Below are 69,122 nucleotides of genomic sequence, written 5' to 3' on the forward strand. Positions count from 1 at the left end.
AAAAATAATAGAACTTAATAAGATTACTACTGCTTAAAAGCTTCGAACGCAAGAAATACTCAACTTTTGGATTACATTTATAATAGCAATAAGAAATACAAAATTATTTATTTAGTGTATAGGATTATTAACATTATACTTCTAAATACATTTTATTTATTCCAATATTTAGTTTTCAAGGAGGTATCCCAGGAGCTGGCAGCCTTTTTTAGCTCGCGAGCCGCACTATTTAGAAAAAAGCTTCGAGAGCCGCATTTATTGAATTTAAGTTCTAGTATTATATTACATCAAAAATGTGATAAATTAAGCAATAGTAGAGCACTAGTAAGGAGTATTTGTTGAATTAAAAGTCAAATGTAAGTCTTTATTACATTAATAGTGTTATAATAATGTTTATTTTTGGCCAAAAAGGAGCTCGTGGGCCACAGATTTAGTTTTGGAGTGCCGCAGCTTGCCGACCCCTGAGGCATCCAATAAAAAACTTGCGGAGATCTACTGAATTAGTAATAATGTTGTATTAACTTTTAAGAAATTTTAAGCTTTGTTACACAAGAGTTAAATTAAATGTTACGTCTTACATCTAGTTCGATTTACATTAGTATAGAAATACAAAAAATCTATTAATCTGATCTTTCCACAATTAATTATTAAGAAAAAATATTAAAGATCTTAAAACATTTAGATAATTTATGATTTAGTTACATACTTGGAAATTAACGTTTTTCTATACAATTTAATTACTTTTTCTATACAAACCTAGCTAATAGATGTCTATTTATATATGCCCGCATTTACTCAACAAGTTAACCAAACCTTACTTAGAAGAATCAATTGACCTTTATGTTTTCGTTCATACGTTTCCTTTGTTATATATTTTCATGGAATAATTATTTATTCTTCATACTTTTTATTGAACACTTGGTCTATTCATTATATTTTCCACCAACTTTTGCATCTAAACAGTCTCAGAACTAAGGTCATCATTGTCCGTTCGTTGCGAAATTGATGGAAATAAAATTAATTAAATTGGACAAAAAAATTAATTTCAGGCGCTGAAGACTCTATGCAGGGTGGTAAAATTGCGCACTTTATTTAGGTTTTTTGGAATAATGAACTATATTTATCAATTGAATACTGATAGTTTATAAAGTAGTTTTTCAATCTAAATGATCTCTGACCTATGAGAATCTTAATCCCCCTTGAATTCCCAATGTGCTTATTGTGACAGAACTTTATGATAAGAGTCATACATCCTTATTTGATTCATTTTCAAGTTTTCAGTTTAAATCAGGACAAAAACAAATACAAATAAATATCTAATATGAGCATGTTTATTTACAACGAAAAAAAAGAAACACCATTGTCAACAACTTATAATCTAAATTTATTCATTTAAACAAACAAGCACCTAACAATGCTAAACATTAGACTAAAATTTCTATACAATAATCCTAATTTATAATTTCATCTAAAGCTCTCGGGGTGCAAGTATTTATTCTTCAGCAGCTGCGATGGACTTCTTCTTCTTCTTCTTTTTCTTCTTTTCGGGCTGAAAAATTAGTAAAAAAATTAGTAAAATAATTAATAAATTTATTATTATTTAGTAGTATACTTTACAAAATATTTTCAGACTACGACCAACTATTTTTAAAGTTTTGTATTAAGGTCACATATACAAATAAAAACTTGTTTAAATTGAATTGTATATATATGTTTTTACTTATTGCTGATTAAATTTAAAAACATTTTTTTTTTAACATTTTTACCTCAAAATGACTTTGATGCCAATTTTCATCTGTTTAGTGAAGAAAAAAGAAACCATAATGTTATGTTAATTATACTATTAAACAGAATATTTTTAAAATTACAACATTTAGACATCAAAAACTTTGGTACAAAAATCAATAATTTTTAGTGACACATTTGAGCTTTAATATATAATATTGATAAAACTAAATAAGAATATGGAACAGTGTAATAATTTTTAATCTCAGCAAACTGATTGAGACTACCAGCGTTTATTTATTACTTTATAAATTACTAATACTTTATTTAATATTTAATTTATATTTTTACCTCAGCGGCGGCATCTCCATTTTCAGCAGATTCTTCAACTTTCCTCTTCTTCTTCTTTTTTGGTGTTTCAGTCTAAAAAAATAATCAATATTAATTAAATCATTTCTCTTCAAATATTAATAATTTTTTGTAACTGTTTTTAAAATTCAGCTTAAAATACTTATTAAAATTAACTTTTTCTAAAAAATGTTTACTTGAAACTAAAATTAGTCAAGTTTCAGCATATCCCTGAGTATTATATGCTATTTATTAATAAAAATAAATATAAACCTCAACTTTGACTTCAGCCTCTTCAATTTCTTCAATCAGCTTCTTCTTTTTCTTCTTCTTTTTCTATAAATAAATATATACATTTATACTCTTTATTTTATTTAATATTTTACAAATAAAAAAGTATCATATAACAAAAAAAAATCACACAGCCATTTTACTTGAAAACAACATAACATAAAATATATAATAGTAACTTCAAGATGGATAAAGAAACATTAACAACTTTGATTAATAAAAAAATTTGGTAATATTTAAGAATACAAACCTCGCTCTTGGGTGTCTCAGTCGCTTCCTCGGCTTCGGATTTGACCTGAAATATACAATTTTAAAATAATAGTAAAACTTTGGCTGTAAGTTTTTATGTTTAAAAAGTACTGAAACCTTTACCAGTTGATGCATTGATATATATTATTAGTTTTATTAAAAATTATTCAAACTTATCATTATCAAAGATATACTGAACCATCTCATTGATGATGAGTTGATAAATAATATCAAATTTTATCATAAACTATTAAAACTTATTGTTTTTATTTAAGAAATACTGAACCATCTCATTGAACATATGATGAATTGTTAAACATAATTAATTTTATTTAACTTACGGTAACATCGAGTTCGCTCTTCCTCTTTTTTTTCTTTTTCTTTTCTTTTTTCTGTTAAAATAGTTAACAATTTTTGGTTATAACTCTAAAAGAAATTAAAAAAAAAGTTGTTCATAGTCAAAACTTCTAATAATCTTTTACTGATACAAACAACAATCAGTGGTATCTAAATCAAAATTTTAATGACAGAATGTAACGCTCACCAGTAACTAGTAGGGTATATGAATACTAAATATATATAAATTTAATAATACCCTGTTACCATGTTAGCGGTGGTTTAATTGCACCCTCCCTGCACAACAAACCTTGTTTGATTTTTGAGACATGTGGTCACTACATTAGTTATATATAAAAGCTAACATAGTTGTATGTTTATCTCAAATAGCTAACATTAAAAAAAACCTTTACGTAGCATTATGTTGCTATAATCTTTTTTTGCACAAAAAATTAAACCACTTTCTATTAATATCAACAATATTTATTTATGTTAGTTATATTCAAGCTAAACAGCTCATCTCGGACAATATTGAAAATCTTGTACCAAATTAAGGAGCAAAAACCCTAATTCTAAACCTTAAGTATGTTTAATAAAAAGTTTTTAATAGAATAAAATAAAAACTTACGCTTGGTGTTTGGACATCGTCGGCGTTTGGCTCTGAAATAAAAGAAATGTGTTTATAATATATAAAAAAGTAATAAAATAAAAAGTAGAGTGTTAAAAGTGGTTAAAACAGTTAAAATATTTTTTGTCTACAATATAGTTTATTAAACATAATCAAACATTAAAACACTCAAGATTAATAATTATTAAGTTAAATTCATGACCTTATGATTTGCAAATTTTAAATGTATTTTTATTACCTTCTTTAACTTCAACTTTTACGTTTTCAGCGGCAGGCATAGTAGAGTCCTTGGCTTCGTATTTGACAACCTTAAAGAAAAATATTTTAAAATCATCACTTTTTAATAAAAAAAATTAACAATTATTCTACTTAACTTAATATAACCAATTATTTTTAACCAAACTGTTAGTGAGCAGAGAAAAAAAACATGTGGTTTTGGTAATTTAAATATTTTAAAACTAGATTTAATTATTAAAAACCATCAAGCCATCTAATCGATGCAATATATAATTTAATTTATTTCAACAAACATATAATTACCATAAAGCAAACAATCAATTTAATTCAAAATGATAATTTTTACTCTATTCAAACCTTGCTCTCATTATCATACTATTTACCATCAGTACTCAATATTTTATTTAGTTTTAAAAACTTCAGTGAACCAGGCAATAATCAATTTTAATAAATTTAATTTAATAAATATTTACTCTTTAATATTTATTTTTATATTAACCAATCACGCACCTTGCTCTCGTTCTCGTACTTCTCCGTCTTGGCGGCCTGCTTCACCGCGTTCGTCACCGCCGACTTCCCCTCCAGCGCGTTGAACTGCTTCTGCATCTTCTCCATCAGCTCCACTCCCACGTGAGCCTGCTCGTCTTCCGCCAGCGCGTCAGTCCTGATGGCGATGGCCGCCTTGTTCGCCAGCTTGCGCGACACCTTGCCCTGTTTTTTGGTGTGAATGTGAAAAATAAAAAAATAATCCTTAACTAGAAAAGCGATGAAAAACCTATTTCTGGGGGACAAACAAAAACAAGGAGTAAAACTTTTTTTATTCGAAGTTAATGTACTGGATAAATTTTTAATCGCTATACAATATTTAATAGGATACATATTTTGTTTTATGACTTTTACTTTAGTTAACTTTTCACGTGAATAAAACTTTGAAGTTATTGGAACAATTTAATCATACCGACAGTTTCGTGTATTCAATACTTATTTAATTATTTTCTTCATACTTTGTTCTTAGCTGAATAATACTTAATTTTATTTTAGATTAATTTAAATATACTGATACTAGTATATTAATTATTTTCAAACTTTATTTTATACAAACCTTGTTCTTGGCTGAAGCCTGACTGACAAAAGCGGCGTGGTACACCAGCCCGTACTTCGGGGTGTTCTTTTTGGTCTTCAGCGCCCTGAAAAGCGCCTTTTCCGCCCCCAAAATCTGGATGGTGGATGCCGGGGCCTTGGCGAGGCTTACAAGGGAACCTGGGGAAAAATTTAGTATAAATACTTTGTTTAATACCTTATTAACCTACAACAAAACTTAATTTTTGTTTTTCTATCACAAGAAAATTTTGCTTATTATATATATATATATGTTTTTGTGAAAGGTTTAAAACAACAAATATATTTAGATACAAATTATTATACTTGAAAAGTTTAAATTAATTACAAGAGATCTCATGTCCTATAACGCAAATGACCTTTTTCCTCATATAAAATAATTAGTATGAGCAACAAGCTTTAGCACCCGTTAAAATATTTAACTTACCACTGTGAGCGATGAGTCTAGCTCCAACAAGATCTCCAAGCAACATGGTGGTGGCTGGTGCGATTGCGGTCATCCTCTGGCTCAAGTAGGATTGGAGGTGGGCTCTGTAGTCTGTGAACTCAATTACCTGTTGAATAGAAACACAGTTTAAAAAAAATGATGCAACAGAGCTTTCAGTAATATATAGGGATGAATTGATCAGTCTGTGAACTCAATTACCTGTTGAAGAGAAACGCATTATATAAAATTTATTATAAAGAAAGAGCATAATTACCTGTTGAATGAAGCAGTGATGTTGACAATTTTAAACAAAAAAACAGTATACATTACATTAGTTATTAAAACATGTTTTTTTTTTTAATATTAGGTCAAATAAATTTCATACAGTTTAAATAAGATGCTCAGTAAACAGACAGATAATGTGTTATTGAAACTTGTTTAACTTCTTTGGTTTTTTATACACAAACTTTCAAGGCAAAAACAAGATTTTTTAACAGCCACAACAGCTGTACCGTTGTAAGATGCAGACTTTAAAACAACAGAATGTAACGCTCACCAGTAACTAGTAGGGTATATGAATACTAAATATATATTAATTTAATAATACCCTGTTACTGTGTTAGCGGTGGTTATACGTGGTCTAAACCTGTTTGATTTATGAGACACAATTTAGTCTAGCTACATGCAAGCTAGACCAGCCCATTAGCATCTCAACAACTCATTATTTAATTTGAGCTAAACAATCTTAAGAGCAGGCTTATGCCAAATTATTTATTTCCAAGAATATTAAAGTGTCATTAGATTTTTTTGTTAAGAAAATACCTTATCATACACCAATTTTTGTAATTTTACTGGCTGTACAAATCTGGTAAGTGAATTTGTTGAAAACCTTATGTTTGGAAAAAATTTAATTGAACTTATATACCTAATATGTTTATACAAGACATTTCCTTAAAGCACAAACTGGCTATCAAGTGGTTTTATGTTGATTAAAATAAATTAAAATTATTTTAATTTATATACCTAATATTCTTATGTACAAACCTGGTAGGCGAGGGATTTGATGTTGATGACATCTTCCTCGGAAATTTCGGTTCCCATGGAGATCTCGGCGGCTTGTTTCAACTAAAAAATAATTAATATATATATTGTTATAACATATTTGAAATTATTTGAATTTAATGTAAAGCAAAAAAATGTTTTTTTTGTCTCAATAGACACAAGAGCTCTTTTTTAATCTAAGAGTGTAAACAAAAAATTATATTTTGAGCTTTTCTTAAAATTAAAAAAACAACTTCTAACATACAGAAAAAGGAAACCTAATATACACTACATAACTTAATATCAACAATAATTAAAATCAAACAAAATTACCTTCTCCTCAACGTCGGCGGGGAGAATTTCCTCCAAGTTCTCCTTCTTGATGTTCTGCCTCATCGAGCACTTCATTATGACGTTGCAGTAGGCAACGGGGTCGGTGACGATCTTGGTCATCTCGGGGAAATGCCACCCGTACCACTCACGCAGTCTCATGACGTAGTTGTTCAGCTCCTTGTCTACTTCGTCGAGGAGGGCTGTGAAGAAGACAATATTTATAAAATTCATGTTGATCAACAGTATGTTTAAATTAATTGGTATTTTAAAATTTATGCTGATTAAACAATATGTTGTCTGAGCCAATCAGTGTAATATTTATAGGAAATGTGATAAAAAATTTAATTATATAAATAAATCAGGAATGTGATTATAAGATGTGTCTGTATTTTTTTGATCAGCCTTGTTAAATTAATAGAGATCAAATTTTTATAAATATTATTAACAGAAGTAGAAATAGTATTGTTTTTCAGATTACTATTAATATAACGATTATACTGCTCGGCTCCTAAATACTTAATTCTGAGATTCTTTTACAGATACACTAAACAAAACATAAATACAAACGGATATATAATACAAACTAAAAACTAACAGACGGCGTGCACAATCATGGTATCGACCTTGTCGGGAGAGAACTTGATCTTGTAACGAGAAACGTTGTGGGCAAGACCGCACCTCAGTGCTTTCAAATCTTCCTCAGAAACATCTGATAATATATAAGTTATTAGTAATACAAGTTTTAATTGTTATAATACATTCCTCTGAGTACTTTAAAATTTTCAGAAACATGCGAGAATAATTTATATAATTGTTCAGTATCAATTAGCACCTCAATGCTTTGAAATCATCATTGGTAACACATAAATATTTATTTATCTGTTTATTTTATAAATCGAGTCTTAAGTGTTATAATGATGCATTTGACTGCTTTAGGAAACTTTTAGAAATTTCATAATATAACCCTTAAGTTTATTAGGATCTATGTATCAAATAAATTGTTATTTGGTTATAAATATATTATTATAACTTCCTGAAGCTGTGTTTAAGGTTATAATATAAAACTTGGTTGTATTAAAATACCAAGTCTCTTAATGACATTTCAAAACATAAAATGTGAATTAAAATTTTTAGCTTAAGTGTGACATGTGTTGAAACTATGACTAAAAAGATATAATTATATTCATATCCATAATACTATGTTCTTAAAAACATATAGAAGCATTTAAAAAAATTACAAGGTTAAAAAGGTTTTTTTTATCAAGCAGCAACAAAAAAATAAAATAAATATTATGAAGCAATGTAACTCTCACCAGCATTTAGTAATGTATATGATTATTAAATATATTAATTTAATAATACCCTGTTACCGTGTTAGTGCTGGTTTAGTTGTACGAATAGCCAGAAGTACATTAAAACCTTGCTTAATTTATGTGACAACCTTACTGCATTAGCTATTAATTAAAGCTAACACAGTCTCGCGTTATCTCAAAAAGACTTTTCAAATATAATTGTAGCTGTAGCATAATACTAGTTTACTTTTATCATGGTACCAAAATCAAAATTAATTAAAATTTAGCTTTATCAAAATTGAAAGTTTAAGATTTATCTGGGGACGTTTGATTTAAAAACCAAACTGCTGCGAATTTCCTAAATAAAATCATGTTGTAAAGTAAAGCGCTTTGTTAACTTTACATGAATAAAACTTTTCTGATTTAGTTTGTACTGACAATTTATGAAAAACTTTCAAGAAATTAATTATTTAGTTTACTATCTTCTTATGAATCTGGTTTAGTAAAAAATAAATTTCAAGTTGTACATTAAATATCATATAATTAGCTTTTTGTTTATAATTCAAATTAAAATAAACAAACTACCTCCGAGCAATTTAGCAGCATTAGAGTTGATTCCTCTCAAAAGCTCCAAAGCGAAATCTCCAGACTTGAATTTTATTTGGCTAAGTTTTTCTTCACCTAGTGCTTCCTGTTATAACATATATGAAAAATTTATGTTTATCAGGCAATAATATAGTATGTTTTGCCATGCTGAACTATCAAATTAAATTATTTTGTTGTAACATGGAAAAAATGTTCGAACATATGGTGAATCTGAAAAACTATTATCAAGCTAATGCAATAATCTAGTGGTACTATTGACATTACCGTATGATAAATATTTTCCAAAATTAATTATTGTTATCAAAACAAACTTAAATTAAACAGTTTAAATTAACAATTAAATAAAATCTTACTTTGATAAGGTTACCAATGTTTGTGTTGGATACTACAAGGGTTTGTTTTTTCATGTTGTCCTGAATTGCCTCATTTATTGTTGAAACGAGAATGTCGTTTGATTTGTTGTTGGCAGTCTCAGCAGATGCTACAAAGAATGACATTAACTTAAAAAGATAAATACTACTGATAAGATGGATATTTAACTGATTTGGATGCTACATGGTACTATAGATAAAATTACATATGATTTAGGAGGTTAAAAAAAATCATAATTACTAAATAAGACCTAAAATTTTGAAATATTTTGATTTAAGTTACCTCTGACTGCGGATTCCAAATTTTCGAAACGCTTGTGAACCAACAACTCAAATCTGTGTCAAAAATCACAAGTTAAAAAAATATAATACTCAGAATCTGTTTTCATAAAGAGGTTTAAATTGGAATTAATTATGATACTCCAAATTTGTTGTTTTTTCAGTTAATATATAAAAAACTAGAGTTTTAATTTTTTAAAAATTTAAAAATATTTTAGTTGTTACTGGCTAACATTTAATTTAATCTTTTTTTGTTATCTTAATCTTTTTTAATTAATATAAAATTAAACATACGGAGATGCAGTGTCATTGGATGGGTTGTTGAAATATTCTTCTACATTTTCCACTGTTTTGAACTTGAAACCATCTTTTACCTGAAATAAATAAACATACAGTTGGTAGCCTTGCTTAACTAGAAATGAAATTGTATCTAAAAACAATTCAAGTTTTAATATTTTTGGTACAACTTAACATTCAATTTAAAAAAATTAACAACTTAGTTCTTGATAGGACTTAAACTTTACCTCAAATAAATCATTTTTCTGTAATTAACCAATTTTAGTTAAAATTTAACAGTTGGCTCCATGATTTTATGATAATAAACACAAAAAAAAATTTTTAATATTTATTTAAATATATTTTTACCTTAAATACTGCGTAACCAGCTGCACTTTCTGACAATATTAACATCTTCTTTCTTCTTCCTTTACTTAAACTAAAACCTTAAAATTTATTTACCAGTTGTAAAAGCACACCAAAAACTTTGCTAAATTCATACTAAGATGGTTAACACACGATAAATAACACAACTAATTATACACTATTTACACAAAAAATTAATCTAAACATTAAAATGTTACTATTAAATGTTCATTAAGTTGTATAGATCACCCAAGAAGGCATCAAGTGATATTATCCAAGTAAATCAGTTTTTCCAAGATTATTCCAGTGGAAAGTAGGATAGTTAGGTGTTAATTCATTGTGTGAAACTCGAGTTTTAAAGTCAGCCTGACCAATTGTCTATCAAGTTGAAATGAAGCTAATACTTTTTTGGTGTGGGGCCAAGCTGACTTTTTCAAATAGAACTAAACAGTTCTACTTCTTCCTAAAAGAGCATCCTTCAGTCAACCTCGCCTTTCCTCCGGTGGGCTGGCAGAGAACGGCAGAGCACCCAGAGCACACAACAACGGTCTGAGCGTGGCTGAAGACGGTGGTGATCTTGTAGCATCCGGGGCACTTGACATCCATGAAGTAGGAGTTTGGCGACTGAACCAGCCTCTTCTTCTTGTGTTTGCGCTGCTCCTCCTCGAAGGACGGGTTCAAGAGGTCGATCTTCAATGGCATGGTTGGGTTTTGTTGATGAGAGTAAATGCAGAGTAGAGTGAAGTACTTAAAAATTTACTTAAATCTGTTGGAAAAAAATGTATCAAGTATAATAAAATTTTAGGTTTCAAGAAATTTAATTATAAAATTAAATCCTTTTTTTTTTATTTGTTTAACACTTGACTAGTTTTTTTAAAATACTTTTCAAATGGTAAATAATCTTTATGATTATATTATTGAAGTGTTGCACCTCTTCAAACAAAAAGCTAGTTTACAGAGCAACATCAAGCCAGCATGAGTTTATACAAGTAAATTTACATTAAAAAATATGAGCCTAGATTTGAAAAGTACCATTAATCAAGCTCAAATACCAAAGTAAAATATTAACTAAAGAAGTTAAAAAGAAGTATATTTTTTAGGAGAAAAGAAGACCTTAAGTTATGAAAACTAGTTTGAGAGTTTAAAAATAACAAACTGACTAAAAGTCAGCAAGAGTTTTTCATAATTTTTAAACTAGCTTGAGTTATCCTGAGTACGTGGGAAATTTTAAATTTAAAAAACATGACATTTCATAAAAATTTAAGATTTTAAGTTCTATGTTATAAATTTTTTTGCTTCAGTATGAATAACTTCATATAACTATCAAACTTAATACTTTTTAAATTATATGCAGTAAAAGTTTTCACCATAGATTAAAGTTAGAATTTTATGGTTGAAAATTAACTTTGCATAATAACTATTAAAATATTATTTTCACATCATATCCAGACAGCTTCTACAGCTATGATAGCTAAAACACATATGTACAACATAGCTGTTACTGTATATATTACAGTTTAAGTTCAAATTTTTCAAGCAGTAAATTAGTCAAAAACAGAATACCAAAAATTACAGGCTTATTTAAGTTTGGCAGTCTTGAAAGTTGAAAATCTTTATAAAACCTTGGTACTTCAGTTTAGTCTTATCTAAAAAATTTTAGAATTGTATGTTTACCAAATTTCCATGACTATTGATTTAACTTTTTTTTACAAATATTAAGACTTAGTAGTTGACATTTAATGTAAAAACATGTTACAGAATGAAAAGCAAAATAAAGTAGTTTATGGTCAAATGAAAGTTTAACTAACAATAACTAAAACTGTTTTAAAAAATTTATATCAACCTTTTGCTTAGGTTATGTTTAAATACATATGAAAATAGCTAGTAACTGCCACCTTGAAATTTTGATACTTATATTTTATTAAATTAAAGACATATTTAATTATCAAAAACTCAATATAGCTAACCTGAATACTTACTATGATAAGAATAAAAGACTTTTATGTACTATAACTTTTCAAGGATGCAATACAAAAAGTAGTGTGAGCATGAGTTTTTTAATTCATACAAAAAGGCTAAATATTTAATTAAGAGCCATTTTGGTAAAAGTTATACCAGGGACAGAAAAAAATTATACAAAACAGCTGTATATTTAAGAAAAAAATATTATGTTAATTTTAAAATCTTTGTAATTAAAATTTTTAAAGAAACTTTTTTTGTTCAATTTAAATGCATTAATACATCCATGTAAAAAAGATATTTTCAAATCTTTAGTTTACTTTTTACTAAAAAATAAAAAAATAAAAAGTATTATATATTTTAAATGTCTTATGAAAACTCTTGTCTTAACTATATTTAAAAATAAAAGACATAAGATGTTTTCACATGCCAGTTATTTCTATAAGCATAAAAACTAAAAGATAGTTCTTAAATAACTAACAAATAGTGATCACTCTTTGAGACAAAAAATCATCCTTAGTCAGCTTACAAAGAAAATTTGCAAAATAATATTTATTTAACCCAAAAACTAAATTATTGTTCATCAAACTTCAACTCCTAGAAATACAAAGATAATAACAAAATGACATAGCTAAAAAATGAAATTTATTTTTAGAAAAAAAAATTATAGTCAAAAATACTAGCCTTAGACATATTATAAATTTACATACCAGCCTGAGTTTTGGAACAATAACTTTATATAAGCCTGTGTCTATCTCAGTTTTATAAAAATGATCAAAATGACCTGAGCTACTTATAGTTGTTGAGTGGCAACCCTGATAAGATATATGTATTGTAAGAAACATTCCAGTACAAAGTATCACATAAATTTGACTGAAATGCTTTAATGCACTAGTAAAACTTAATGTTTTACAGAAACTAATGCAGGGTTGTCATAATTCCAGAAATAAAAAGTTCCTAAAATGAATAATTTTTTTCCTTTTAAATTTAAATAAATTTAATAAACTCTCTTCATTTAAACTTAAAATATTATGCTGAAGTAACAGTGTGGCAATTTTCTTATTTATTTATTATTTAATATTCAAGCAAAATTTGTTTGAAATTTGGCTAGAACTAATTTGACTAACTTATTATTCGGAATTCATTTTGAAAAAGGTATATTTATTTTTTGTTCCATTATTTCAAGTGGTGTTTACAATAACTTTTTTAACAACACCAATTATAAACAAAAATTGGTCTTTCTAAAATATTTTATTCACTTTTATGTAGAGTTGGTAAAGGATTTTTATCAATTTCTTACAGGTTCATTCCATTTCTTAAAATAAAAGTTTTTTGGTAATTTTTAGTATAAAAACAACTAAGTTTAAAAATCTGTCTTTGACAGTTGAAGACATTGATAAGATACTGTAAAGCTTACTTATTTAAATGTGGTTTTAATGAAAAAAAATTAATGATTTATTTAAGTATTTGAATAATGAAAATTTATCTAATACAATTTTGTTACTAACATGTTAAAATAGTTGGAAATAACAGGTTTTTCAACAATTTTTGTTGGAAATTCTAGGTTTTTCCAGATTTTTTGAAATTTTTCAAACTGCAGGTTTTTTCAGATTTTTCTTTTGCATAAATTGTGAAATTCCAGGATTCCAGGTTTTATTACAACCCTTAAGATACTAATTAAAAGTATAACTTGACCAAAACACTTATTTCAAATTCAATTTAAAAATAGATATACAAATCAAAATTTAATTCTCAAAAACTTTTATCTTTAAACTTTGGAATAAAACTCAAAAATAAGTAAAAACTTCTTTGAGTTATTTGTAAAATTATAAACAGGGTGGCCACTGATTTTTGAGAATTTTCTTCAAGGCTTTTTGAATTTCTTCCAGGTTTTTGCAAGTACAAATTTATGGTCTATTTTTAGTTTAAAATTAAGTTTTAAGTAAAATAATGTATTTAATGGGATAAAAAAATTGTTAAGATACTGTAATAAAGTTCTGGAATTTTCAAAGATTTGTATGAAAATTTGTGAATTTTTATTAAGAACTAGGTCATTTATTCTAATTTTGTACTCAGAATATTCAAGGACACCTTTGGGTTTAAATACATTAGGCCACTTATTTTTAAATAAAAAGTAAAAAATATTGTTATCAGTGGATTTTTATTTATTATATCTAAAGTTTTTCAGTAATTACCATGAACAGCTAGTTTAAAAGATTTAAAAACATATAAATCTTATTCTAAACGGTACTTTTAACAAACTGTTATGAGTGACCTTAAACTGTCTAAAGTCATCCTGATTTTTTTGTCAAGTTTGCTCAGGGTTGCCACTGGTTTTTGACAAATTTTCTCCAAGACATTTTTGGGTCTATTTTTAAATCAAATTTAAGGTAAAAAACTGTCTTAAATAGTTAAACAGCATTAAAACGATACTGTAAAGCTACTTTAAATTAAAAAAACCTTTTAATGTTGACAAAAAAGCTATATGATAGATTCTTTTTGACAAATTGAAATTTACTATTAACTTAACATGTAAAAATCAATTAAAATACTAGGTGTTTTCAAGTTTATTAGTTATTTTTGTTCAAAATTCCTGATTTTTCCAGGATTTTTTTTTCAAAGTTTCTCAAATTCAAGGTTTTACTAGATTTTTCTTCTGTGTAACTTGTGAAATTCCAAGATTCTAGGTTTTGTGGCAACCCTGCTTGTTTTAACTTTCTAAATTTAATATAAAAAAAATTATTTATCAATTTAAGTTACAAAATAACAAAATATTGAGATTAAAGTCATCTAAATTTCATTTAATATCTGAAAAAATGTTTACTAAAAATTTAAGACTATTCAAGTTTTTCATGAAATCAAAACTATTCTGATAAAATTAGTTATTATTTATAACAATGTTTATAAAAAATAAAATTCAAAATATCCTGGATGTTCTGAATGGGTGGCAACCCTAGTTGAATAAATAAAATAAAATATTTGATTAAATTTTATTAGCCAATAAAATATTTAAAATTACGCAAAATTTTAGTTACTAATTTTAATATAACCTTTATCTAAAAACTAATTACTACTGTAAAAAAAATTCATAAATATAAATAAATCTACTGGTATTTAAATGTTTAGTATATTTTTTACAAATTAAAATAATTAGTTATTTATCAGTCTTATTTATTAATAAATTTTAAAAATAAATTTATTAATTTATTTTAAGATAGTATAAAAGATTTAGAACTCAAATAGACAAGTTGAAAATATTTGAGTCTTAAGGTTTATATTCAAGTAAACAAAGTCTTGGCAATTGTTTACTTAACAAAAAAATATGTTAAGACTGGATAAATAAATACTCAGTAAAAATTAATTAAGTTGTCTTAAAATGGTTAATTTATTGTTTTAGATTTTAGACAATACCAGAGCCAAAATTTGCTAATAATACAAAAATTAAACATTTGGTAAACAAGTTTTTTTACCTTTGATTAATTACATTAAAATAACTGATTTACCTCATTTACCCACAAAATAACTAATAACCTTTTTTAGTTTACAAAACTTTTTATATTTCAAATAGTTTAATATTTTGATATATATCCAAATTTTCAAGTGGGTAGGGGGGACATTTAATAAACTATTTCAAGTAAAAAATAACTATGAAAAATTCTATGTAAAACTTTATACAAAATTAAATCAGATTCTCACTTTTAAAATTATCAAGAGTCTTCACCAAAATTGTAACTTTGACATATATTAAACATAAGATTGCTTTTGTCACACTCAAATTGCAAATTATTTTAAAATTATATTGTTTAATCATTGTAATTCTTTAATTTTATAAATGAAACTAGATATATAAAACAGAAAAGTTGAAATGACATTTGAGTAAAGTTAAAAAGTACAAGCTTAAGGAATTTTAAAAATTATAAGGTAAATAAAAATATTACCAACCAGTAAATAGAACTTTTAGGGCTGCTTAAGAAATACAGATAAATTTGGTAACATACTGATTAATAAATTGAAATCTGCCTTATTAATACAACCATACACTTATAAAAATTATCTCAAAAATTCAAAAGGTATTAACATTTAATTTCTATTACAATAACAAAATTTGTACAACTACAAAAGCTTTAGTAAAATCAATAATGTACTTTGAAACAATATTTTTTGATCAACTTTAAAAGGTTTAACTAATAATAACATGTCCTTTAGAACTATTTCAGCTTCAATATAAAAGATATTTCATAATTTTTTAATGTGAATTACCACAAATTTTATCAAGAAAATAAGTGCCTATAAGATATATGCTTGAATAATAATTATTAAACAAACTAACTTATGCAGTCAACAGAGGCTAATGCTTGGAATTTTAAAAAGTTAAGTATTTCTTGGTTTAATGTAAGATTTTCCAAAAATGCTTGTTGGGCTGATTTTACCATTCTGAAAATTGTTCAACATTCACTACTATATGACCATTTTGGTTAATTACATATTTAAAACTAAGCAAGGACTATTTTGATCAAAATTCATTTGAAGAAATAGCAGGGACTAAAAAAACTAGGAATTGCTAATTAATTACTTTTAAAGAATTTTTAGATAAAAAATATAAGTTTAAAATTACTTTTTAAGATTTCTGTTTGCAGTATACATAAAAAATTTAAAATCAGTAGTTTTTTTATTGATTATACAGTTTGCTCTATGTACGTGTTCATATTTGATAACTTTAAGCTTTTAAAGTTTAGACTTAAGTCTAGTTTCAGATCAGTTGTTCAAAATTTATATACAAAATTGGCTGGTTTTAAGAATAGAAAATAATTAGACATTAAAAAATTTTATTTAACGTTTTAAGTGATGAAACCAGCTAATTTGAAAACATTATTTTATCAAAATATTATTAACTAAACTAGTATAATTATAACTTTTTTTACTGTTTTAGTTCACTTTCAAAAAACAAAGGTCGATAAAAAAATTAAACATAAATTGAATAATTTATTAATAAATTATATCGGCAAAATGTTTTTTAGAAAGTTTTCATTAAAATGTTTAGCTTTTATTTTGGTAAAGTTTCAAAACAACGAATAGTTTGTAATTAAATACCATTTGGAACTAAAGTTAAAATAGTTTTATTCATTGTAAATTCGAAGCTTTTCATCTTACTTCCATAAAAACTTTTTCAAGAATGAAAGATGAATTAGTAATTAGTTTTGCAATGAGTTTTTAACTTGTAATATTATGACAATATTTCATCAAATCTTACAAGATATTACAAGTTACAAACTTATTGCAAAATTAGTTACTAATTCATCTTTCATTCTTGATAAAGTTTTATAGAAGTAAGACGAAAAGCTTCGAATTAACAATGAACAAGACTATTTTACTTTTAAACTGCAAATGGTATTTACTTACGACAAAAAACCTTACAATAATAATAAATACCAATTATTTTCTTTTTAAGCTACGTTTATATATTTTTGATAAAATCCGATTAAGATGTGATTTATAAAAAAACATTAGTCAAATGAAAAAAAAGCTCAAAATATTTGGTCCTAGTATTGTTACCCGGACTAGGAGCCTCACTGATTTCCTTCGAAATTGCCTCTGTCTCAGGCTCGACAATCTCATCAGATTCCAGGTTAGCAGTAGTCTCGGAACAACTCATTTCGGTGCACGAAGGTGTGCGTGGCACTTTCAAGACTAATGCCTTTTTTAGGGGTTTTAAGGACATAACTATATAATTTATATAACTAAATATAATAAAACTAAGTAATATTGTTTTATTATGTACAAATAAACGCAATGACAGCTCACAATAAGTCTAAACACTTAAAGTTAACAATTAGAAGGAAAACGTGCTCTGTATTCCCTCCTTGACGTGTCACTGGTCTCCGGTCGCTCAGTTTCTGGCACTCGACGTTGGTCCGTCTCGTTTACAGAATCTTGATGAACGTGGCTTGATCTTCTTTCGTTTCCTTTCCGTGAACGGAGCGTGGCGATAAAATACAATATAAATAGGCACGATGATATAAATATGTATAAATATTACAATACAAGTACAATAGTAAGTAGATACGATAGTATAAATATGTATAAATATTACGACAGAATTATTTAAAAGTACGAAAACAACTTGTTCGTAGAAGTGTAGCTAAGGTTGACGCCACAGTCTGTGTGGGCTTGCTCGATAAGATAAATGTTCAAGTTTGTTTCCTTGAACGCTGAGGACTCAATCGTGGAATTCAGTGTTCAAATTGATCCAAAGAAGTTGTCTGCTACAGTATGCGTAGGCTTATGAGTATGGCACGTTAACAACTCAAATCGAGTTGTTCGCCCCGTCGACGTTGTTGAATAAGAAGGTTTTCTCGGGTGTCATCTAGCTATTCCAAGATGGCGACTAATGTTCAGAGCGCCAAGAGAAAGTTTTTCCAAAGTTTAGCTAGATTTTCCAAGATGGCGGCTAACGCTCAAATTTGCGAGCAGCAGAGTGTCGCTTCGTGCTTGTTTCGAGGTAAATGACCTGCTTCACGCTCTGATTGGGCGTGTTTATAGTTTTTCGATTCTTTTTCTAGAATTACCAATAATCACGCGATCTCTCATTTGATTCTCTCATTTTCCTGGACTTTGGACTGTAGATCACTTGATCTATCATTTGATTCTCTCATTTTCCCTTAGCCACACCCATAAACAAGCTATTTCTAGTTCAATCAAGAAATCAAAGACAAAAATCATTTTAACTAGCACTTATTTTGTTTGTGAAAAATAGTTTTTTAGGGAATTAGTTTTACTATATTTATTTGTTGTTTTTTTTAAAGGAAAAATATAATATCAAGTTATTAAAATTTGGACACAAGGCAAAATAAGATTTTGCATAAGTGTCCTACACTAGGACCTAGTGTACGAAGAACCTTTCGGTTATCGAGTAAAATAGAATATATCTTGTCTTTAAAATGCATGTACTTAACAAAATGATCAAAACGCTAAATTTTTAAACTATAGCTGCAACAAACATTTTTTTATGCAAATCAAAGTACTTATAATGTATACAACTTATATTAAACTAGATTGTCTAATATAGATAAATAGCCTTTACCGTTCTTAGTAATGCTATAAAGCGTAGTTGCCAAAATTCTGGAAAGAAAGAATTTAGAATACTGAATAAATGTACATCTTGTTTTACTAAAAACTTAATTATCAAGTAATTTTTTGCAAATTTTTTATAGAAATCAAGCAATTTTTCTGCAAAGCTTTTTTTTTAGCTATTTATTCCAATTTATTTATATTGTACGGAGATTCTTATTGTAATCTACAAAAAGCAATACCTTTTAGATATTTTGTTGTTCAACCTATCATTTTACTTGAAATTTATGATTTTTTATTAGGTTCCAAAAACTCAGTCAATTTTGGTTTTAAATGTTATGAAAAGTAAAGATAAACAACAGTTAAAAATTGTTAGGTTTTTAAGTGATTGGTTCTAGTCATATACTTGAAAATTGTTTTTGTACAAAAAAATTATTTCTAGTTCCTTTTTGAACTTAAAACTTTGAGAAAATGACTCGTTTACTTTAGCTACAATAGAATTAGAGTTTAAAAAGTTAACATTTGGCTAATCGACCTATCCTACTTTGTTTTTATATTAAAAAATTACTTCAAAGTTTTTAATAAAGAATAAAATAGCGCATTCTATATTGAGAAAACAAAACTTTCTGAATGATCTTCAAATTTTTAATATTTTGGTTATTTTGAAATGAAAACAAAAAAAAAATATTGCTTACTACTAGTTTCTTTTATAAAATTTACTTTAATAATTATATAAATTTACTTGTAAAATTCTTACTTTTATATCTTGTTTGTTTTGGCTAAATTTTATCTGTATATGCTATGTAGTATGTACAAGTTTTATAGAACTAAATGTTGAAAACTGGTCTAATTATGTTAAGTATAAATTTGTAATAAATTATTTTGTGACATTTTTATGCGATAAATTAGATAATAAAATTGAGTTAATTCAAATGTATAGCAAAAGTGTATTATTAGTATGATTTGAAAACTTTTAAAACATTTTAAAACTAAAGTTTAATATTATTTTACTATTTTTTACTAATAAAAAACTAACACAAACCATGAAAGCATAATATTAGTATAGGTTTTGTTTGAAAAACGTACTAAAAAATGCAAATTAAAACATTTTTTAATATTTCAAATCTATTTAAATTTAAGTTTACTTAAATAACTACTAAAATAACTAGAAAAAACTGAAAAGCACATTTAAATATTTTCAAATTTTACCTACATGTTGCATTGTTGCATATAAATAGAAATTTTAAATAGTGTTTTTGATTTTTATTAGAACATTAAAATGCTTAAACAAATTGTTTCTTAATCGTTGAAGTTATTACTTGTTGTGTGTTTATCTTAGTATACTTATGGTTAGTTTTGTGTATAATGATATATGTTTGCTAGTTTTGGTTTGTTGATAAGAAAAACTAACATGTGTAGATTTGTTAGTAAACATACGTGTATTGTAGATTTATTGTTTTCTTATTTGTTAAAACTTATTTCAACTTACTTTATTGCAGAAACTAGTTTAAAAGCTTTTTGTTTTGGTTTTTTTATTATTTTACTTTAATTTAACTATATAATATTTAAAAGCTTCAATTTTATACTTTTTTTTTAGCTTTTATTAATGTTATTACAGTAAAGTGTATTTATAGTTTCTTAGTTAAGAGAGTCTTTAAAATTTAATGCAATTATCCTAGTATTAAATTGTTGTGCTTTGTCAACTACTGTTTGTAGGTTTACTCTGTTGGAAATGATCGCAGGTTTGCATCTTTGTTGATGTTTTTTTGTTATAGCCCCGGTGAACACTTGCTTGAGGATTTGAGCTTCATGATTTTTTACACTTTGGGATTTTTTTGTTGAGATATTAATCATCTGAGTGTTCTAAAAATGTCGTATCACCAGATTTTTTCTTGTTTGTTTTAGTTTTTTATTTTATGGGGCAGGTAAAATTATACGCAATCTAACATACTCGCTTTTGACCAAGAAAACGTTTACCAATACAAAGAGTGAATGATGTTTTTTTACCAACAAGAAAAATAAAAGATAAGTTTACTTAGTTTATCAAAAACCGGCGAGCAAAATTTTATACTTGAACATCGTACGTAATTATCTAAATTAATTTCAACTAAGAATATCTAAAACTAAAGTATATCTTTGATTTAGCACCATACTATAGTAAAATTAAACCAGAGTTTAAAAAAATTATTAAAAGTACTTATTTTGATAGATAGTTGTTGCTGAACTATAATTGTTTTTTTTTAGTGATTAATTTATTACCAATTAAATAATATCTTATAGCATAGTTTTAGTTTGTGTAGTATCAATAACATGTTTATTTAAGCAAAATTTTTAGAATGATTGTAACAATTGTTTGTGTTTTTAAGATGTTTTTATAGTAATATAAACCGACAATTAATGTTACAACCAAAGTATTAAAATTGAAGTTTAACTCTAATTGTTCCAACTATTTCTTTTTCCAATATAAACTTTAAAACATCAAAACGTAGATAATGCTTTATATTTTTAGTAGAAGAATTGGTTTTGCTATACCACGGTAAGGTAAGGGTAAAGTAGAACTATTTTTTACAACAACGATATCGTAATCATATTTGATGGGTTCATTTTCAATATTTCTCTATAGATTTTTGGTTTAATTTTTTTTTCATTTATGAGTAATAAATTTGCATTGTTTTTTTAAAAAATAAGCTTAACCGGGAACACTTCAAAAAGGTTAAATTTAACGTTTTAGTTTATTTAAGACGTTTTAATATCAAATAGACAATAATAATTATCTCAATTTAATACTTTCGTTTAAAAGAGTTTTTATATATTCATTAAGTCATAAATAGCTCTAAAATAAAATTAAATAATCCGTTACTTTGTTTTTTATTAGAACAAATACGTTTATTATTGAAAATGGCTTTATAGTCATTTAAAAATGGTATAATTCAAAAAGTTTAAGTGAAAAAATAATATTTTTTCTAAACTGTATCTTTTAAATAGTTTTTATTTCTTGGCTTTTAAGATAAATTAGGAGTAGTAGATGATAACTTGTATTAAACAAATTTTACAAAAAATAACGAAATTGTTAGTTGTTTAATTTTTTTTTTTGTAAAACATTAGAAGGTTTATTATTAAAAAATGATTTAAAGAAAAAAACAAGTTCGATTAATGAAAGAAGTTAGATAAGATAAAAACTTCTTCTTTATAGCTAGCAAATTAGTATAAAAAAACTTAAATACAGCGAACATAGAAAAATCTCAATTTTTATAGAATCTCAAAAACTTTTGAGATAGTTAAGAAATGTTTATTTATAAAACTGTTCTGATTTAATCATAAAAAAAAAATAAAGATTTTTTGTATTTTAGACATTTTATAATATTTTATTAATGGAAATGGTATAAATTTTAAATTATTTTAACATTAAACTTGAAGCATAAAGACAAGCAATCATTAAAAGTTTAGAAAAGTTAGATAAAAGTTAAAGATATACGTACAAATAATATTTAATCATTTTGCATAAGTAAGATTTTCAGTTAAGTATAATAAGCAAATTGTCAGAAAAATAAAATGTACTAGTTGAAGAATTGTAAGAATTTAGATTCGATAGGAAATATAAAACTTTGGTCGTACTGTTTAAAAAGGAAAAAAAATCAAACTTTTAGTGCATTCCATGTGTTAATCATAGCTAATCATCCTTAAAAAGTAACAGAGTTAAGCTTTTTTCCAAACGTTATTTTACTTGATATAAATTTGAAATTTTTCTGAAAATTATCAACAAAGTTCTACTTTATATTAAATTTTCATTTCAGCGCATAAGAGAAGTAAAGTAAAAAAAATACTATGATTAAAAAGCTTGCATCTATAAAACAAGGGTCAAGAATCTCTCTGTGTGGGTGAAATAACACTCATAAAAGTTACAAGTTAAGAAAGGGGACTGCTTAAACATTTATGAGATTAATACGTTTCCTTACTTAAACAAAAATTATAAGCTTACATGCTTTAAAATTTATAAATACACTGTTTAAACTTGTTGAAAACTTTTTATACTTTTATTAAAAGTATAACAGCTGTCTAAGAACCTACTAAAGTGATTTAGAACAGTACAAGAACTGTTTATTAATTTCTTTGTTTCGTAAAACATCTATCTTTTTTTTTTAAAGTACCGAAGTCTTGGTTCAAAAAGTATCTTTTATAGAATTTTTTTTTAATTTTTTAAATTAAATTTTAAGACAATTGCTAACATTCTTAAACAAAGGAACCCCTGAGCTGATCCTAGATTACTTTTGATATTTAAATAAGATTTTGTGTAATGTTTATAAAAAACGTTTTCAATCGATAAATTTCAAAAACTCAATTTGAATCAGTTTAGATTCCGCTCCATACAGCTGTACCGAATCTTACTTGAAAATTTTAACAATTTTGTTGATGACAAATGCGCACGCGAACTGATACAAAACAACCGCTAGGAGATGCATTGAGAAGCAAACAGCTGAAAACATTAAGTTTGTATGTTCACCGAGGACCCAAGGTTCAGAACCGTACAAGATTCTTGCTACCTGAAAAAACGTGTTTTTCGAGTAACAAAAAGAGCTTTGTGAAAATGTTGTTAAATCTACCCTAATACATTTCAGTCTGTAGAGTTTAAATTATCAGAAGCATTTATAGAAACAAAAAACTTAAATTAAATTAATATAGTATTAATAGTTGTAAAAAGAACGACAAACTTGAATTTATTTTTATGAAATAACAATACAACCAAGTCATAATGTATACTAAATAGATTTAGTCTAAAACAATGATTCGATGTGCTTAAAAACAACTGATTTTTATTTCACACTATAAATTTATCTAAAAAATATCAAATAAGGCTTTTATTTATGCAAAAAGTATGATTTTTAAAAGTAAATATGTTACCTACTTTTAAGAAACATTTTTATTCTAACCTCCTATTCATTGTACGAGGTTATAACTTGCCAGTATAAATTAATTATATTTCTGTTTCGATTTACTTTAAGTTATGAAATTTTTATAAAAGTTTAAAACGTAATTTGTTGTTTGTATAAATGTTTTAAAAAGTCAAAGTAGAAGTCATATTATAATATAAACCTCTACATAACAAAAATAAATTCATTTTAAACTAGCGTCTTAAAATATTAAAGATCTTGGTTTGTCCAACAAGATGTTATCTGTGCTAGAAAGTAAAGTATAATCAATACTTAATTTGAAAGTTGATTTGTTTCTAATGTTCTTGTGACTTAACAAACAGATAAGTCTAGTAACAAAAAAAAAGTTCACGAAACCTTTGCTTACAAAACATTATCTAGGTCTAAACAAACTTTCAATAAAAACAAAAAACAATGTAATCAATAAAGTTACAAAATTATTTCTTATAAAAAGTTTAGTAGACCAGTATAAACGATAGTTGTTTTAATTTTGAGACAAAGACACATTTACATTATCTCAAAAGCTTTCGCAGCCAAAAATATCATTATCTTAGTATAATGTTTGCAACTAAAATATTTCACAAACAATTTTCTATAAACATATTTTTGTACGATAGTAACAAGTGTTGTATATCATCAAGTTTTATATTTGTATGTTTAAACATATTTTTTAGTAAAACTAAAACAATAATCAATTAATTGAAACAAATTTTTTTTTTACAAATGATTTTTAGTTTATAAGGCTTAAACTGTAAGTAATCTAAAGAGGCTAAAATAAAATGAAATATTATAATGTATATACTAAAAATTTTATCTAAAGGAATACATTTTACTTATTCTATAAATGCACAACTTAATATTTCAAAACGTGATTGATTATTGAAAATCAACCTATTTTTAAGATAATCCTATGAGTTTATAGAAAATATTTGATTTAATTTAGTACTTATTTAAAAAAACAGTACAGACTTTGGTCTGTAAATATGTTTAGTTAATAAAAACTAAAAATAAAAATTAATTTTAAACTTAACCAATTACATTATAGTAAATTGCCTAATACAATAATGAACAAAATAAAATTTATTTTGTAAAAATGTTCTTATATAAAATAGAAAATTGTAGTGTTTGTAGTTTAAGAGACTGCTTGAAAAATATATTTAAAAAATATTTTCTTGAAAAACTATTCAATGACTTATTACTTTAAATCGTACGTTTTAGTTTTTATCCATTTATAAACTTAAAAGAACTTTTAATTATTCAATCGCTTTTGAAATGTATATAGTTTTCAATGTGTATAAACTTTTTCAAAGATTTTCATAAAGTTATGAATCATTTATTTTCTTGCAAAAATGGTTTAAAAGGTCTAAAAGGTCGATGAAAAACCAAGCACTTGTTAAATTACACAAGTGTTTTCAAACAAAACTGAATTACTTTTAAACCAACTTCTTTAAATATTAAAGATGTTGTTTTGTCAAACAAGAGTATAACAATTTTATCTCAACTAAAAAGTGAGAATAAATCAATAAATAAACTTTTTTTTTTGATTTGTTTGCTATTGTTAGTTGATAAAGATGAAAAAAGAAGTACTTTAGAACTCATTTTGTAAATATTTTTTACTTTTTTGAATTCGAACTTGTTTCACAACATCCTCGTTAAATATTAAAGTTCTTTTTTGTTGAACAAAATACTTATTTGTGCTGGAAAGTAAAATATAATCAATACTTATGTCGAAATTTGGTTTGTTTCTTTAATTTTTTATAACCTACTAACAAAACAACAATTTCTATGTTTTGAAAAATAAAAATAAAGGTTTCACACAGTTTCGACTTGCATATCCTAGATTTAAATTTTTTTTTACCATTCTAAACATATTTAAATTAATAAACTAGTTGTAAAAATTGTAATTATGAGTTTAATTAACAAATATAAACAGTTTGTGTATTAAGCGAAGAAAAGCTAAACATCTTATATTTAGGTCAAAATGACTTAAAATTTTACTACGAAAGCAATAAACTAAATACAAAACAAGCTGTTTTGTTTTGAAATGTTTTGTCGTTTTATAAAAACAGAGGCATTTTTATCCCTTAACAAAAAGTACATAACCTCGTTTTAAAAATACCTAAGGCAGAACGAAACCTAATTATGTTACAGATGTTAAAATCAATACGAAAATCTTATAACAAAATAATATTAGGTCAGTAAGAATGGCGTTTGTTCGAGTTTTGGTTTTTCTTCTCAGATCAAAGGTTATAAGTTTAAAACTAGGTCAAAATTTTTTGATAATATCTTTCCATTATTTGCCTTAAAACTAGTTATATTTTTACACTGTATTTACTAAACATTAAATATATAGTTTTTCAAACCTTTACAGTTTTATTTTTGAAAATACAAGTTTGGAAATTATTGATGAACTAAAATAAGTTTATTTGCTGTCTTTAACCGTTTAACTATTATAAAAGTATCTACAAAAAAAAAATTAAACACCTGCTGATATTAATAGGTAAAGAAAGGTTGTAAACTAATATCAGTATATAAATTAAAAAACTACTAAATAACTGCAGCTAACTTATATAACATTATGAAGAATTATAAGTATTTAAACGGGTGGACAATTTCATGTTATTTAGTCAAACTAAATTACAGTCTTTTATTAGTGCAAGTATTTTATGGTCTGTTTGTCAAACAAAATTAAGTCTTTTGTTAAATACTAAAAGTGCCAATCAAAATACATACTTGTTTTTCGGTTCCTAAAGTAGCAGTTATGACATCATAGTAGAAGCCATAGTAGATACAGCTTGGGTTAAACTGTTAAAACTAGGTTTTCCAAAGTGGGCAGTACTGCCGATCAAAGAAAAATAAGTATTAGGAACAATACTTAAGAAAGGGACGATTATTTTTCAAATTTAAACCAAGTGGGCGACTACAAAAATGGGTCAGGGAAACCTAATTTGAATTTATAAAACTTTTGCGGATTTGTTGTAACTTTCTTTTTAAGTTTTGCCAATTAAATCTTTTAAAACAGTTCAGTTTATAAGCCAAAGTTTAAATTTTAATATTTACCACTTAATCTACAGCAAAAACAACCAACTTAAACCAATTCATTAGAATAAAAGTATAAAAATATTTAAAAAAGAAGTAAGCAATAAAAACAAAAATTAAATTAATTAACTAAAAGTTATCAAAAAACTTAAACAAACTTGTATGAACCAGGTTCCTTGCAAAATGATCGAAGTTCCGATTCCCACCTGAACGATTATTGTGACGTCACTGTTCGGCGATGACGTCACGTGACGACTGGCAACGTCATCCGTTGCCATGGAGTTGTTGACGTCATTGCTGCTCGTCGTCAGGGGAATGTATTCGGAAGCTGATTGGTTTAAATCGTTTCCACTTCCTGGGAAAATATTATATTGGTAATTAATTTATTTCTTAATTAAAATATTAGTTTTTACATACTTAAAATTAAAAAAAAAATAATTTCTCGGTATTTTACTTGTTATGTACAATGCTTATTTTGCAGTTAGTTCAATTGTAGTATGATTCAAAAGTTAAAATTACTATAAGTTTAAATTTATAACGTTGAAAACAATAAATAAATTACTTGAATTTTAAAGTATAGTGTTACAATATAACGCTTAATAGATTTTTATAATTTTGTGATTACAAAAAAAAATCATTTATGTGCTAAATAAGTTAGAAAAATAGTAGCTGGAAATTACAAAGCTATAAAAAAATAAATTGGCAGAAATAGTGCATTATTTAAATATTTAAGCTGAGTTTGTCATTTATAAAAATATTTCGAGCATCAACAAATAAAAAACAAACTCCTGTTATACATCAATGTCAATAAATAACTACTTTGTGTTTTAAAGTTAAGCAGGAAATCTAAAATAATGCTCTGGCGTCCTTGAGTCTAAAGAAACTATTTGTTTGATGCATTCAAACTTTTTAGGTTTAAAATTAAAATTTTTTTCTTTTTGATGCTTGTCGATACAACATGAAAGTTTTCGAGAAAATGCCGCCTTTTTTGTCAAGAATATATTTTCAGTTTTATTTTTGTAAAAAACATACAAAGGAAAAAGTCGACAAAACTTTTGAATAATTTATACTTTTCTTGCAACTGAGCTAATGCCATCTAAAAGCCAATTTTCGTAGATTTTTCACTATTTTATCACAAAAACCACAAAAGAATGTTATAAATTTGAAGCTCAATTTTTAATTTGTTGTAATTTTGTATGTAAGAGTATTAATTAAAAAAAGAATAAAAGTATACAAACTTAAGTTATTTTGACTAACTAGTATTTTTTGTAGAACTGATTTTTCATACTTGTTTAACAATTTTTTTTTGATTTTTTTTTTCCTTTCAGCTTTATGAAAATTGACGAGTAAAATATTTGTTTTACTACTTTTGTTAAAAAACATGTTTAAGTCTTTAAAACTTTTATTTGCGTAAGTTATGAATTAAAAAAGACAGTAACCTTATATTAGCTGGATTAGTATATACTGTTTAAATGAAAAAACAACATTTTTTAAACTCAATATTATCGTTTTATAGTATTTTCCATTAAAAAAAGATTGAAAACCTTAAAGTTTGATATATGATATTTATATAGTTTCGATTTTACGTGTGAATAGTTTGAAATTTTGTTTTTTGACCTCATAACATTACTTAAATTTGTTTACTTTAACTTAATCCTTTAAAATAAACAGTATAAAAGCTTTTTGAAGTATATTTTAGAGTAAACCAAAATGTACGTAGTATTTACTTTTCATACCACAAAATTTAAACAATATTTCACACAGTTGGCAACTTAAACATTATTACTAAGTTCTAAGGTATTATACAACAAAGAAAAGTATGAGAATACAAATTCTAAAGTCATAAAATAAAAGTTGAAAGAAAAATAAAGTTTTAACGGCTTTTAACAAATAGCTTACTAAAATGTTACTGTTTAGATTATAAGACTTTAGTAAAATATCGTTTGTTTATACAACGTTTAGTAACATTTTCACAAATTTTTGCATAATTAAACAAAAGAATTTATTAAAAAGCTTATCTTTTATTTTATTATATTTGTAGCTGACGAAAACAACAACAATCTTTACTACATAATTCTAAGAACGAAAATAAACAATTTAATTACAAAGAATTCTTGTTTGGTTTAAATTTGTGCGTAGTGTAGTATACTTGTTAGTTTAAAATATTTTAAAACCGCTACATAGACCCACTGTTATTACGAATCAAATATTGTCAAATCTAAACAATTGGTTAAAAGTTTTAACATTGAACAGTCTTTCTGAACTTTGAAACATTTTCTTTTAAACAAAAGCTACTTAATTTTTAAATTCTAACAAAGAACAAAGCAATTCTTTATTTGTAACATGTTTAAGCATTATTTGGCTACAAATCAAAAATCAGTGAACTATGGTATGAAGTAAAAAAATTGGTGTTGTTACAACTGTGATAAGTTTATTTTTTACTAATTTTTTACAGAGTAGTTATTCCTAATAAGAATATCAATAAACTACAATAACAACATGTGAAAATATATGAAATTATGCAAAAGTTATGACAAAGGTTTAACACATCTGTATATACAAGTTAATTTTTAAAAATGGTCAGTAACAACTTTAACTATGGAAATTAAAAGACAAAATGGTTACACAAAAACAAACCATAAACTTGTTCCAAATAACGTTAATCAAGTCGTAGTAGATTTAAATGTATTTAAAATTTGTCAACCAACCTATTTTATCAGTAATAGTACTGAGAAAATCGAGTAAATAAAAAAAGTTAAAAAAATAAATTACTATAGCAAAAAACTATGAAAGTAAAAGTTTCTAAAGCAAAAAAAACATATTAAAACAAACCTCTTTTATCAGTCAACGCATTCAGAAATGCCAGCAAGAATAACCAGTAAATATAAAAACAAAAAATAAAATAAACAAAACCATATCTAACCAAACCATTAAAACGAAAAAAAGTTTCTAAAGCAAAAAGAATTAAATTAAAACGAACCTCTATTATCAGTGAACACATTCAGGAACGCCAGCAGGGATCCGCTCCAAACCGCGAATATGAGGAGAACGTGGATCCTGATTTCCAGGAGGTCCTTGGCATGGAGGTGGTAGTAGAAGAGGAATCCCTCCACGAACAGGGAGAGCGAGAGGAGTGAGTTGCAGAGCACTGTGACGTAATAAGTAGGTATTGATGGCGTTAACACTAGATTTTTGTAAATTATTATCTGATACAAAGTACTAGATTGGTTTACTATTTTCTTTTAGTTTTATTGAACGATAACTAGAGTAGTGTGTAATTTTTAAAAAGCTATATTCGCGATAAGTTTTAAGTAGAGAAGAATCTTGTGTAATAATCGCAACGTTGCGACGTAACAACAACTGTGTGTTACCTGATAATTGAAAAACTGATATAGGTAGGTAGGTATATATTTGCCTCTAATTTAATTACCATTTAAATTTTTCTTTTTCAATAACATTTCCGAAACATCTAATTAAACAAATTTTGTATTACTGTTTAGAAATAGTTTGGAATAAAAATTGACTCTTGTGTAGTAAAAAATAGAAAATATTCAGTTATAAAATATGTAAAGTTACAATAATATTATTTGTAAGGTATAAATTAAGAGTTCTAAGAGGAAAAATTAAATGTGTGCCAAACAAGTTTTAGTAAAACTAGATTTTTTTACTTCAAACCACAAAAAATATTTTTTAAACAATATAAAAACTTAAACGCAGTTTATAACGCGTCAAAATTTCAACACTTACAGATCGCACTTCATTTAATTTTTCCTTGTTTTCAATTTTAGATGAAATTTTAACAACAAGCCGTGTCATTTGTCATTATGATGTCATAATTTTAGAACAGTAGAAAACTTTCCGCGCAGAAATAATTTAAATTGGTTTATCCTATACTAAGTATTCATAATTTTGAAAATTGTTTAAAGGTTTGAAATACTTTCAGTAAAGTAGCACTAACTTTTGTTAGAAAATAAAAACATAATAGTTTATAAAAATTTTCAGGCCATGGTAATGTAACTCAACTCATAGTCGGCTATAAATTTCAAACATACTGACATATAAAAGTAAATAGTTTAAAGTTCATTGCTTAAAAAACTGAAAACTATTTAATTTCACAACTTTCAGTTAGTTGAAAAATACATTATCCAACAGAAAAAACTGTGTAGTAATTTGAGTCATGTATGCAAATTATAATACTAAGTGTAAATAATCAAAAAGTATACTAAGAAAAGGCTTTGCAATAATTTTAAAGCAAAATAAGTTTTTGAAAATGTGTAATTTTAATGTTGATAATAAATTGAGTTTTAGTTTTAGTTTTTTACTTTTCAGAAAGTAACTCAAACCCATTTTTATTCGTAAAGTTTTATTTATTTGCTAGCAAAAAAAGTTAGGTTTATTTTATAGTAAAAAGTAGTTTATGGTAAAAAAGGTTTAACAAGATAAAATTCGGAGATTTATAAAAGTATGGATTTTAGTAAGAAAAAGTAAATATTTTTTTCTACACAGCTTATAAGCTTGAAATTTTCTAAAACTTTTGGAACGTACAATTTAGGGCTTTGCATCAATTTTAAATAAATAACTATTGGCTAGTATGATGAAAAGAAATAATTTAAATTGTAAGCAGTTAAAAAGCGTAAAAAGTCAAACAGTTCAAAAAGTGTTGTGGTAAACATTGTATGAAAAGGAAACCTTGTTTAGTTGAAAAAGTTTTAAAAAATGATGACTGATATTTTATTTATTTTTTCTTGATAATAAGTATACGTTTGTGTAACTTAACTTACACAATATTAACTTATAAAATACATAAATATTATAAAAATATAAGTACTTAAAATAAAGAATAACATGTCTTTAAATGTACGTCATTATGGTGTAGAGTAAATACAGTTGTACTTATAAAAGTAATTTATGCTTGTTTTATTGTAATACGTTCAATAAGTTTAAATACTGCCACGTAGAAAATAAATTATTCATTGAACAAAGTACATAAATTTCGGAAGAATATTAATACATAAAATTCGACAAATTAATATTCTCATTAAAAATTTATTATTTTTGACTGTTTGGTGGACCGATTTTTAAAGTATCGTAAAAGATACTCAAGAAAGTAGAAGAGTTCTACATAAAAAATAATTTTAAAGCGTAAAAAAAATTAATTACGTTGAAACTAGTAAATAAAAACCTAACATAGTATATAAAGTACTAGTTTGTTTACAATTAGTAAATTTGATCAAACTGACCATTTTTAAGTGGTTAAAGGTGCAAATTAATTTCAATAAACACACATAAACTATTAATATAAAGTTTTATTGAAATAGCTTTTATTAAAAAACTTATTATATTTAATTGTTCTAAGATGCCAACTATTTACAATTAATACAAAACCCCATACACTACTAAAAATTTAAATTACAAAAAAAATTATATTAAACAACCAACCATTTTTGAGTGACGTAGGGTGTAGACTGTTTTCAATCAGTACTAGACCGTATACCGTGAAGAATGCGTACATCACTGAATGAGACCAGTTGTTTATTTGGTCGAATTTTCCGTCCTTGGTCAGGCTGAAGTTCGGACCCTCGTCTACGACTTGCTCTAATACTATTCCTGTTGGGAGATATTTAAAGTTGTATAAATAAAAATTAGTGATATTTAACAAACTTTTAGCAACACAAACTGTCATATTTTGTTCAACAAGTTAAACCAAGTACAATACTTGTTATGATATTTGATATAAATCTGTTTCGTCAGAAAACTAACTAAAATGTTATTATTTAAAGAACAAACGTTAATACGTCGTATGATTGTTGTGTAAAATGTTGGTTCAAATTATTTAGTACTTAGCATACCGATGTAGTTGTAAAAAAATCTTAAAACAAACTTATACTGAGACTGTTGTGAAAAATAAATTATTTAACTTTATTGTTAATAATGTTAAAGTACTATAAGTTTTTGATGTTAACTACATAGTTCACTTTATTAAAATAGTTTTTATTTTTTTTAGGGAGTGATGGTTTTTAGTTATAAAGATTTATGCACTACATATATTAAATAAAAACTTGTTGACTTTTATTCTTGTAAAGAGTTCAAAAGTTTTCAGGTAACCAAAGTGTACAGCTTTCGACGAGTAGTAAAAATGATAAAAAATACTTAATTTTTTTTTGTAGTATGTTAGAAAACCATCAAAAACAAATTGTTTTACAAGAGTTTTTGTAATATATTCAAGAATAACCTAAGGCGTAGATCTATACTTAAATCATACATTAATTTGCAAAACAATTGTGATAAATCATAAAAAATGATCACCTATATTTTTTAACTAAACTATTTATGTAAAATTGAAGCTTTTTTTGAAACATTCATAACTTTATGAACACAAGCTATTTGACCCAAAACATTACACCTGGAGTTATCATTTTATTAACCAAACACTTAGAATAAAAAATGTTGAAGAAAATTCATAAACTTTATAGTTTAAAAAAGAAAACTGTATTAAATTAACAAAAAGCTTTTGCTTTGGGTATGCTTTAGTTATAAAATGTCTTAATTTGATAACTAAAAAATAGTTATTCTACGGTAATACCAAAACTACGTTACACAACAATAATGTGGTTAATAAATAAGTTCATGAAACTGTTTAACATTATGACGTACTAATTGCTACAGGCGATACACTGTATACTTAAAATAAGTTGTCGTTTGCTATCTGAACTTTGTACAAAGTTAATATACTTTTTAACTACGTTTTGAGCATAGTTTAAATAGCTTAATAGCTTTAAATAAAAATATTAATTGTTAAAATGCATATCTTCTTTACGAACAAAGAATAACTTGTTTGTTTGAGGAAAATTAATTTTTAAGTGTAGTTATTAAAGTTTTAGTAAAGTAAAAAAAAAACTTAGCATTTGCTTGAAAAATAAAACAATTAGTTTATAACTTTTTACTATATGTGTTTGTTTTTTAGAAACTTGTTTTGTTTAAAGGTTTACATTTTATTCCTTTTTTTTCAAACTTCGAGTTTTATAACAATTTATTTTTGAGTCTGTGTTTACTTAGTTTCTTATTTTATAAAAGTGTTTTTATAATATAATTAGTGCTTGTTTAATTTTGAATATCTTTCAAAAGTATAATGTTAAAACTTCATATAAAATCATACAACTAAATTTCTAAGCATATCATATCATATCTAATCATACAACTAAACCAACTAAGCATTTACCAAACTTAATATGCTAATGAACTATGAGGTCAATCTTTTAAGCTGCTATCTATTGTTTAGAAATTGAAAGATTTAATTTGACGATCACTTCAAACGAAACTTATTAGCCTTTTAAAACTTTGAAGTTGAAAAAACGGCTTGTTTAAAATAATATCTATGATTAGTTTCAGTTGTTGTTGTTTTTAAACGTTAATTTCATACTAACATAAACATTTTATCTCTACAAAACAAAACAAAGCTTAAAATAATAAACAACAGGCTATCCTAACGATTACTTGGTAATGGATTACTTTATAAAAGTTTAAAAAAAGAAATACAACATATTTTTAATTAAAAGCAATAAAAAAAGCGTAGTTTTGATTTCAATTTTCAAATTTTTTAAAGAGTTTAAATTAAATTAAAAATATTTTTGGTTTCGTATAAACATACCAACGAATCTACATATAGTTATTATTAATTCAGTAAAACTTTCTTTTATAAAAAAACTCATGATTCCATAAATTTGTGAAAAACAAACTTTTTGAATAGTTTTATTAAACTTAATAACTTTTTTTTTCAAAATATACTTACCCACGAATGTAGATAGAGTAACCATTCCACCGAGAACCAAACCATTGTACTTTTCAAATGAACTTCTTTTTTTACTTTGATTGGTTGATTTTCGACTGGAATATCTGTTATTTTTCGATTACTTTGAATACAGTATGGTCGTAAATTTAGATAAGTTTATAATTAAATATGTGATCATAGATGAAAAGGTTTTTTTTTCGTAAACAAAATAGCAATGATAAAATTATATTAAAAAAAATACTTAAAATATAGATTTAGAGATAAATAAACTTTAACAAAGGTTTTAAGAAAAACCATATCGTTTAACAGTTGTTAAAGTTGTTATTTGTTATACTTTTCAAAAATTATCGATAAATCTTTAAGAAAGTTAGAAACTTTAAGTTTGTAGTCCAGTACATTGTATGTAAAATATTTTTTGTTAAAATGTAAGTTTTGAGAAACTTTATTTCGTTTTATGAATTAGATAACGAGTTTAAAACGTGATTTTAGTCCTATGCTATTGAATTTTGCTTCCTAGTTTAAAGGAAGTGTTATTTTTTAAGAGGTAAAGTGTTTTAAAAGTATAATAAGTTTTAAAAAGAATTGAGGTTTTTTAGAGCTTAGTAATAAACACTAACTTTGTAAAGTTGCGAAATTGTTTTATTAAAACTATCAACACTTATTTGCTTAATCTTTACTAAAGCTATTTTTTTTTGGTAGATTAAAAAAATTAAAGAAAGCTAAATTAAACATACTTTTTAAAAAGTACCTCATGCTTCTTTAAGTGTAGGAAGTATATCATAATTACAAAATACTAAACTCTATTTCAGCATAAACAATTTTATTCATTTATTTCAGTATTATCTATGAAATATTTAAAACTCAAGAAAATAATATTGCATATATAGAATACTAAACTAACCGATATAGCCATGTGCATGTTAAAAATGTTCCAAATAAAACAAAATATACCCCTGGCAAGACGTGACCTTTGTAACTACCCATTTTAATAATATTTATATCTGAACAGTTTTTATGCTAAGAAAAATTTATTTAAAATATATAAGACATTTTATATTAGACATTTTATAAACGATTGAAGTAAATTAGCATATGTGCTTAAAAAAAATTTACTAAAAATTAATGTTTTAATACTACAAAAAAGAAGTTTTAAATAATACTTCATATTTGTACATAATATTTCATATAGGATATTACACAGTTTTTATAACTTCTTAACTGCTGAGAAAAAAATAAACTTATGTTTAAACCTTGTTGTAATAAACAAAAATAGTTTTATAAAAATCGAAAAAAAATAATTGTATTATGACGAAACATAGTTAAAAAAAAGGTTTTTATAGTAAACTACGTAAGCAATCCCTAGTTTTATTTTAAAGTATTTTTTTAAATTTTTGAAGATTTTTTTAAATTAATTTTTTCTTTAAAATATACATTCAAAAGTATCCAAACTAAGTAAAATGGTAGAGTAAAAGGTGGTATGAGTTTAAAACTGTATGATTGGTAAAACATCGTCATTTAAATTTTCTTATGTCAATTTATGATAAGCTTTAAGTAATCCCTTAAGTAAACAAGCTTTTACTCATAGCAAAATGATTCATATAAACTTTATTGGTACTAAAAAAAACTATAAAAAAAACTGTTAACCAATATTTATCATAATAAACAACAGTGCTTTGTTATACAACTTTATTAACCTTACTTAAACTATTGAAGAAATTTATACAAAAACACATAATTGTTTTTTTTTTTGAAACTGTTTAACATTTAAAAAACGCATTTAAAACTTATAAATATTTATAAACAAACTAATTCGTACTATTATTATAACTGATATGATTTTCTAGTTGAAGTATGATTAAACTTTTATTATTAAAACATATTTTTATATCTAAACCAAATTTTAGTTTTGAAAACATTACTGTTAAGCTAATTTAAAAACTCCTTAAACTACAAAATTTTAGGACTAAAAAAATCTCTAAAAACACCTAAAAGACAAGTACAGTTTTATTTTCTAACTTGAAAAACTTTCAAATTAGAAAAGATTTATATTGAATCTTTTCTACAGTTTTATGGTACAAATTAACATACAATTTTTATAAAAACGCAAATATGTTACTGAATCAAGAAATTCTTAGTTTATTAATTTGCTTTGAAAGCTCTTGAAAAATTATATTAAGTTATAACTTATATTGACGCATCTTTCTGTAACAAAAGCAAAAATTTACCTTAATCTAAATAATAAAAAACCTTTGCAACAAAAAGTTTTGTTCTCTATGATGCGAAATTATGACCTCGCAAAATACAAATATTCACATAAAACATCCGAGAAAACAAAAACACTTTTATAATTTAGAGTTTTATAACAAATTATTTTCAAGTTCAAAAGATATTAAACATAAAATTTCAATTAAAACATTTAAGCCAAATACTTAGGATTTTAACTAGTAAGTTTTACAATTAAAATCACTAAAATTTTGATGTAAAAAAAATAAATAAACAGTAACAAAAAAGTGATAATATATACTTTTTGAAAAGTACAAAAACTCTTTCATTCTTAAACAACTGTTTCTTACCTCAAAAATAGATAAAGTAGAAAAAAAACATAAAAAAACGACACAGTTCACATATAAAGCTTTACAAAATTTCACTACAATTGTACCATAAATAATAAAACTAGATAAAAAATTTCAAACTTAAAAAAACTAAATAACACAAAATTTATTTATGTAAGTCACTGTAAAGAAAAAACTTTAAAAACAATAAGTTAAACAAAAGTGTTTTATTAAAGTAATATCATAATAAAACTAGATAAAAACTTACAAAAAAAACCACACAAAGTTCTTTTATGTAGAACAATATAAAAACAAAAGCTTTTCAAAAAATCTTACTACAGTTCTAACTGAAATATCATAAAAAAATAAATAAAAATAAAACCTGCGAAAATCAAATCAGACAAAGTTCGAAATGCATCGGTGTGAAATTACTTAGCGTGAAATAGTTCTTTGTAGTAAATCTCAACTTTTACCTTTCTCTTCTTCGACACTCAGCGCCAACTAGCGGTTAAAACGTAGTTGATTAGTTTACTACAAGTTGTTATTAGTGCGATGAAAATTTGTTGACTTAGGTATTTTAAAACGTCACATATAACTTTCTTCGAACTGTTTTTTGTCATATTTATATCTATGTTGTATCAAACAACCATAAAGTTTGTAAATTTTAGCTAATAAAAGAAAGTTAAAGTATATTGGGAGCTAATTAGTTTTTTAGTTATCTTATTAAATCTCATGAAAGTTTTCAATGCATGTTATGCATGTTCAAAACGGTTAAATAAATGTTTATAAGTAAAAAGATTATATAAGATTAAACTGTAGTTAATGTGAGAAAACCCCATAAATGTTTTGTTATTTATACTTTTTAGGAAAAAAAAAGTAATATAAAATGTCGACAAGTACTTTAAAAAATCACTAATTAATATGTTATTCGTTAAAAGAAAGAAAAAACAGTTTATATACTAGCAAATTGTTTTGAATTACTTAATTTATTGCTTTAATTTTCCATGGTCTATCTACAAAAATTAATAAACTAAACTTTAACAAAAATTAAAATATCTTTTTACTATATAAATAATATTTACATAATAATGAATATGTTAGACTTTTAAATTTATGTTATGTTTCAATCTTTTTTATTTAGTCAATAACAAAAATTGTACCTAAACTTTGACTTGAATATAAAGTTTTTTTCTCAAAAATCAAAGTTTTCGAGTTCCAAATTCAAAGAAAAAATAAATTCAAGCAAATATTTTTGCAAATTCGATCATTGTAACAAAACAATATTGGCGCATTTTTCTTTCCTTTTTTTTTCGCTTCAAATAAGATTACATGCTTTGTTTTTGTTGACGTAAATGAATTTTTATTAAAAATTATTCCGAGAAAATACAGTCCGTAGAAAGTTTGTGCAGTTTTGTTTTTAAATTTAACAAAAGGAAAAAAAATATAACAATTAATTTTTTTAACAGTCTATAGTTTTTTATTAAAAAAACAATATTAGTTTGTTCTATATGTTAGTCATAGGTTTATTCTTAAACAGAAATAATCTTTACAATTTAAAATCTATAGACGAATTGTTTCTGCAAGTTTAATTTGTAACATCTTAATCGAACACTTCGAAAATTTTAATTTTAAAAAGTACGTTGTATTACAAGAAAAAAGATGTGGTTTATGTAACAAAATACTCAAAAATCCATGAAAATTGCCGTTTAGATGGCATTAGCTCCGTTTGAAGTAAAATATAAATTATTCAAAAGTTTTTCGACTTTTTCCATATAAACGTTTTTTAAAACTAAAAAATATTAAAAAATGAGAATGTATGTTGATGAAACATTTTTAAGTTTAAACTTTGTGTATATATAAAACTAAAAAATAATATAACAAAAGTACACTACAAACAATTTTTTTTTAATTTACAAATTCAACAAAAAAACTGAGGTATTAATCTTTTTTTGTCAAGAAATGAAAAAAAAAACATTGGTTTTTAACCTAAAATCAACGTGCAAAGGCTTATATTAATATTAAAAAGTTAAATGTTGATGCGATAACTTTATTAATAGCGTTTTTAAGTTTCCAAGTTCTCAAAATTTTGTTTTAAATTCCGATTTACTGATGAGCTGATAAGGAAATTATTTATTGACGTTAATATAATTTAAGGGAGTTTTACTTTTTCGTGAGAAGAATAAAAATTACTTGACCACATAAATTTTGAAACAAAAAAATAATGTTTGTTTTATCGAATATAACTATTATTTTTTTTAATTTGCCCAGTAGTATTGTTTATAAAGGTTTTAAACATTAAGTTAAAAATAAATTCTAGTGGTTTTTGTAATAAATATTCTATAATCCATGAAAATTGCCTTTTAGATGGCATTATCTCGGTGGCAAGAAAAATATAAATTATTCAAAACTTTTGTCAACTTTTTCCTTTGTGCGTTTTACAAAAATAAAACTGAAAAAATATACTGACAAAAAAGCGGCAATTTCTCAAAAATTGTTATATTTATCCAAGAAGCAAAAAAAAAGTTTAAAAAGATCAACTTTTTGGTAAAAAACGCAAATTTCTTAATTCTGAAGTTTTACTATAATTCATAAAAAAGCACAAACTAAAAAATAAATTGTTTAAAACAAAACTCAGCAATATTTAAGTTTTAAGATTAACAGCAAAGAAAGTATTTGCCGAAATTATTTCGATCGAAAAAGATGAAATAAGATTAAAAACATCAAATCAAATTTTTTTTGAACTGAACAAATAGAGCATGCAACAGTTTATTTCCTGTAGACTAACTGACGCCACAAATTTTTCTAAGAAGTTTTAAAACTGATTTGTTGGGAACATTTTGATGGTTTATGACAAGTTTGATAATCAATAAGTTTAATTTGAGTTCAATAACCTAAAGAGTCTAGTTTTGTCATTGAATACAAAAATAGGCCAATTTATATTTCTATTAGGATTTATAATACTTAAATAAAGCTAAACATATTGAATAACAACTGTAATAAATAATATAAGAGAAAAATTTATCAGGATTTTATTAAGTTTGAATATGTCATAGAAGCTTTTGTCAATATACAAGTACTTTAAGAACTAGTGCTTAAACAAGTCTATCTTTATAGCCTTTTATTTAAAATAGAAAGGCTTTGAATAGAGCTAAAAATAAATTTAGTTTTACTTAGGTTGACAGTCTTGAAAAACTCAAAGAGATTTTATTTATTGAATTGTTATAGGTTAAAAATCTAAAATATATCTCAAAAATCATCTGATTAATTTTTTTTTTATTGTCAAGTGTTTTATGCTTAAATGATCATAAGTTATTCTTCTTTTTTCAACTACTTAACTATATTGTGTAATAATGACTTTGTGTTTATTATAAAAAAAAATAGTATGTTCTTTGACGATATTAATAATCGAGTTTTATAATATATAATTTAGATCTATGTACAAAAAAATATTAAATTTTGTATTTTAAAAAGCACAGTTGTGTCTGCAAAAGTAAAAAGTTAAAATAATTTGTAATATTATACTTTATCATAAAGTTATTTTTACAGTGCCGGTAAAGTAAACAAAATACAACAACACTTATTGTTAAAACAGAAAAGTACAATCTTTTCAACTCTGTTTATAAAATTTACGCTATTGTACTAATTAAATTAAAACTTCAATCAATAATAAATTACTTAACGTTAAATTATTGATTAGCTAGTATTTATAAAGTACAAAAATTTAGTTGTTTATACCGTAAACGTACTCAATACATAAAATAGTTAGGTTAAAACTCAAAGGTATTATTTATTAACTGATTCTTCGCTTTTTGATATACTGAAACTAAAGCATATTGATGTTTAATTTTTTATTAATTATTATTCAAATGTTAAAACATTAGTGCATTTATAAAGTGTTAAAATTTGAAAACAGCTAAAGCTATACATTGTATTAAATTCTTAACCTACTTTTAAAACTTTTAATCTTTGAAAATGTACTTCTCATATAGAAGCAATTGTTGTTTTGTTTTAAAATTTGATTATTGATTTTACTACAAAACATAGCATACATAAATATTTGTGCATAAAAATATGTACTATTATAAATATTAGATTTGATACTAAACCTTTCACCCAGAAGTTCATTTTTAAATGAAAAAACCTATATTGAAACATTTAGTATACCTGGAAACTGGGTTTTATTTTTATAATAAAATTCAAGTATTGATTTTTTATTAAACGTAACATAAATATGACTTTGCTTTTCCACACAGTTTAAAAATAACATTACGTATATGTTTTGTTTCAAAACAAAAATTTTATACATTTTTTCAGGTGACAAAATTTAAAATATTTAAATTTATTAATACTTTTTATATATTTTGCTTTACCTTATAAATAGTTCTATCTTGAAAACTCTTACAAACCCTTTAATTGTTACTATGTTAAACAAACGTTCTAATTTGTTCTGGTAGTACATTGTGTAAATCTAAAAAAATAAAACTTGTGCTTTTGTATTGATTTTAACCACGTTGGATTGTAGTACAGATAAGATTAGTCTTGTTCTGACAAAAAACAGACTTTAAATACTATTTTCTACTTTGTTTTCATTTTACACAGTTCAAAATTAAATAAAATTTTTCCGTTACGAAAGATTAGGTTAACAAAATTAAACATTTTAAAAATTAAATACAATTTGTTACATAAAAACTAAAAGGTTTATCATTATTAAACAAACTGTTCTTTAGATTTTTTATTAAAATTTTAAGTTATTTTTTTGGTTGTGAGACTATTAAATAAAAAGTTAAAAACTAAAAAAGTTAATAAAACTATGATTATTTGATAAGCAAGGAAAGTTAAAAAAAAAAGAATAAAATCAAATAAATACTGGCTTACAATAAGTATATGTCACAATATTTTCTATAAGAGTACTAAAGACTTAACAGATTTTAAATACTCATATTGTTGATAAACGAAGCAAACTAATAAAAAAAACATTTTTTATTAACACAAGTGCTACTTCATAAATAAATACTTAATGAATAAATAGAATATTGTATTTTCCTTGTATATCAAGATTAACTCTTTATAAAATTATCCTAGCTTCGGTTATAAGCTTTTAAAAATAATGTTGCAACTTTTAACCTTTTATGCAGACTTGAAGTAACAGTTGTTTGAATCATACATATGGTAAAACTTAAAAAAACTGATTAAACTTTGATTGTTTATATACACAAACAATTATACCTTCATATCTAAAAACCAAACTTTAAAAAATTATTTGTCTAAGTTGTGTTATGAAAAACATTTCATACCAAGGTTATTTTTTTAATAATTTTAAAAATTCTGTTTATATACTTTACTTGTTTGAATTATCTTTAAGTTCTGGCCTAAAAAGGTTTTAATTTAAAGTCGAAAACTGACTTTCGTTTTTTATTAGCTCTTCGTGCGTACATTGTTTAAAAAATGATATTTTAATAACTTTACTCATAAAATATTCAAGTTAAAAATTTTTGCAATATATTTTTGGATATATCATTCAACCTCTACATTTAAAAAATAAATACAAGTTTTTATTTTCAAGCTGTGTTTAATGTAAGCTAGTTTGAAAAAATTGTTGTACTAAGAAACAATGCAATTTAGATTATTTCAATAAATAGAAACATTATATTTTTTATAAATAGTTTTAAAAGTTTAACTTATTCATGTTGGCTAAGTTTTAATTATATGTTATTAATAAAACTGACATTGTAATATAGATTACAAGGTTTAAATAAAACATTTATTTTATATAATTATGGCTAATATGAAATACAGCATCTAAATAGAATATAACAAATTATTTACATAAACTTCTTTAAAGTTTACAAGTGCTTAAATGGTAAGTTTAAGTTTAATGTCTATGAAAATATCCAATAAGTAGATAGTTGGGAAATACTGAACACGTTAAATAGTAAATGAAACACAGGTTTTGAATTATCAGCAAAAGAATAAATTGTGTTCTTATAACAACACAGTATGTAAAACACTTAATCATTAAACAAACAACTTTTCGCCGCAGGCGTCTGTTACGTTTGTTCAACTAACTTTATAAACTACTAAAACTCTTTTCCAATGAGCGGGGATATAGCTCAGTGGTAGAGCAATCGACTGCAGATCGATAGGTCCTTGGTTCAAATCCGAGTGTCCCCTCCATTTTTTTTTCTTAGAATTTTAAACAAAAGCACAATGTTCTAAGCGTTCTAAAACTTTTAAAAAACTTGAAAATTAAATGTTATTACATTTATAGATATGTTTTGCTTTAGGCTGCTTTAACTAATTATGACAGGTTAAAAAAAGTTTAAATTCGAGGGACAATTTTTTATAAAAATTTGCCCTTATTATCAGTTTATTGAACGACAAAAACACGTTCAAAACTTTTGGTATTAGGACCTGTTGCACGAAGAACCTTTCGCTTATCAAGTCGTACACCATGGATACCTTTCAACGTTATGTCTTAGGCCGCATTGTATAGAAAAATAGAAAGGAAACTTTGAGAACGCTTACAACTATGATCAACAGATTGGTGTGGAGAAAGACTTTTTGGTCGTCGAGCCTCACACAATATATTTTATAAACAATTTCTGAGGAATTTTTATTGAAACAATAAAAAAGAAGCTTTTAAGAATTAAAATTATTTCTATTTAGTTTTAATAAAAAATTAATTCTAAAAGAGAGAAAAAATGGTATGTACTCTTTTTTAAACTCATTTCTGCCAATACTAATGATAAAAACTACAGTCTACCATGGGCACCACACCGTCTCCTCCGAAAGATTTTGATTTTTACGATCATGTACGTTCCCATTTTACTTGTTGCCCTTTCTACAAGAGCAACCATGAAAATGCAATAGCAAGAAAAAAGGGGAGAAGTGTTTAAGTTACTATATTTAACACATTTCTTTTACTTTAAATATATAAAAATAAACACAAACTGTACAGAATAACATATTTTCTAAAAATATATATAGATCTTATTTGTATGTTCTTACAAATACGTAAATGAATTAAAACTATATAGTATTTTATTATATTCTTCAAATATGTAAATTAATCTCTTATAAACACAAGTACTAAACAAAAGCAAAGCGTTCTAAACGTTCTAAAACTAATTTAAAAAATTCAATAAATAAAAAAGCATAGTCTGAATATATTGTACCGTAGGTTGATTTAACATTTTACGATAGGTTAATTGTGAAGGTATAATAAACGAAATGTTTCACAACCATCATTTGACAATCTTTATAACCCAGGGACTAAGTTATGTAGTTTTATAAGTCGCGAGACAACTTTTTAGAAATTATTGCTCCTAGACCACTTTATATAGATAAAATGTCTTGGGGGGCCGAACGTTTTCTAACGTAATTGTAAAAATAAATATCTAAATACTACTATAAACCAAAAGTGTGATAAAATAAGCAATAAAAGAGCACTATTAATGAGTAGTTACTAAATTAAGAGGGTAAATGCAACTCAAACGCAAAAATTTTTCTTTTTTTTTTGTATTTACTTCATCACACGACGATAAACAACGACATCCGAGAAAAGATACTTTTTATTAAAAATAAAAACTATAAAATTTGAGACTAAAAAAGTTTACTGTTCTAAACAGCCATAGACTTTATGGTGTGAAATTTAGCATAAAGTAGCAAATCAACAGCAGTTCTTATCTAAACTATTTAACCAGGACAACTCTAGTGTATTTTATTTTAAATATTGCTGCAAAACAAACTTATTTCTACAACAATCATCAATTAAACAAAATCAAGCAGTCATGAATATTATTAAAAACAACTAAAGATATATTACAGCTGCTAATACTTGTACTGGCAATGTATATTCAAAACTACAAACTAGTTGTTTGGAAGTACAGATCCTAACGAAGCAAGTTCGCTAGAAAAAAAAAATCACAGTATGTTTCATTGTTCAACTAACACATGTTTCTCTGTGTTAAAAGTTAACACAGTTCCCCAGAGTTTTGTAAAAAGTAACTGCAAGAAAAGTATTGAATATAAAGATTTAACAGATATAAGACTACACAGGTTCATCAGCAAGTCTTTTCTTGCAGTACTTACTATTTACAGAACTCCGTGAGACTGTGTTAACTAGTTTACCACCGAGAAACATATATTAGTTAAGTAAAGAGAAAAATAAATGTGCAGTTTTTTTTTATTACTTCAATGACTGCAACTTCACTACCAACTGCACAGTGGGCTGGCAATCGACTTTTTTGTCGACCACAAAACAAATAAAATGTTACACATGGTCAGAGAGAATTGAAATTTTTATTTAAAACTTTTTTTCTGTATTTTTTAGTGTTTTAGAAGCTAGGTAAAAGTTGAATTGTGGCTTACTTTGCTTTTAAAAGCAACACAAAATTCTTTAAATTGTTCCACATCAAAATTAATAATTAATTAAACTACTTAAAAAGTTTGCGTTTACTTTATACAATTTTTTTTGATATGGCAAACAATACAATAAAGTAAGATAAGTTGTAAAAAAATTAAGAAATTTTCATTTTATGTCACTTTGTTCGATTTCGTTGAAAAACTCAAGAGTATATTTAGGCTAGTTTTAGAAAATATTAACAGTCATATACCTAAAATAACCCAACAGAAACTCTATCTAAGATTTTTGCAAGGTCAGAATGCATGTAGTAGCTATAAAAAAATTGTTGAAACTTTTGCGGATGGAGATACATGTTAATTATATCTTTGTAAGCCTAGTTATGATTCGTCTATGATGAAAATAGCATTTAAATCAGAACTATATACTTTATACACTTTTAATAAACAATATACCATACTTAAAAAACAGTAAAATAAACAACAAACAAATGTTATGTCGTTTTGAGTAGCTTTTAAAATTAACTTTTGACAAAAATATCAAGAACTTTCTAAAAATTTCTGATTTAAAAAACAAATAGCAAAATTTGAGATACAAAAACCATAAAGGAAACAAAACCAGTTTAGTTTAACAATAAATACTTTTAAAATGAGAATAGTAACTTCTACGCAACTATACCACTTATTTTGATTTACTAGTCAGAATAAAAAAAAACACTCAACCCCCTTTTCAACCCCCAGTGACTCTATAACAGCTACTTTCAAAGACACAGTTTTTTTACAAAAGGCAGTACATAAACTGCTCTAAAGATAAAAAAACCGATTTTTATGTCACTTAAAATAAATAAAACTTTAATTTTCGGCTAACAAAATTACTTTTGTAAATGTAAACCGCGCCACTGGTAAATAACTGCCCAGATATGGTAAAAAGCAAAGTGAATAGTGTTAAAAAATCCTGGGCGGTAAAATTAAAATAAATTAAAATATAATTTTAATCATACTGCTAGAGATTTTTAAAACTTTTCACACTGATTTCTACCAAGTCTGTGACTGTTCTAGTAAAACAGTTAAGTTTTAACAAAATAATTATTATTTTATTATCCTATCAAATTTATCATTTGACAATTGGTAAAACAAGTTTTTCTATGGATTTATTATTACTGGTTTAAATGAAAAAAAAAAGAGTTGTTTGGGTACAATTATAATTGTCGCAGAACGAAGTGTAATAAATTTCAATGTCAGTTTAAAAAAAAACACACTATTCTGTAGTACTTGGTAACTAAAAGATGCGAACACTAGGTAACCAAAGTAAACAACCTTTCACCTAATTTATACAAGGTTTTTAATATTTATGTAGATAGAGTCTTTGTAAAACTTCATATAAATAAAAGACGCAATTAGAAACTTTTACGATTCAAGATCTTACTATGCAAAAATTTTACCGAGAGACATGAATATCATCAATTTAATATTTTATACATCCTGTTTTTATCAGACTCTATGTTATTATAAACTGATAGAGAAGTGCTAGGCAAAACAAAGGTATTAAAAAAATTAACTTTTAAGGAACAAGTAAATAAGACTAATAAACGACTTAACTGGAAGCAACAATTTTACTACACTAATAGAGTTTTCATATGTTATATTTTAACTTTATTGTGCTGATTGCTGGTTTACAAGTCATATTCCGTTAAATTTCCGCATGAAAGTTTTGAACAACAGCTTAGTTGAATGCTGAACAAAGTTTGTTGACAATAAACAAAAGAGAACTTTTGAATATAAGTTTCAAATAAAACTGAATTCATATTTAAATCAAGTAGTAGGCTTGTTATTTGTTATCAGGCGAATTTTGAATAAATTAAAAAAGTTGTATAGTTCAAAGTTTTTGAAGTACATTTATTGTTTTTAGTTTTGTTCTTAACAGGCAAATTTTTTGAAATTATCAAGGATGAATAGTTCAAAATTTACTGAATAAAACTTAGTATAATGCATCATAATATTTTAAATTTTAATAAGTAATTGGTTTCAAATTTGAACAAAAGTTTTTATAATTTGTACATAAATGAAACAAATTATAAAGATTATTAGTACAAAATACAGTTGATGATGATCTTTAGACAGCCTAGACAGCCTGTTTTTTTTGTTTTGCTCTAAATTTATTTACCTACAAACACATATACTAGAAATTTTACGACACTTTTTTAAAATACATGGCGCTCTTTCAGTTTTATGACATTATTGAATATTTTATATATACTGACATTACTAACTCTCCCCATTTATTCAATTTTGAGATATCTGTTGCATTTTTTGTGGTTGCTCTTGTAGAAAGGGCAACAAGAAAAATGTGAATGTACATGATCATAAAAATAGAAATCTAGGGGAGGAGATGGTGTGGAGCCCATGGTAGACTATGGTTTCCATGGTCAATATTGGCAGTAATGGGTTAAAAAAGGGTGCTTACCATTTTTAAACATAAAAAAAAAGAAAAAATTTTTGTATATACAGTTACTTATTAAGTTTTTGTTTTAATTCTTTCATTATTTTTTTAAAGTTAGCTCAAAGAATAGTTACAAGTAAATGGTGTGCAGCTCGATGACCGAAAGGTCTTTCTCCACACCAATCCATCGACCTTAGTTGTGAGCGTTCACATTTTTCTTTCTTTCTTTCTAGAGTAAAACAATGTTTTGTTTGTTTTGATAATCTGTTGAATAATATTATAATCTTGATAATATTTTAACAAATTGTTACACATGATGTAACATTTTTCTCCACAAAACATTTATTATTGCAATGGGGTAGAGTTTCATATTGATGTTTTTTATCATAAAAAAGAGATAAAAGATTAAATCCTTTTTTGTTGAAATAGATATAGAAGTAGAGACTAAAAGTAAATTTTTAAAGAACAAAAAAATCTTATTTAACTTATAAGATATTGTAGTTTTTCTAAAAAGTTTCTAATTTCAAATAAAGTAAGAAAGAAAAATGTGAACGCTCACAACTATGGTCAATGCATTTGTGTAGAGAAAGACTTTTTGATCATCGATCTTCACACCATACATTTTATAACATTTTTTGAGCAGTTGTAATTAAAACAATGAAAACAAAACTTTAGAACATTGAAAAATCTATGTTATTATTAATTAATATTTTTATTTTAATATTATTAGTTATATTAACTCAAAGCAAAATTATTTTTAAAAGAAAAATTGTTGTGCACTCTTTTTTATACCTATCTCTGCCAATATTGTCAATGGAGACAAAACAATATCAGTAAATCCCAAATTTAAAAAATCAAAACCAAGCCATCGCTGCCCACACCCAGTCAAACCACCATCAATTAGCCCAAAAATACAAATATGCTTATACCCAAAATTTATCTTAGTTGTTAAAAAATATTGAGAAAATTAAGTTTGACTACTTCTGATTGATTTTTAATTAAAAAACTTTTTAGTCCAGATTAAAAAGCTCCAAGGTAGCTCTGATTTTTTAGGTTTCTTTGAATTTCCACTTATACTATACAAACATATAGACCACAATTTTTTCTGGGTCAATTTTCTCAGAAGTTTAATAGATCACTATAAATCTATCTCCCTTTCATTTTTAAGCTAAAGACCTGAAACTTGCAGGAAGCGTTCCTTTAAAGACTTTGCAGTTGTAAATGTTGCAGTTGTAAAATTGTAACATTTAAGAGGGTGTGTACCTTAGTTCTCTATTATTAAGGTTTTGTTTAGATTTAAAGCTTTTTATCTCTATACTTATCAAAGTGTAAAGTTGAAAGTATAATGTATTTTCTTTTTGATATTGGTGTGACATCATCCTAGGAAATTACCAAAATTTTAATAAAAAAATATACATTTTTTTTTATTAAGTTTTCATTTTTTAAATTGAAATAATTCCCACATTCAATCAATTTAGATATTAGTAATGGACTTTTGTAAAATTTTGAAGAAAATTGGTTAAAAAATGAAGGAGAAGATATATTTTTAGTAAAATAGTCTTTTTTTTGCGTTTTAGGTTTGAGCCTTCCATTAAGAACCTATTGGGCATACCAAATTGGATTGCTTATATTTCAAAAAAATTTTAAGTGGTTAAAAATGCCTGATAGCTCAGATAAAACTCTTCAAAACTTTTAATTCTTCTATGGCCTATGCCCTTAAGTTATATACTGAAAAAAATTTATTTAAATAATATTAAGGGCATAGGGGGGTTAAACACTTCATTCACAATTTGGTCTTATTTTATAAGTTTTTACTAAGCTACAAGATGCTTTGTACAGATTAAAAAAATTCAAAATGATTTTTGAGATATAGTTGGTCAAAGTTGGAGGCAACAATAGGGTTCTTATAGGAGGCGCAAACTAAAATGGTAAAAATAGACTACTTCTCTAGATATCTATCTTCTCCTACGTTTTTTGAAAGAACTACCTCAAATTTTAAGGAAATGTTCCTTGCAATATTTAGAAAATTCTGTCAGAACAAAGTTTAAAAAAATTAAAAATAAAGTTTTTATAACAAAAATAAAAAAGACTTTTTTTGTTTATTTATTATATAGAATTTTCATTTTAAAATGTTATTAAAATTCCTTCTGAATTAATTTTCTATATATATCAATGAACATTTCCTAAAAGTTATTGGTAGTTATCTCAAAAAAAGTAGGAGAAGATAGATTTTTAGTGAAATAGTCTATTTTTGCCGCTTTTGTTTGCGCCTCCCATAAGGAACCTATTGTTGCCTCTGACTTTGACCAGCTATATCTCAAAAAATATTTTGAATTTTTTAAATCTGTAAAAAGCATTTTGTAGCTTAGTAAAAACTATAAAATAAGATCAAATTGTGAAAACAGTGTTTAACCCCCCTATGCCCTTAAAAAACACATCCTGTTAACACTTTGTAATGTATATATATATTTACTTTCAACTACTGTTTTTATTTGGTATGTTATTTTTTTTGTATCTTCTAATTATAACTCTGGAATTTAACTTGATAGTTTTAAAGTAACATTACAAGTTTACTAGATACTGTTTCTTATCTTATTCTAAATAAATTAGTTGTCAAAAGGGCTTAAAAACCAAATATGAAATATTAAGTCCAGCTGGTCAATCTTAATAAATATTGCAGTAAACTAGTTTTGTGTTATAAAATGTTTTCTCTTATTTGTAAAATTAGTTCGGTAATTTTGGTATATTTAAATACTTATTAGTAAACTTTATTTATAATTAAATTTTATTATCAATTTTCCAATAAACTTTTCACAGATATCTAATTATAATTAGTTGCTTACAAATTGGTTTTGTCTATAACAGTGGTTCACACTCAAACAAGTTTGTAAGTTGTGTTTTTGTTCTTGACAAACTGTTTATATTTTGTTATTGAAAATTTATGAGAAAATTATTTCTTATACAATAAATAACATTGTTAGTTACAGTTTTGAAAAAAAAAGTTTGTAGAATTAACTTGAAGTAGTTGTTTTTTAAAAACAATAAAATGAGTAAAAGTTTAAAAACAAACGATTCAGTTTAAGAAGGTGCTTTAGGTCTTTTTTCATAGTAGTTCTTGGTTTGCTTTTGATTCAAATATTATTCAAAAAAAAATTGATTAAAAAAATACTAAGATTTAATTTTCATATCATATTAAATAATATGGTTTTTTGAAGGATTTTGTTGTAAAAGTATTTTGTTGAATATATCATTTAGGTATCTTTAAAAAAAGCTATTATTATTTTTGGTTTGTATTTACAAAAATGCTATAATTTTGTTAACAATGGTTATTTTTAAACCCTTTTAAGTCTTTAAGATAATGATTGCTACACACTCAGGAAAGGTTTAAGTTTTAGAAAAACTTGTGCTAAGTAGTTTGAAATTTTTCCAGCTTATTATTAAAAAGATTTGGCTTGTTTAAAGTTTTTTGAAAAAACTTCTGCTAATTTCTTTTTTTTAGTCTCAGGCCATTTAGATTTTTTAAGTAGTGTTTTTTCTTCTAAATATTAACTCCTTGACTTATTATTTTATTTTTTCAAGTTTTAAATCTTAATTACCAGTAGATTAAAAAGCTTTAGACTTATTTTTAAAAAAATTTTCTCATAAACTCGACTTTGGTCATTCGGCTAGTTTTTTTGCTTAAAACTTTTGCAACCATGTAAAATTATTAAGTTTAAAGCTCAATGTTTTGTTAGGTTTAAATTATCACTATCTTTTTGAAATTTGTGTACTGTTATTTAATTTCAAGTTTTAAAATAATTTTAGATTTTGATTCAAGTTTTAAGATAAGTAAATGTATATAAATTTAAAATAAAATTTTGTATTTAATTTTCATGTTTGGGGGTATATTTCTTAAAAATAAAGTATTGTATAGAATTAATTCATTTTTGCCTTAAAAAAGTTCTTGATATTTATTAATCTTTAAAAACAGTTTGTAGTGTTTTATAAAAATATCAAGCTTAATCTAATCTAAAATAAAATACCTTGTCATTGTTTGGTTGGAGAAAATATTTTATTCATGATGTATTACAACTGTCTGTTCAAGTTTTAACGTGCATTTACAAATTGTTTTGTTGTTGTAGATGTTTAAAAAACCTATTCATAATCATTTAAATTTTCCAACAAAAATATTTACTTATAAAACCACAAAGAGACTAAATAAATAGTTGACACATTTTATAAAAGGAAATTGCTTTTTGTGCATTTTACTTAATTTAAAAAAGTACAATATACAATTGTAACTTTTAAAATCAGGTTGGCTTACAGTTTTTTAGAATAAAATTTAAAATATTCGATTTTGAATAATTACATAGAAACTAAACAAATACTTTTTTACATTTATTTCACATAATACAAAGTGTAATTGATTTAAAAAAAGTAAGTCTTTTTTGATGAAGTTAGCTCATTATAAATAAATATTTATTATACTTAAAGTGCTTGCTTTTGTTTTTTAGAATTTAAACAATAGTTTATAAAGTAAATTGATTGTTTTACAAAACACTTTTCTCTCACATTGACATATAATTATTATATTTAAGAAAACTACAAAGTTTTTCAAACAAAATATGCATTTTTATAATGTCTATTTAATCATAAAGTTCATCATAATATGAAGAGTCATGCTTTGATATATTATGCTCTGACTAATATAAACAAAAGGTACTTAAAAAATATATAATAGTTGTAACTATTCAAAATATGAACTTAATTGTTTGTTAACAAAAGATCTTAGCAAAACAAGTTCACTGGAATATATATAAAAATAACAAATTATAGAGTACTCCCGTCATTTTCATAGTTCCGTTGAAGTGTGTTAATCCGTTAACACACAGAAACATGTGTTAGTGTAATAAAAGAAGGACACTGTATAATTTGTTATTAATATAATATTTATATATATTTTTTAGAAATTACTGTAACACAAAATAGTTGTGTTTTATTTACAATATACTTTTATGATAATCCATTTATATAAACTTATGATTTTTTTTCCAGAATATGAAGTTCCACATTTTACTAGTGCTGATTACCACAATCTGCTTATGTCTGCAAGTCAATTCTTTACCCAGTCAGTTTGAATATATAGCTAAAAATTACTGTGAACATTTTGATTAATTAAGATTTTAAGTCAATTGTTAAAATATTTACTACAATTTGCTTATGTATGCAAGAAAACTCAAAACCTTGTTAGTTTATACTTAAAATAAAAATGTTAAACATTATTGTGAACATTTAAAATATTTTAAATTTAAAGTAGATGTTATTAGTAATAATACTTACAAACAACAGTTTGTTGGTTTTCTCAATTCAGTAATTGGTTACTTAAACAGTTTAAAATTATTAAAGAACATTTTTTATTTTGAGTACTTTTGTAATTGATTGATGTTTGTAAAGTAGTAGTATTCAAAATACCGATTACTAAAAATGGTCTTTAATGTGTTTGTATTACCTAATAAAAACATATTTCTTAAATATAAATTTATTTACACTCATTATTTTTAATTAATAGTTGTACACTTATAATGAAAGATAAAACAGTTTAATTCTCAAATTAAATTTTCTGAGGAAAAAAAAAGACAACATTCAATGATCCAAAAGTTTATTTTATTGCAGTAAATTTCCCTAGTGAGATTTTCAGTTATAATTTATTTGAATATGAAGAATTATAACTGAAAATACCCCCACAGAAAAACACTTTATTATAAACTTATAAATCATTAAACTTGTTTTGTATTATACTAAAAAATAACACATTTTATTTTACAAAATAATAGTAGTTAATTAAAATCAGATGATTTTTTTGGCTTCAAGACAAAGGATTTAAATAAGTGACTAAAAGTAAACACTAATAGTATAGTTTTTTGAAAAGTGTTTTATTGTACAACAAGTTCTAAACTTTTAAATAAAAGTAAATAATTTTGCAAAGTTCACAAAACAAAGTGTATAATATATATAATTTTAAGTTTTTTGTGTAATTTTTTTGCTTTTATACTAAAAGCTTGCATTAATTTAATAGGGGTTATGCAGTAAATTTAGGTGTATTTATAATTTTTATGACCAATTTAAATTGTTTTCTTTGGGTTTTTCATTTTGTTTCTTAAAACTTTGTAGTATTGCAATACTTGCATTCTCAGTATGGTACAAACAAAGACCTAACTTTTTTTGTATGAAAATATTCTTATAACAGTAAACTTTTGAATGAAGTTGTAACTTTTTAAAAATTAAATCCATTTTTTTATGCATTAATACGGAAGACACTAGCCAGTCACTTTTTATTTTCAAAATTCAAACGCTATAGTGAACAATACAAAAGGAAGGAAGTAGAAAAATATAACTTCTTGTTTGTAAATTTACAGTTAAATGCAAAAATTAAATTTTACAACAAAAAATTGTTTTCATCTTTCCACAGCTCTTCGATTTTATCATTATTAAAGCTTTAAAGTTCATGCCCTTTATGATAAAAATAAATAGAAACAAATTTTTCGACTTAAACTTTTAAGGCTTGGTAATTGATTTTATATAAAAATTTATAAAGTAAAATGAGTATTTCACAGTATAAAAACAGTATATTGTTTATTGCATCAATAATGTGTTGATATTTTTAAAGTTCATTTAACTTGATATTCCAACTATGTATGCAAAAATTAGAAGGAACACATTCATATTTGTAGAAACTTATTACAAATCTTATTTATTGTTTCTTTTTTAATTTTCAACTATTGTAATGCTTCTACTCACCACTTTTATGATGTGTTTGTTTTTTTCTTTTTCTTTGTTTTTTAAACATACAAATTAGTGAAATATTTACAAATATAGTTGTAATAGTAAATGCTCCAACAAGTATATTTCTGAAACTAAATTATAAAAAAAGCTCTGGTATGTAAAAGATACTGTTGCATAGCAAACAAAAATATATAATATATTTTGTGTGCTTTCTACTTTAGAGATTGCAATGGAAGTTCTTGACTTAATGTTAAGGAGAATGGTTACTTTAAACTTTGTTAATTTATCAAAACTAGCAAAATGTTATATCTAGTTACGATACAAGCATAGCCAACTATATCGAACTAAAATCTAGTAACAGTTTAAAATAAAATAAAAAAGAGAATAGTTACTTTAAACTTTTAGATTTTATTGTCAAAACAATGTTTCAAACGAGATCCTCACTTGAATAATAAAATATTGTTCTGTTTGATTAAGGTTTTATTATTCAACTGAAGGTCTCGTTTGAATTATCAAATTCTATCAACTGAAGGTTTAACTGAAACATTGTTTCAGACAAGTGAAACATTGGTTTGACAACAAAATTTTAAAAGTTAAAGTATTTTATATGGAAATTTTAAATCCTACACCGTTTAGTTTTAACTTTTTACTTTTGTATTTTATTTTCAACTGTTACTAGATTTTAGTTTGATAAAGTTGGCTGTATGCTTGTATCGAAACTAAATATAACATTTTTTTAAAGTTTTGATGAATTAACAGAACTAAACTCTAACAAATTTTTCTTATCCCCTTGAGAAACTCTTGTTTTAAAAATATATATATTTTAAAAAATAAGATCTGGCTGGAGGTAATTAAAAGAAGTAAAAAAAAAGAACCAATATTTATAAGTTTATGTAAATACTCAATTCTGTAACAATTGTTTGCTAATTAATAGAATTGAATCAATTTACAAAAAAACACAATACGTTGTTTGTATTTCTTTAATTTATAGTACCATTGAGCTGGCTCATTCAAGTGTTGTGTTTGGGATTAATTTTATTTTTTTCCCACAAAATTACCTCGTTTCTTACTTGAAATATTTTTTTGCAATTTAAATTTTGTTTTATCAAAATTTTTTGCCACAATAATCGTTTGTTTGCTCAAGTATGCACATTGTTTTTTTTTCTCAAAATTTAAACAAATAGTACTTGTACTATTGTATTGCAAAATACGTTTTAAAGTGTTATTATTAACATTTAACATATATGTGTTTTTATTTCTGATAAATATTTTATGTTATTTTTATGAATATATTATGTTACTTTGTCAGACATTTGTATGATATGACTTGAATTAATTTTCAAAATTTATTGAATAAAAAAAACAGCTTTAAATCTTTCTATGTTTACTACAAAAATTTAATTTTGAAGCTAAAGCAATAGTAATTATTAAACTAAGTTATGTTGAATTTATACAAAATGTTGTCAATAAATAAACTTTTTATTTCAACAGTTGACAAGCAAAATGATCCCAATCAGACTGACCCGAGTCCAAGTTAGTTTAAATTTTTCTTTTATAATTTTAAAGTAGCATTAAAGTAATTAAAAAAATGTTTATTCTATTTAATGCAGTTACCTTGATACAATTTTATACTAACAATAGACAAAAAAGCTTGTACTTTTAAAAACCAGCTAAAAAATTCTATGAACCCGGAAAAATATTTACAAAAAAAATAGCTTGCATATAAAATTCATTTTCTTTTAACGAATTGGTAATTAAAGTACAACATAAAGTTAAACCTTGCTCAGTAAAATTTCAAGTTTGATTTTTTACCACTCAGAAAATGTTAAAGTAAGTATTTAAGAAGCATAAGTTATATACTGTTTTAAAAGTTCTTTACTGTGCTGTAGATCTTACTGTGTTGTAAGTAACTAAGTTTTCAAAAGCTTTTTATAATTAATTTTTTATTTACATACTAAACTGTTTTAATTCACAAGTTTTCTAACAAATTCAAGCAACAGCCATTTATTAGTAACAGCCATCACTTAAATTAACACTTGGATTATCCTTTTCAATACAAAATTTTGCAGTACAAATTTTAATACTAAACAAAATTTTTACAACAAAATAAGGTTTGCTTGACCCCAACACTTGCAGTTATGATTGTTTGAATTTACATCAACGTGTAAAAACCAATCAATCAAAAATGTTGGTGTTACTGACTGAGTAGTTGAAAATTTATGGTTCATTGAGCATATTTTTCTAATTTATCATTGTTTGTTTAATTGTAAAATTCTCACAATTAATATTCGCCATGATGTTAAAACAAAAATTGTGAGATTTTTCTCATTATATTTTGGCAGTGCATATTTTTATCCACAACAATTGCAAGCGTTTGAAAAATAAGCCATTATTTTTTATAATTTATGGTTTTGCTTATCATGAATTAAGGGTTGGGTGTAAAACTGATCGAGTAAAACAAATAAAGAGTGATTAATTATAATCATAAATACACTTTTATCTATTTGACTTTGTTGTATTAAACTATTTCTAAAGTGTTAAAAGCTTTCTTTCCTTCTAAGCCAGCTACGTAAACTATATAAAGTACATACAGAAGTAGCATTAACAATAATTCAAGCTTTAATTAAAACAATATATAAAAACAGAAAAGTTTAAATTATTAATAAAAAATAAACTCACAGTTTAGAAGCTATGAGAGTAGCAGTCAGTTTATTGAAAAATAGGCCAAATATTCCAATTAAATAAAAGGTGGTGATAAAAAGAAAAAAAAAAGTTTCAAAAAAATGTATTTAAATTAAGTATATACAAGGTGGGCCAAGACTAGTGATTACTTGCCAAAAATATGAAACAAAATTTAAACATTACAGAAAATTATAAACAAGGGTTCTAGAAAAAAAGAATTACATGTTTAAATTATTTGATGTCCTTTCTTATATGTTAGAAGTTTCATTCTTTTTCTCAAATAACTAACAGAAGCACACATTATTTTTGAGGTTTTTCTTTTCTATAAGAAGAGAACTTTTTCAAGCATTAATACTTGGATGAGCAACAGATGAGACCTTCAATCACAACATTGACCACACCAAAAATCCATTTGGGTTTAAGTCCTGTGATAAAGGCGCCCATATCTTCTTACTCCAAAACCTTAGAAAACGAAGTTTTATTTGAAATTTAACAAGTGTGATTTTTGTAGATTTAAAAGGAAAAATTTGCGGCCTCCTATGTTGCCTGTTTTTGAATCAGTTGTTTTTTTTTGGTGCAGACTGTATATTGAAAGCAAATTTGTCGTTTGTACAAGTATTGATTCTCTAAGATTTCCCTTCTATGAGAATGGACTAAAATAGTCTAGGAAATGCAGTGTGTCTCTCTTGGTTTTTTATAGAGGGTACCAGATTACTTGTAATAGGAAAAAAAGGATATTACATAATAATGATTCTAGCTAGATTTACTCTTAGTTTCCTTAATTTTGTTTTCAGTAATGTATAAATTATTTGTAGTGTTTTTTGCAAATAATCCTTTTGAAGGCCTTCTTAGTTTACTTTTTAAAAAACTTTCCACAAGTAGGGGTAGTTTATAAAAAATAATTTAAACCTTTGTTTAAGCTTTACAAAAAACAACTACATATTATACAAAAATGATGATTGTTTTCATAAATATTTGTGCCCACCAACTGTTATTCTTTTGATAAGATTTTCATTTTTTTTGGTTAATTTTTTTATTCTGTAAAACATCTGAAACGATGTGTTTATACTTTTTAATGGCAAATTACCTAGTTTAACAAGTTTAATTTAATTACAGATGTGCAAGTAATTGGCGGAAACTCCGACCAAACTGATGATGAAAGTTTGAACAAAAATCAAGGTGGTGCTTCTGAAAAAGTTGAGGATGAAACTATAAATGATAAAGGTAAACCTACGAATGTTGAAGCAAAAAATGCACCTGTAAAAAATCCTGAAGAAGTAACTGAACAAAATTCTGAAGTAGAAACTGATAAAAATTCTGAAGAAATTTCTGATGAAAATTCTGAACAACAATCTGAAAAAAACTCAGAAGAGCCTAGTGAACCAGAAAAAAAAGATTCTAATGAACCAGAAAATGTAGATCCTAATGAACCGGAAATAGTAGAATCAAAAGAACCAAAAAAAGCAGATGGTAGTGAACCAGAAAAAGTAAATCCAAAAGAACCAGAAAAAGTAAATCAAAATGAATCAGAAAAAGTAAGTAGTAGTGAACTACAAGAAGTAAATCCAAAAGAACCAGAAAAAGTAAATGCTAGTGAGCCAGAAAAAGTTAACCCAAATGAACCACAAGAAGTAAATCCAAAAGAACCACAAAAAGTAGATGGTAGTGAACCAAAAAAAGTGGATCAAAAAGAACCAGAAAAAGTAAATGGTAGTGAACCAGAAAAAGTAAATCCACAAGAACCACAAAAAGTAAATCCAAAAGAACCAGAAAATGTAGATGATAGTGAACCAGAAGATGTAGATGGCAGTGAACCAGAAAAAGTGGGTCCTAATGTACATGAAGGTGTAGATGGTACTGAACCAGAAAAAGTGAATCCTAATGAACAAGAAGATGTAGATGGTACTGAACCAGAAAAAGTGAATTCTAATGAACAAGAAGATGTAGATGGTAGTGAACCAGAAAAAGTGAATTCTAATGAACAAGAAGATGTAGATGGTACTGAACCAGAAAAAGTGAATCCTAATGAACAAGAAGATGTAGATGGTACTGAACCAGAAAAAGTAAATCCTAATGAACAAGAAGATGTAGTTTCAAAAACAAAACCTGAAGAAACAGAAGCAAGTAAAGGTGGTGAAGATGAACCAAATGTACAAGAAACTGATAATCAGACTGATGAAATAAATAAGAAACCTGAAGATTTAGAAAATATCCCGGACGAAGAAGCTGTTGCAAAGACACAAGATTATAATAATGTGCAACCTGGAGAAGACGATGATAACTATAAAGTGGTTGTGGATCACCCAGATGTAGTTCAGTTTGACGATGATGATGCAAATGTAAATGATGTTGAGTCATATGATGTTAACAAAGACGAAGTCAAACAAGGCAGCCTTCCAGACGAGCCATATCACGTTAGTGTGTTTGATTGTTGAGTGTTTTTATAAGAAACCTTAATTCAACTAAATCTATATACATGACTTGATCTTTTGTCAACTATGAATTAGTCATAATTTTTTTTGTATTGCTAATCTATTTAAGTTTAATAATTAGTAGTAGTATTTTTCTTTTAATTTTGAATGGCTATGGATGACATCAACATGTTAATGTACCTTTATATATTTACAGAGCCCTACAATGTTAGGGTATCTATTTAATTGTTGAATGTTTTTATAAGATACTTTCAATTTGTAATGTTGAATATAATTATGCATTTTTGTTCTGTATATAACTTACTCTTGTCTTTTTGAGGTTTTAAAAAATTTTAATGTCCACATAATCTACATAAGTTAACTACTAGGAGTAGCATGTAAGCCTCTTACAGTCACGAATAATTATAAATGAAACTATTTTTGAAAGTGTGGTTATGATTTAAAAATTTGTTGGTTGACAGTTTTTGTTTTTCTTTCTTGAGTTGTTGTTGTTGTATTAGTTGTTGTTTTTGTTTTCAACTTTTAAAATAAATAGTTTCTCTACCTTAAGCGGTCCATATCATTTTAGTTTATCATTTCCTTTGCTTGATTTTCAAATTTTTCGTAACATCTTGCCATTAATGTTTTTCGATTGTCTTTACCAGTAAAGAGCTTTCAAAACAAGAAGTGTTTGGTATTCTTCTTTCATTTTAATCTCCAAGTAGGTTGACCAATCATTGCAAACGCAGTTGGTGTCATCCAAGACCCACACCAGGCAGCTTCTTCGTTGATCGCATTTGGAAGAAATTTGATGTTTTTTCTTTAGCAGTCCAGAATTCGATTTCCCACAGAAGCGTACTATGAACACAAGCACTGTACAAAATTATTCGGTTTTAATAGTGACTCATGTTCTAATGCACAACCAAAAAACGTCGTATTTCTGCTCAGTCCAGGTCCTGAGTATGCAAACTTTCAAACCACTTCAAAATGGTAACTATTGATAATAGTGTTGGGCGATGTGATATTTTTTGTTAGTACTTTAGCTTTATTGAGAATGATGGTGAGTCTGAAATTTATGCGTTGAAATCCATTGTGATTTGAAGTTGTCGTTGTTTGGCGCTGCTATTGCAGAATACATATTGTCATATGCACCCCAATATTTTCCAAAAATGTATTTGAAGCTCACAAAAAATAATTGTTGAAGACGGCATACTTTATTTAAGTTATATATGAGTAATGTTTATACATAATATATTGTATAATTTATATACAATATATTTTTATCTATAAAATTTAACACATTTACACACAGGGTGGCCAAGACGTACCCACTGGATTCGGTTCCTTCTTTTACATCATGCTTCTGGTTGTCATGGCGTTTGGGGCCTACATCATGTTTCACAACAAGCGAAAAGTTTGTTTTGATAAACACCTTACCATAATATTTTTGATATTTTAGTTTCTCCTAGTATGCCAACAGTTTTTTGTAGCTTTTTTTTTGTCTTGGTGTTGTACTATGAGCTAAACTGAAAGTTTTGTAGATCTTTTAACATACGCATTTACATGTTTCATAAAGTTTAATATATATCTATGTTGGGGGTGTATCAATATGAGTATGGTAAAAATAAATTAAAAGCAGCTTGTATTTTACTTAACAGACAGTATAGTGTATTAAGTTCTAAAATCAAAAAAAGGTTCGCAAGAATGTTTTAGATTTTGAGAAAATTGATAGTGCCAAGTAACGTGTTTTAAAAAGCTTATTAATATTTTAAAATTAATTTTTCTATATGTTTCGACCACTGGGTTTCCGTCTTGCAACTTTCTAATCATAGAGTTTTTAAAGCCGTCATTGGGAAATTTTAAAAATAACACAGTACAGTCAGCCGTATGTAAAATACTTTCTGGTGAATTTACTTGGTTAAATTAGCAATAGTTATAATATGTAATATTTTAACAACATGTTTTTTTCAATTGTGTCCATGCTATTTTTATCAAATTTGAAAAACTCTGAAATTTAGCTCTTAACTTTTAAATACTTCTAACAATTAATTTTAAGAAAATTTGTGGCCGAAAATACTAAGCTCTAAGCAGCTGTTGTTTTAAAATATATTAGAAAGTTTTTTTTTTACTTTACATAGCCTTATATTCTTAGATTCCTTCGAATAGAAGAAGCCCTTTATTGCCGACATTCAGTAAGCCAAAAGTTTATTAAAAAGAAAAATTGTCCAAAACTTCGCAGTCAGTTAGCAAGTATATTTGTTAAAATAAGGGTTGAAGATATTTTTATTCAGGGTTGCCACTCACTCAGGTCAGATTAGTTTGAAAATTGTTTGAGGTAAAAATCGGGCTTGTTTGTATATATTTTTTAAATTGCAGATTAGTTATTTTAAAATAACCATGTCTCTTAAATTTCATGTTTTTGTTAACACTTTTCCTTTTGTTTATGATTTTTAAAAGTACCAAAGCTTGATTAGTATTCAAAATCAGGCAAGTTTAAGATATCTCAGACTATTTTTTTTTGACTTTAAACATTTAATTCTTAAGACTTATGTTTCTCGATAAGATATTTTTTGTTTTTTTATTATGGTTTTTAGAAGGTTAGAATAATATTGAAGTTTTTAGTTTTTGGGCCTTACTACTTTTTTAGTATTTGAATAAACTCAGGCAGACTAAGAAAGTTTAATGTAACTCAGGGTGGCTTTTTTTTGCGTAAAAAGTGGCAGCCCTGTCAAAACAGCTAAAATAAATGCTAACAATGTATTTAAATTGCAGTATATGTTTCAGTGTGGCCTTTAAAAAGTTTGGTGTGCATATAATTGGTTTTATTATTTATGAATAGTGTGATTTTTTCTTGAAAATATTTTCATAAACCATCACTTTAAAGTTAATGAAGTAATGTTGTGATTCGCTAAGTTTGGTGATATTAATAAATGTTTGTTACATAAAATAAAAGAAAAACAAATAAGTTCTTAAGCAAAGCTTGTCAGAAAATTAAAACAGTTTTGTTTTTAAATAACGAACTTAAGCTAAGTATAGTAAAGGTTACTTTATATTTAATTAAAATTATAATGAAATGTTTAAAAATATAACTTGCTTAATGCTGTGTGGTTTTTACCTACATGCACAATAATATTTTATTTGATTCTTTGTAATAATTTTAATTATATAGTAGATTTTTAAATTTTCAAAGCAGTTTAATGTATGTGAAACACTTTTTTCAAAAGAAATTTTCTTAAAGATTTCTGTTTTTTTTTAAATTAATGTTTTATAGTATAAGGTAGTATAAAACACTTGTTTACAAACTTAATATAGTTTTTTTATTAAACTAAAAATTAAGCGCATTCAAAACATAATTAAAAAATGAATATAATTTAATATTTTCAAACTTTTTATGATTTTTACATAGTAATAAAATGCTCTCATGGCCTAATTAAGTTGTTAAATTACCAATTGAAATAAGCTAATCAAATAAAACAATGATTAAAAGAGAAAAAATTTATTTTCTTTCAAATGCTATAGATAAAAAAAATAAAGTACTGTTAAATAAAATTAAAGTTTGTATACCTTTTTTTGAACCTAAAATTTTATAATAATCTAATTAATTTTTTTTAATGCAATTTTTTTATCCATTTTCTACTAAAGATATATAGTAACATTTTTACACATAATTTAGATTATATGTTCACTTTTTGACATTTGTTTACAATAAGTTATACACTATAACTACATTCGTAAAAAAGGAATAATATTAGCACTAAAATAGTATTTTTATAATACTGATTAGATATTTAAAAGCATGTTATATATCTAAAAAAACATTTTTTAAATAGCGTTTCTAAATTATTTTTTAACAAATATTTATAACTGGTTGATGAAAAATTAAATTACGACATGTAATATCTATCTACTAATCATGTAATAAAGAGTTATTTATAAAAAATCATGAAATTAATAGAAATGTTCGCATCACGACTAAATTTTTCACCTTTTAATGATTGCAATATTCTTTACTCAATCAAAAACTTTAAAGTTCAATAGTTTTAAATGAAAACTTTTAAAGCATTTTCGACTATTTCAAGTTAAGTTGCATTTTTATACAAGTTTTAACAGGTATACTTGATATAATTAAAACTAATCATAAACACTTCTTTGTTTGGAAATTTATTGTACAAGTTGTGATGTATATGATCATATGGGAAAACTAAGTTTAAATAATTATAAAATGTATAAAGTTTAAATGTATGAAAGTTTTTAGATGTTTTAGATATTGAGTGTCCTGTACTATTTAAACGTAAGAAATAAGATTATAGCATTAAATCATGGAGAGTATAAAAAAAACATTTCAAGGCTATAAAGGAGTTTGAATTTTTTTACAATAACTAACATTGGCTCTTATTTAAAAGTTTACCGTATATACTATAAGATGATTTTTATAGATTTGAGAAATTTCTGTTAACCTTTGAGATGTAACCAGTTTAGCAATTATTAAGTTTAATTTGGATAAGATCTCTTATAAATTAAAAGAGTATTATTTTGAATAGTTAAACTAATTACGAAATGGTTTATTCATTGTTTAGTTAATATTTTACTTTGATATTTTTATTTGAGCCTTATTATTATAGTTATTATTATATTTTTTTGTGTTTTTAAATTTAACATAAACATTTTAAATTAAAACGAAAAATAAGTCTTAACATTTTTTTTGTTACATAAAAAAATGTTGAACTTTAACGGAGCTTTTTATAAATGTTTTGTAAATAATGAGTAATTTTCTCCTTTTTTGAATTAATTTTTTTAATATGTATGATATTTATTAAAAAAAACACTTTATACTTACAAATTCTTGCCTTTAACCTATTTTTTACATAACATCAAAAATATTTGAAGCTAAGTTAAATTATCAATTGAATAATGTTGTTTAATGGTTAAGGAGTTTTAGTTTGTTTTTATAATTGATGAAATACTTGTTTGAACTAACATACCTAATTTCTGAAGCAATCTTTATACCTAAGGTTTTAGTATAAAAATGTTCAAATATTTTTTTTATTAATCATACAAAACACTTTGAGTTTTTTTGAATTAAAAAGAAGTCAAAAAAGTTATATTTATTAATATTTGCTATGGTAAAGGCAATAAGTTCAAATGTGTGTAATACCTTTGACTTTTGTCCAAATTTAAAGAAATGTTGAAAAAAAAAAACATTTTAGTTATACAAAAACTTTCAACTTTGTTTTTAGTTACTTGCTTAAAATTAAATTTTATTATTTAAATATATTTATTTTTGATAATTTCATTGCTGTAAATAAGAAAATAAAAATTAAATAAGTGTTTAATTTATTAAGAAAATCAATTAGTATTTTAAGCTCATTACATTATACATCACCTAATACCAACATATTATACAAATTTCTTAAATTTTTTTTTATTCAGATCAAAGCCCTTCTAATGAATTTTATTTTATTTATAATTATCACTGTACATTATCATATATAAAAAATAGTTATTATTTCGCGGATCAAAGCCCTCCTGATTATGGGAATTTTATTTGTAATTTTTACTGTAAAATATTATATATGAGTATTGTTTTTTAGATCAAAGCTCTATTTATGATGGGATCTCCATCAAGGAGACACACCGGGTCCAGATGGAACAAAAGAGGAAAATATCAACCAGTTAACACTTATGATTAAAAATATTTATATTTTAAATTGGAAAATATCAACCTGTTAATACTTATGATTTGAAATTATTTATATTTTATTTTTAATTTGTAATAGGGAAATAATACAGTTTGTAATGGTTATAAATTTATGTTATACTTGTAATATTTTATATGATAAATATCAATTTGAAAAATAAATTATAATGACCAAACTTAACAAAAATTTTTAAAATTTCTTTTTAAATATATTTAAGTTGAAAATTACCGAAAAGTGTGGATTAAAGTTAATAAAATAATACTAGTTATTGTAATTTTGGGATATCCAATACTTATAATATTTAGTTATTTCTGTTTAGTAATAGCTTGTCTAATATAACTCATTTTCCTATTAAATACTTTCTTTTGTTTATAACTTTTTTCTCAGTAAGACCGTCTTTCGTTTATTAATAGCTTCAATATTTTGGTGTATGTGTAAAAAGTAATATAGAAATTTAAAACTATCTATTTTCTAAAAGCTCTTTTATAATATAATATAAATGAGTTGTAATTTTCTAAACTTTTGCAGTGCTTTTTATTTAGCAGGAGCTTAAATAATTTCGCAGTTTGTTTTAAGCAGTTTTTTATAAAGATCATTTTTTATTATTTATTTTTTCATTTTCTATTCATTTCTTCACTAGGTTTCAAACTGTATTTTGCTTTGTTTTTTGGTGTAAATACTAAAAATATTTTTATAGAAAATTTAAAAAGCTCAAACAATTATTCAATAAGTATTTATAACATGTTTATTCTTAAAAAATATTTTTATCATATTTTTAAGAAGTATATCATATGCTTACAACAAATGGTTTATTAAAACTTTAAGTTACTTTTTGTTAAACGTTGTTTTTGATTATCAATTAAAAGTACTAATTTTTCTTATACAATTTTTAGTGCAATTCATAAATATATTTTTCGTTTACGTTTATTGAATTTTTCAGTTAAATGTTTATTTAATAATAAAAGTTGAATAAGTTGTTTTTAACTTTTTGTATAGGTTATGTTTATATTAATAACATTTATAGTTATGTTTAAAGGTTTGAAGAAATGCAGATTAAGAAACTTGTATTCAAACTACATGGAATATTTCATTGTCTATACAAGCTTGTATTCTAATATGAGTTTTTAATACTCAGGAGAATATAAGTTGTAATATTAATCAAATAATAAAGTTGAAATATAAATTAAATTTTAATATGTAAGATTTAACATTTTGAATAATCATATTTAAGTTTTTTTTTTGTAAAACGTTTTGATATTTAAGAACTTTATTATTTTTATATTGCTATGTACTAATGTAAACAAACAAACTTAATTGTTTGAATGTAATGTTTTTATTACTCATAGCCATAAGTAATGCATTCATAATATAATAAAGCCATAACACTTTATTAAAGTTCAACTTCTTAATTGTTTATAATATAAAAAAAACTTTTTGTTTGTGTCTTTAATTTAATATTTTGTTTTTTATAACTAAAAGTTTATAAATTGTTTCTAACTATTTTTACTAAAGTAAATTTTAAACTAAGTTATTATTTTAGTAGTTTTTTATTCCATATTAATAAAGTTTAAAATAAATATTTGCAATTACCAATTTGCATACATAAAATACTTAATAAGGTCTTTAAAATTAGGTTAATTTAAATAAGTATAAACTTATATTTTATTTAGTTTTTATTTTTAGTTAGTATTTTCATAAACATAATTAAAAAGCCTTCCAAACCTTTAAAAAAAATTGGAAGTTTTCTAATACAAAACTTGTTTTTTATTATTTATAGCCAGGGCTGTAATTTATAAGAAATAAAAAATAAGTAAGTTTTAAATTTCAATAGCATGTAAAATCAAAACAATTAAGAATAACGTTACAATCACAAAATTAACGCTGTATTGAAATATAATTGTTATATGTTAGATATAACGTAATTAAATTTAAATTTTAGAATCGAACAAATAAAAGTATATAACCAAAAATATGTTATTGTACTTTACTAAATTAAAAAGTTTCGCTGCAAAAAAACTTGGAAACCTTTACAGATTATATAAAGATCGATGAAAATCATATAAAAATATAATCAAATATAATATTTTTATTCGGCAAATCTGCTATGGATAATATAAAAAGTTGTAAACAGTTCAAGAAATAAACCCAATTTAAACACTGTATAATCAAATTTAGACTAGTCAAAATAAACTAGGCTAAAATAAATTTATAAAAAGGTTTGAACATTTAAGTTTTTCATTAGCTCTTTAAAGGGAAACGAACTTTATTGTTGTCACAGAAATCATAATTTTATATTACGAAATTAAAACCAAAATATTACTTAACAAAAAACTTTATATTTGATTTAACCTATTACATAATTCTTATTTAGATAAACAAATAATGAAATAGTCCTGGACATGACCTTAAAAGGTATCAGTAGCTGCGAATCGATAACCGAAAGGTTTTTCGTGCACCAGGTCTTAGGACCAAATATTTGGAGCGTCATTTTTTGTCGTTCAATTAGCTATAAACTTCGCTAAAAAGCCTACTAAAGTCTTTAATTCAACTCTACGTTCAATATTTCAACTGATTTCTGCAACATTATTCATAACTTCCTAAAAATATCCAAACTAGCTCATGACTTTAGTTATACTAAAATGATGATCCTTCTTTTTTTCAAAGAACAAACCGAAAAAAACTTTCGGTTATCGAGTAGTACACCACTTGGATACAGTTTAACGTCTTGTCCAGGACACCTAATACTAATGCTAAAAGTAATGTTTTTTAAAGTATATATAACTGATTATATATTGGAACTTAAACAAAAAAAAAACAAGCAGCAAGTTTAATTAATAAATATCCTAAAAGATTAATTAAAACTTTTTTGTATATAAGAAAATTTTTGTTTTGGAATATTTTGTTTTGTACATACTAAAGTTTTTGTTTTTAATAAACTTGTTAATCATGAAATAAAGTTTGCTTTCAAAGTTTTTTTTTTAAGGTAGAAAAGTACTACACTATAATTGTTTTTATAAACTTTCAAAAGTATCAGTTGTACTAAATGGCAAATTTAAACTTGACTTTTAGTTAATAAGCAATCAAAAAACAAAAGTCAGCACGAACAAAAATATTTAATAAATCAGGTACCTTAAAATAAAAACTAAATTAAACACCAAACAGTATTTCTAAACTAATACTTAACTTCAGCTTATATGGATTAAAATATTTTATTTTTATGCATTATTTTTTCCGAAACAAAACATTCTTTTGACATTATCAAAAAATTTAGTATAGTTAAAACATAGTTATCACATAATAAGTTAAGTAGGAAAACCTTTTCCTTTTTTTTTTTTAGATCTCTAGGTGTTTATTTAAGGACTTATAATTTTTATATAGACTTTCTCAAACAACTACATATAAATGTTTTTCATTATATTTCAATGTGTAAACTAAAAAACTCTGTTCAGCGTCGTTATTTAAAAGTTTTGCTAATGACAATTTTCGATTAACTCTGACAATTAAGTTT

At 24.9% G+C, this 69,122-nt stretch overlaps 4 protein-coding genes and 1 non-coding gene across 7 annotated transcripts; 2 read left to right on the forward strand and 3 right to left on the reverse strand.

The window, feature by feature from the left end:
• Window positions 1-1,313: 1,313 nt before the first annotated feature.
• On the reverse strand, window positions 1,314-10,002 carry LOC145844580 (uncharacterized). Its single transcript, XM_082951976.1, has 18 exons — window positions 9,928-10,002; window positions 9,577-9,656; window positions 9,287-9,339; window positions 8,986-9,113; window positions 8,612-8,717; window positions 7,330-7,443; window positions 6,735-6,934; window positions 6,405-6,485; window positions 5,361-5,487; window positions 4,917-5,074; window positions 4,325-4,525; window positions 3,816-3,885; window positions 3,578-3,609; window positions 2,955-3,005; window positions 2,615-2,659; window positions 2,347-2,409; window positions 2,077-2,148; window positions 1,314-1,549 (listed from the first exon to the last, which is right to left on the reverse strand). The coding sequence occupies exons 1-18, from the start codon at window positions 9,970-9,972 to the stop codon at window positions 1,493-1,495; spliced, it is 1,683 nt and encodes a 560-aa protein (XP_082808102.1). The 5' UTR covers window positions 9,973-10,002; the 3' UTR covers window positions 1,314-1,492.
• Window positions 10,003-10,004: 2 nt separating this feature from the next.
• Window positions 10,005-10,686, reverse strand: LOC145844581 (small ribosomal subunit protein eS27-like). The gene has a single exon (XM_082951978.1). It carries the CDS (start codon window positions 10,624-10,626, stop codon window positions 10,378-10,380), a length of 249 nt encoding a protein of 82 aa, XP_082808104.1. The 5' UTR covers window positions 10,627-10,686; the 3' UTR covers window positions 10,005-10,377.
• Window positions 10,687-22,340: 11,654 nt separating this feature from the next.
• Window positions 22,341-35,720, reverse strand: LOC145844242 (transmembrane protein 45B-like). Of its 2 annotated transcripts, none has more exons than XM_082951618.1 (6): window positions 35,609-35,720; window positions 34,708-34,811; window positions 32,358-32,525; window positions 29,899-30,066; window positions 27,077-27,273; window positions 22,341-23,492 (listed from the first exon to the last, which is right to left on the reverse strand). In XM_082951618.1, the coding sequence occupies exons 1-6, from the start codon at window positions 35,689-35,691 to the stop codon at window positions 23,334-23,336; spliced, it is 879 nt and encodes a 292-aa protein (XP_082807744.1). In that variant the 5' UTR covers window positions 35,692-35,720; the 3' UTR covers window positions 22,341-23,333. The 2 variants fall into 2 exon arrangements, with proteins under 2 accessions (XP_082807744.1, XP_082807743.1); XM_082951617.1 differs by having other exon boundaries at window positions 22,341-23,488; window positions 27,073-27,273.
• Window positions 35,721-43,358: 7,638 nt separating this feature from the next.
• Window positions 43,359-43,430, forward strand: Trnac-gca (transfer RNA cysteine (anticodon GCA)). Its single transcript has one exon. It is a non-coding gene; the product is annotated as a tRNA-Cys (tRNA).
• Window positions 43,431-50,876: 7,446 nt separating this feature from the next.
• On the forward strand, window positions 50,877-66,012 carry LOC145843925 (uncharacterized). 2 transcript variants are annotated; one of them, XM_082951204.1, is made up of 6 exons: window positions 50,877-50,943; window positions 53,095-53,167; window positions 56,314-56,355; window positions 58,621-59,918; window positions 61,228-61,329; window positions 65,507-66,012. In XM_082951204.1, the coding sequence occupies exons 2-6, from the start codon at window positions 53,098-53,100 to the stop codon at window positions 65,603-65,605; spliced, it is 1,611 nt and encodes a 536-aa protein (XP_082807330.1). In that variant the 5' UTR covers window positions 50,877-50,943; window positions 53,095-53,097; the 3' UTR covers window positions 65,606-66,012. The 2 variants fall into 2 exon arrangements, with proteins under 2 accessions (XP_082807330.1, XP_082807329.1); XM_082951203.1 differs by having other exon boundaries at window positions 50,882-50,947.
• The last annotated feature ends 3,110 nt before the right edge of the window (window positions 66,013-69,122 follow it).

Source organism: Thalia democratica, chromosome 9 (assembly GCF_965202585.1).
Source record: "Thalia democratica chromosome 9, ktThaDemo2.hap1.1, whole genome shotgun sequence".
Classification (NCBI taxonomy): domain Eukaryota; kingdom Metazoa; phylum Chordata; class Thaliacea; order Salpida; family Salpidae; genus Thalia; species Thalia democratica.

What these genes read in the sequence shown, in the direction of transcription:
- LOC145844580 (XM_082951976.1), bottom strand. Translation starts at nt 9,972, where the DNA reads ATGTTAATATTGTCAGAAAGTGCAGCTGGTTACGCAGTATTTAAG. An exon ending in AGGCTTCAGCCAAGAACAAG is followed by an intron (nt 4,526 to 4,916) that starts GTTTGTATAAAA and finishes ACCAAAAAACAG; the next exon opens with GGCAAGGTGTCGCGCAAGCT. An exon ending in ATGGAGATGCCGCCGCTGAG is followed by an intron (nt 1,550 to 2,076) that starts GTAAAAATATAA and finishes CTAATTTTTCAG; the next exon opens with CCCGAAAAGAAGAAAAAGAA.
- LOC145843925 (XM_082951204.1), top strand. Translation starts at nt 53,098, where the DNA reads ATGAAGTTCCACATTTTACTAGTGCTGATTACCACAATCTGCTTATGT. An exon ending in TTCCAGACGAGCCATATCAC is followed by an intron (nt 59,919 to 61,227) that starts GTTAGTGTGTTT and finishes ATTTACACACAG; the next exon opens with GGTGGCCAAGACGTACCCAC. An exon ending in TGTTTCACAACAAGCGAAAA is followed by an intron (nt 61,330 to 65,506) that starts GTTTGTTTTGAT and finishes ATTGTTTTTTAG; the next exon opens with ATCAAAGCTCTATTTATGAT.
- LOC145844242 (XM_082951618.1), bottom strand. Translation starts at nt 35,691, where the DNA reads ATGGGTAGTTACAAAGGTCACGTCTTGCCAGGGGTATATTTTGTTTTA. An exon ending in ACATGCACATGGCTATATCG is followed by an intron (nt 34,812 to 35,608) that starts GTTAGTTTAGTA and finishes GAAAAATAACAG; the next exon opens with ATATTCCAGTCGAAAATCAA. An exon ending in TGTGTTCACTGATAATAGAG is followed by an intron (nt 27,274 to 29,898) that starts GTTCGTTTTAAT and finishes ATATTTTCCCAG; the next exon opens with GAAGTGGAAACGATTTAAAC.
- LOC145844581 (XM_082951978.1), bottom strand. Translation starts at nt 10,626, where the DNA reads ATGCCATTGAAGATCGACCTCTTGAACCCGTCCTTCGAGGAGGAGCAG.